Source organism: Phaseolus vulgaris, chromosome 9, assembly GCF_000499845.2.
Source record: "Phaseolus vulgaris cultivar G19833 chromosome 9, P. vulgaris v2.0, whole genome shotgun sequence".
Classification (NCBI taxonomy): Eukaryota; Viridiplantae; Streptophyta; class Magnoliopsida; order Fabales; family Fabaceae; genus Phaseolus; species Phaseolus vulgaris.
In genome coordinates, this window is record NC_023751.2 from 24,681,771 (window position 1) to 24,753,570 (window position 71,800).

The window sequence follows — 71,800 nt, forward strand, 5'->3', positions numbered from 1 at the left end:
TCATCAAGCAAAGATGTCATGGATGTTGAAGCCGAGGAAAGAGAAGAAATAGCCGAACAAAGATTAAGCCTTCGGCTCGGGTATGAATGGGTTAATCCGAAAGTTCGAGAATATTTCTCTCGGTACCGATTTTCCTCAACCCTTCGTAATTTCCTTTCTCAAATTTATGTGTATTCTCCTGATGCCACTGAGGAAATCATTTCCTCAAGCATACTACCCCCAACATATGTACATTATGTTTCATCTTCGCCTAATCGAATCGATGTAATTTCTTCTCTTGGCTTTATCCTTTCATCATCATTCATTCTAGGATCCAAATCCACCATTGCCACAATGTTTCTGGCTTCCATACTTTCGGCCGCCACTTGCGGCTCTTGGACCATCTTCAATCCGGCCGCATAACACTCTTTGGCTGCTTTTTGATCGATATATGGTCGCTATGTCTCCTCGTTCTATTGGAAATTTCATTGCCAAATGTGGTGTTGACACTATAGCTCCCAGCTTATTCAATGAAGATCTTCCTACCAAAGCATTATAAGAAGTACGAGTATCTACCACCAAGTATTTGATTGTAATTGTTTTCGTTGCATTTCCTCTACCAAAGGTTGTCGGCAAATCAATGTATCCTTTGGTGTCAACCTTTTCACCTGAAAACCCAATTATTTGCTCCTTCAAAAGGATCATGTCCTCTTCCTTCAAATGTAACTTTTTGAAATTTTTCCATAATAGAATATCAACTGAGCTCCCTTGATCTACTAGAGTTTTCATTACCGCGTACTCGGCAATTTCAACTATTATCACCATTGGGTCTCGTTGATCAGGATCAATATCTTGGAAGTCTTCATCAGTAAATAACATTGGTGGCAAACTTCTTCTTTTGAAAACATGATTCACGGTTATGGCACTTCTCAAATATTTCTTTCCTATCGTATTATACATTTCCTTTTCCGCAAAGCCTCCAGAGATAGTATTAATGAACCCCTTAACCGGCCTTCCCAAACTGCGTTGTCGGCTCCTTCTCTTTTGAGAATGGAGGTGGCTTCCTCCATCTATTAGATCTCTTTTTTCATCTCTTCCTCCTCTTCTCTCATTTTGGTTGTTTTGTATATCAGTCGCTCTTCCAAATTTTTCTCCTTTTCTCCCTCCATGATCTCTACTCCTGACATATTGCTCTAGACTTTGACTGGCCTTCATTCTTCTGCCTCTAACAAAGCATTTTAATTGCCCTGTCTGGATAACTCTTCAATTCGGTCTTTCAGCGCTATGCATTCTTCAGTGTGATGGCCATGATTTTTATGGTACTGGCAATGTTTGTTATGATCAGCTCGATCTGGGGTTCGTGCTTTCCTTGGTGGCGGTATTACTTCAGTTGCCATCGCCTCTTGAAGTATTCGGGTTCGGGTTGTACTCAATGGTGTGTATTGTTGAAACTTTCGGCCACGAGGTTCCTCTCTGAAACGTCTGCTTTGATATCCTGCCTCTCTTTCATTTATTTTCTTCTCGTTCTTCACGTCCATCCTTGCCTGATTCCTGAAGTCCCTTAACTCCTCCATTTGCATAAACTTTGTTGTACGTTGTCTTAGTTCATCAAGGCTTACTGCCAGTTTTCTGCACAAACTGTCGGCAACGCAGTTATCATATGATGCATAGAGACTTCAGGACTGAGGTTTCTAATACTTAAAGTCATTCTTCCAAAGCGCTCCATAAAAGCTCGCAACGACTCATTTTGTTCTCGTCTTATGTTTACAAGAGCTATCGATGTTAAGTGATGTGGTCTACTTGTAGCAAATTGAGCTCCAAACTTTTCTATCAAAGTGTCAAAACATTCAATAGATAACAATGGTAACCGGGTAAACCAGCTTAAAGCAGCTCCTTTCAAAGTAGTTGGAAACACTCTGCATAGGATGGCGTTGTTCCATGTGTACAGACTTATTTGAGTTGTGTGTATGGCAACATGTTCATCTGGATTTGTACTCCCATCATACTTCTCTATTGTTAGACTTTTCCAATTGTCAGGTAATGGGGTCTTTATTATAGTCTCAGAAAACGGGTGTCTTCTGCCTGACGTTCCCACAACAATACCAGAAATCTTAGGTAACTTCCTTTGTGTGACCCCGAAACTCTCTTCCTTATTCTCTCTTTGATTAACATGTGTTCTCGGCTGAAAAGTTTCAAGGGAAGCATTCGACACAGTTTCTTCATTTAATCTTTGTCTCATTTAAGCATTCTCGGCTCTCAACATACTCAACTCCTCTTCATTACTCTTCTTTAGTGTCTCAAATTCCTCTTGCAATTGTATTAACATGGCCATGGTCATGGCGTTCTGACAATCTTCTTGTTCTCTGGAATGCTCTCCTCTTTCACTCATTTTGTTTCTCGGTCCCACGGTCGGCGCTAAAATGTTCTTACAAGGACCTAGAAACAAACTCTTTCTTTGCCTTCCACCCGTTGACTTCTCGGTTTTACTTCCGGACTCCCTTCTCGACTCAAACTTTCAACTTAGTTGTTCTTGGTTTGTACTTGGTTCATAAATTTTTCTCGTTTCATCGAATTGCTTGATGGACACCTTCCAGTCAAACTTAATTTACTCCATTTGATCTTTCGATTTTTAGTCTCGGCTCCCTCTCACAGATGGGTTTGTGTATCTGAAAGGTGCTCCGATGTCAAAGTTAGATTCAGTTTTACAAGATATTAGAATGAATTCACTCTGCTTACCTCTCAGGACGACCCTCTATTTATACTAATCTTTTATTGGGCCCCAAAGTTATTTGGGCTTTTTCTCTTTATACTCAATATTTACTACACACACCTACATATTTGGGCCCTTTTCATGGGCTTTTGTTTAATAACAAATTCCATTTTATTTTATCTTTTTCTTTTAATTCTCTCAATTTACCTTTTTTGATTCAAATCCACAGCTTAACCTTCCGGTTGAACTTTTTGCCTAATGGACCCTTTCGGCCCAATCAGTACCGTGATTGAAGTTGTGTTAATTTTAAACTTCTTACTAATAAGAGATTTCAAATCATATTTAGGTTTTTGGGAAAAGTCTTTGATATGTGTTTTTGTCAAGTCTTTCACATGTTCCCCTTTATCCAGATAAGGAGGATTTATAGTTTTGGAATGAGCCCCATCATATGGTTTCTCGGTAAAATCTGCTTATAAAAAGTTAGCAAATCATGGAACTGGGGGTGTATTAGCGTCACTTGCATATCTTTGGAAATTAAAGGTTATGTCATCGGCTCAGTTTTATGTGTGGAGGGCTTTTTTTGAATAGGATAGCAACTAAGCAAAACTTGTACAAAAGGCGTGTTATCTTGAGGGATACATTGTGCACCCTATGTGGGAGGGAAAAGGAGTCGACATCACACATTCTAATTTCGTGTAAGGTATCTTTTGCGAATTGGAATATGTGCAATAGGTTGCTTGGGATTAGTTCGGTGTATCACAATGAACTGATTAATCATTTTGAACCATTTTCCTGCATCTGCCTTAATAAAGAAGGTAATAGTTTATGGAAAAGCCTTTTGGTTTCAGTGTTATGGTGTATTTTGGAAACATAGAAATAGGGTCATTTTAAATCAAGCAAAGATAGATGCTAAGAAAATTCTTACCAAGGCACAAATTCAATCATGGGCATGGATGAAACACAAGGTAAGGAAAGCTAAGTAAGTTAAGTTTTCTTTCTCTAATTGGATTTTATCTCCCTTTATTTGTATTAACATGATAACAAAATAACTGTTTTGGTATACAAGCCTCACCTGCAATTTTGTTCGATCATTCACTGTTTGTTTTTTGTGGTTTTGAATTTAATCCATTGTATAGGTTATTATTGTCAATAGTTCTGATTTTGCTTTAATATTATGCGCTGAATTATGCTTTATCTTGTGCTGGTTGAGGTGGTATGGAAGGTCGGCCTAGATTATATTATGTAGATGCTACTGATAGCTGTCGTTTTGCTGTCAAATTAATATGATTCTAGCGTAGACTTGTCTAACACTAGAGAGATGATAGTATAATTGTGGTCAGATGACCCCAAGTCGTCTCCCAACGAATCCAATAGTAAAATCAGTTGATCAGGGTTTAAAATCTATCTACAAGCAATAAAAGTTAGCAATAACAATAAAGATAAAAAGGGGGTTTGAGATAGTTGTGCAGAAAATATAAAAGAGATTGAAATAACAAATAAAAAGTGGTTGATCCCCAAGTTCTTCCACCATTGAATTCTTCACAGGTTCTCTAAAGATTAATCTTTTCTCAATCCTCCAACAGAGCTAAACCAGATTGAACATGCGCCGATCTGATTCAACTGAAACTCACCAGTAAAACATGCGTCTACTGGTTTAATCAATACCCACTTTGTTCCATGCGTATACTCCATGGGAATGCTTACCTCCTCTCTCTTGAATCATGCGCCCAAGAAATTAATTAGAACGATGCGAACTAACTAAGAAACCAAAGCTTAAGACAAGGAAGACTCTCAATCATGCGTTCAAGTACAACCTCTCACAAAAACTAGTTTTCCAGGAGATTAGACAATAAAAACAACTGCTATAGAGACTTAAAAATCGAAACTTTTATAGAACAAAACCTCATAACTCAATGGGAAATTACAAAGGAATCAACCAAAAAGGTTTAGCCTTCCATGCGGAGGCAAAACAAAAGAATTATAAAGAAAAAAAGAAACTAAGAAAACTCTATGAAGCTCTCTCTCTTCTCCTTGATGCTTGTGTCCTTTTATAGGCTTTTCTGCTCCAAGGATCTTGAGAGAATATTGTAGTTTATATTTTGTTAACCGTTTCTAAGTTTCCATCTTTCCAGAATTCTAGTATTTTGCAGAAGATTTGCTTCCAATTCTGTTTCTGAGATATTGTAGATTTTATTTTCTCTTTCTTCTCCTTAGAATTTGTTTTCTGTTTTGGTTCAAGAAGCAACTTGGACTTTTGCATATTTGGCCCATTCACAAAGGTAGATGCTTCCTCCGGATAATTTACTCTAAAAACACAAAATTAACAATAATAATAGTTAAGGCCCAAATAAACCCAATTATAAGAATATTAATTAAAACAGTGGATTTATTTATTATTATAGTCCAATAATCTATGAATAAGGCTAGTGAGTGTGAATACAAATATGCTCATCAGCTACAAAACCATCTGGTCTGTTAAAGATCTACAAGATCATGGCAGCAACTTAACAAACCAAACCTGATATATGTACTACATAATTATGCAGCAATTAAAGCATAACCTTGCAGGGAGTTTTGGAGTTGATGTCACAAGGGTCTACAAGCACCAAGAATCAGACAACCAATAGCAAACTAATCTTGATTTTATGTTATTGTACACTGCATAATTATGCAATTTTGACTATTACAAATTGTTGTACAATTTTGACTATTACAAATTGTTGTATTATAGTATAGGGAGCAATTATATGCTTTGAATGTTTGTAGTTGTTAGCTAGATGAAGAGGCGAAGAGGTTAGAGGCTTTTATATAAGAGTTGGGACACTCTAAAATACCTTGAAATGTTCATTTTAATTTAATTTATTTATTCTTTGTTAAAAAAATTAATTTGCTAATGATTTACTGTCATTATTATTTCTTATCACATATAACTAATCATCAATAAAGAAAACTATATATAACTAATCATCATTTAAAAAAAACTAATCTTCAATATTTTTATGCATGTAAAATTGATACTTACATGAAAAATGAACCTGAGAGAGAAGCTAAAAAGTAATATAATAAATTTAGAAAGTAATTTCCGGAAGTACCCTTTTGAGGTTGAAGGGAAGCAGTGAGCAAAAGGATGAACTTTGAAAGGCTGGAACAAATTTTGGTGAATTGCTTGGAAAGCAAAACTAGAAAGAGAGTGATGGAGCAAAAGGGAGTCCATAAATGATGAGTGTGATGAGTGTTGTACCTCCTCTTGCTGTTTCTTACACAAACACACTTCCTAAATTGAAAACTCAAACTCCAAAGCTTGTATTTGGAGATAGGGTCCTACCTAATCTCCTCTCTTTGGCCCTTGCAGCAGCAACCTTAGCCTCTCCTTTTCCTTCTCATGCAATTCCATCCCTCACTTCTCAATCCCCTCCAATCTCCCTCACCACTCCTTTCTCTCAATCCAAGAACTTGGAGCTTGGACTACAAAATGGGTATGTAATTATTCTTCATGCTCCCCCCTTTTGCCTCAATCTAGAATAACATTCACTACACTACCATTTATTATCACCAATATTCTCTGTCTTGCAGAAAAATTAGACCTTGTCCATCAATCAATCCAGGTTGTATATCAACAAATCCCAAGTCATCATCTTTTTCCTTTCCTTGGCTCATTCCTGCAAATTCATTGGATGATGCTATTCAGGTTTCTAATGCACATTCCTCAGAAGTCTCCTATATTTCCATGAACTTTATTTTTACTGTTTATAACTTTTCTTCCTATGGTTGCTTTCTGTCTAACTTGTTATTATTATTATTCATTAATTTTTCAGAAACTACGTGAAGCAATCCTAAAGACCCAGAAAAATGTGAAGTTCCAGCTTGTGGAAGACACCCCAGATGGTAATACAAACTCAATTCATCCTCTTCTGTTTAGTTTTAGATTAACTTAGAAATAATAGCAAAAGACCAGCATTTTTATCAGACTGTAGAATTGGAATTTGGAGGATTTGATCTTAGGTGTTAGTTTTGATATGATTTGAAGACAATTGATTTAATATCCAATACAATTTAGAAAGCACTTTACAGAAAACTAGTTTAATTGATTATCTTAAGTATTACTAGATTATTTTGTTTTAATCTGTCTATGAAAATACAACCAGAATAATATAATCCATTATACTTTCACTTAGTTGATCTAACAAAAGATACAACCGATTATCTTAAATATTAACTCATTAAAACATCTTGAGTTTGAAGCCAGAGTTATAACTTCACTTTACTAAAATTTATATGCAGGTAAATATCTAGAAGCTGAAGTTGATGGAGGATTTGGAAGAGATGTTCTAGAGTTTCTGGTGAAAGGTGATGTGGTTGCTTACAGATGTGTGGCAATGAAAGTGACTTATGTGTACCCATTCACTACTGCATTCGGAGATTCAAAGGGTCAAGAAGCAAGACTGAAACAAATTAATGACCAGTTGGGATGGTATGCTCCAAGTTTTGATTCCATGGAATAGTTTTCTTTCATGTTTTATTTGCTTTACTTCTTTGATTGGTGTCAAAGAAGAGTGCCTTAATTGTTATGTTTTAATGTTCAACAGTCTCGGACTCACCATAGTAGAATTTTATTTTTATTAATAATTCTATATGTTATTATTTTCTACAATCGTTCTTATTAGATTTTTTTGCTGCATTTAACCTAGCCTAATTGTTTGCATAAGAAAAATTACTTATAAAAGTGTGTTTAGATGATAAATTTTAAGAGAGTAATTATTTTTTTAGAAAATTTGAAATGTATTGTAACAAAATATTTTTGGGTAAGGAAGTCTAACGACCCTTTTAAAAGGGTAATTTATTTTTTAGATAGTTTAAAATATTTTATGATAAAATATGTTGTTTGGATAAAGAATTTTGAAAAAAAAAATAGAATTTTATTAAAGTAACTAAATTATTTAAAATTAAAAAATATCATATTTTATCTAAAGAGTAAGGATTTGAATCTCAAATTCATATTTTGGTATTTTGTAGTTTAGATCGATCTGAACTCGAGTTGATTTGGCTTGACCTGGGTCTGGATAGACTCTGCTCGATGTGATGTGGGATCAAGCTAACTTAGTTTAATATGGTCTTGACCTAATGTCTCGATCCAACATGAACCCAACTCGATTTATCTAAATTTGACCTAATTTGTCTCGATCCCACTTGGGTCCAACCAACTTGAACCTGACTCGACATGGACCGTGAACAAACTTGACCTGACATGGATCTAGTCCAACTCAAATGAACGTGATCTCGTTCTGACTTGTCTTGACTTTGATCAAGGTTGACTCAGCTTAACCTAGACTCCAACCAACTTGGCTTAATTGGGCTTGATTCAACTAGGTCTAATTGACTAGGTTCGACCTTGACCTAAGTCAACTCAGCTTAACTTGGGTCCATGCAGACTCAACTCGATCCAACTTGACCTAGTCTTGATCGAGCTAGGCTCAACTTGATCTTGATTGGATTAGGATCGACCTGGCTTAGCCTAACTCGGCAAAATATGGGTTAGTCCCGACTAGGATGAACATGGACCACCTCGAATCAATTAATGTGGGTTTGTTTCAACATCGACCCAGACTGACTTTGCTCAAACTTCTTGGATCTAATATGCTTAACCTAAGTCTAGGTCGACTTAGTTCAACCTAGACCTATACAACTTGATTCAACCTTAGCCTAAACTAGCTTGACTCAAGCTGAGATCAAACTTTGATCGCAAAATAACATAAACCAAGACTTAATACAAAAGATTATAAATATTGATATTTTTTATTTTTTAATAATTATTTGATATTAAAATAATTTTTTGAATTTGGTGGTAAATGAATCAAGAGTGATGGTGGTTAGAGCCAAAAGTAATAATTGTGCAAAACTCGTTGGAAAACTTCCACTTATAGAGAGAGGTGAAAAACTACAGGTTAAATAATGAGGTGTTTATTTTTAGAATGTAATTTAATTTTTTAAATAAATTAAAATATTTTATGAAAAAGAATGCTTTTTAAATAAATTTTTTTAAAAAATAAAATTTTATAAATTTTAGGAGAAAAATTTAATTATTAAATTCATAGAATTTTAAATTTTATTTATAAAAAAATAAGAATTTGAAATTTTTTATATATGTTTTAAATCCATGGTTTTTTCCTTTTTATTCTCTCTTATATTAGCTTGATTTTAGTCGAAACATTATTGGTTTGGTCAATGTTAAGACATCAACGATTTATTAACATTGTTTTCTCTATAACAAAAGTTTCTTTTAAATAAAAGTCGATTAAGGTTATTTTGTTGTTGTCATAGTGTTATTTCGTAGTTGATATTAGTCAAAAAAATTTAATATTTTTTATTGATGTCAAACACAATTTCTTTGTTAACATTAACAAATATTATTGTCTGTCAGATGGAGTTATTTTCAATTATAGGTTGGGGTTATTTTCCAAACGTTAGGTTTTCTTAATAAATATTAAGTGGACTACTTTTTTAACTAATGCCAACTAGGATTTTTTATTAACAGCAATGATACTATTTTTTTGGTTGATGTAACAAAAAAAATGAGTGAATATTGATATGAATTTTTTGTTGTTGTCATTTTTTTTAGTAAATGTCAGCCAAATGTTTTGGTTAAATTTTAATGATTATTTTTGTTGATGTTAACAATGTTGAAATAATGACTTTTGTATAAAAATATTTTTTTATTGGTGAAAATGAAATACTTTATACAAACAAGAAATATAAAGTTCAATAAATTTGGATGGCTATATTCAAACAAAAACTATTTTTTAAATAATTTAAAAAATAAAAGTTATTCAAATTTCTTAAAAATAATAAAATCTCATTCTAAAAACAAAGTGGGATTATTTTTAAAAAATTGTACAAAATTAAAAACATGGTGCAATAATTTTGCATGCTTTCCTCATGAAGGAAGGCATATAAATTGAAAATAAAAACATAACTTATATAGATATAACTGTAATTTTTTCAGAATATAAATTATAAGTAATATCTTTTGTCAAGATGTAAGATCTTATTGGCTAGAGTCATTTTCTACCTATAACTCTAATATCATGTTAGTTAATAAGTTTAGGCTAGTTAATAAGTTTAGGCGTAATTTCACTAAACCCTAAATCCTAATATCATCTTATAAAATTTCATTCATTTATTTATCTATCTTTAAAAAGGGAGTATGTTTAAAAAACATCTTAGAATGTTTAAGGTTATGCCAAGAAAGTTTCTTTATACCCCCATCTATATCGTCATACACGATGATATGAATGAATGATTTAAAATAAAATACATTTTTTCATAATTGTTATATTAATTTTAAAATCAAAAGAATATATTAATTTCAAGATATTTTTTATGGAAAACTTTTCCACTTAGGATTAACAAGAATATAGACTACCAAACAAGATTAATAGAATAAATTTAATATAACTTACATAGAAGAAAAGACAATTTAATATAATGTTTAACTTACAATAGCATTTTTTTATCAAATAATTTTTTTTTCATAATTGATTATATCATTAATAAATATTTCATATATTGTTAATATTTCACAACTGTAAAGTTAAATAAAAATAATTGTAAAATATCTAACCTTAATAAACGTTTCATAGGATTAACTTTATTAAAAGTTGAGTTACAATTAAATTAGTTTAATTTAGTTTATTTATGTAAGTTATAGATTGTTTCACCAAATTTGACTTGTGAGTTAGTTAATTAAATTTTAAAAATATAAAAATTTAATCAAGTTTTAATTAATAATTTGTTATATTATACACATAATAAATTTATATTTAAATAACTAGTGAATATTAAAGGTTTTAGTTTTTTTTAAGTTATATTTATTATTTTAGTATGAATAACTGTCAATTCACTTGAACTGATAAAAACAGTTAATCTATACCTATATCGATTCTCCTGCTCATTTGGTTTTATTAATTTTATTCTTATAATAATATTTATTTTATTGTTTTATTTTGAATATTTCACTAATTTTATTATTTTTTTAAGTATTTAATAAATAACTAATTATTTTTATAATTAATTAGAAACTATCTTTTTTTTATTTTATCATTTTGTAAAAAAACCAGTTTATTTATTTTATATTTTAATTAACTTCAAATGATCCAAACAAAGCTAACAAATTCATTGCACAACCCAATATCAATGATAAAATAACCAACAAATTCAATAACTTGCTATAAATTTCATTTCTTGGATTTCTAAATAGCAAATATAAATATAAAAAATGAACCAAACAAAGACTAAAAAAAAGGCTTAGAAAAAAGTTTTATGAAAAGAACAATTCGACCACAGTGGGAGTCGAACCCACGACCTTCTGATCCGAAGTCAGACGCGCTAATCCACTGCGCTATGCGGTCTTATGTTTATATTTATCATTTATATTTATAAATTGATACTTTTAATCCGTAAACCCAATAATGTAAAGGTTTTATTATAATTTATTTTAAATTATGAAAATATTAATTTTCTTTTTCTTATATTTTTATTTTAAAATAATTTATGAATAAATTTATCTAAATATTATTTTTTTTTAGGTACAATAAAAAATTATATATATTTTATTTTTATTACAATAAAAAAAACTTTAATTTCTTTAATTTTATTTGAACTTTGTTAGTAGTTAATATAATTAAGCATATGTTTGATTTTTAATAATTGTTAAATTTATTTATTAATATATATATATGACAATTATTAAAGAAATATATTTAATTATATTAATTATTAATAAAATTAAAATGATTAAATCTTTTTATTATATTAAAAATAAAATATATTAATATTTATTTAATGTTTTTTATTAAATAAAATTTGATATTATTTTATATTCAGAAATCACATTTAACCAAAATTTGAAGATAAGAATATTTACATGACAGAATAAAAGGAAACAAGAATTTGATATTTGGTGGTTCAATATTCATTGATTCATACCATTATAAGACGAAGTTCGGAGACCTTCTATATAAAAACATAAAATTTAAATAAATAAAACTACCTAAATAATTCTTATATTAAAATTATATTTAATATAAATGTACAAGTGCTACTTATTTTTTAACTTTTAAAGATGAACTATTTAAGCATTGTAATTTTTAAAAATTACATGTAATAATTAATTATACGAAACTAAAAGTTTAATTATAATTTGTGGCCCTCTATTTTATAAGATCCACAACTTTGGTCCCTAATTTATTTTTCATAATTTTTAATTATTTGTAACTTTTTTTAGTTTTCAGATTACAAAAATATCATCTTAAATTCTACAAGTGCTATCATTTTCACTATAGAAAAAAAAAACATAAGTATCATGCAATTCCAATTTCACTGTGTTATATGTAAAGTAAAACAAGTTACAAGTAATTGAATTGGATATTTGACAAAGTTACAAATATTTAAAAATAAAGAGGTTAAAATTGTGTAAAACAAAATTTAAAGATAAAAATGACTTATTTTTAAAATTTAAAGGACTAAAATTGCGAAAAATAAAATTAAGGACCAAAATAGGAAAATTTATAAAATATAGGAATAAAAATTACAATTAATTTAGAGATAGATAACTTTTAATTAAATAATCAGTTATAGCTTTTTACTGTGATCTATAACACCTAATAGAATCAGAATATATACAAAGCACTTAAAAATATCGTATGAGTTTAAGTCAGTTAGTCTTTTTTATTTGTTGATAAAATATCTAGATTTGTGTGTACCAAAACTTTGTCATATATTTTATGTTATTAGGAGTTCTAACGAGTAAGTTACAGCATACAACATAAGAAAATCCTATTGAATTTATCTTAAGTAATGTTTGCTTATTCATAATTCTTCACAACAACCTTCCTTAATATGTTATAAAAAAACATGATAAGAGAAACGTATTTAAAAGTTTATTTTACCCTTATTTCTTCCGGTTTAAATGGTTACATCAAACAAAAAATTTAAAATTTAACTAAATCACTTGACTAACATATTTTGTGTTTACTTTAACAAGTGATTATATCATAGTTCTAACATCTGACTGTATAAATATTAATCAAATACTTAGATTTAATAGGATTTTGATAAAACATTTCTAATATGTATTCACATAGTAACTTTCCTTCTTAAGTTAGTGAGATGATAATAATATATAATGTAAAAGAGATAAAGAGGAAAGAACACATACATAATAATTTATATTATAGTTTGTTTGTCGCACAAACAACATCTAATTTTTGACCAACAAGTCAATTTTAATTATGTAGGTTATTGTTGCTAAGTACACTTAAGTATTTTTTTGGGCATTTAGTCACTTCTAGCTACTCCTTTGAGTATTCTTGACATAAGTCAATCTCAATGTGAAGTCATGTGTCTAGTTGCACTTGAATCCACTTATCATGTTGTTTTCCACCATTAGAATTAATTACTACTCCGTTCACTAGAATAACTCTATCGTCTGAGGTACTTGTAACAACACCTGGTGTGGTTGATGCTTCAAAGTTCTTTCCTACATTATTTTAATGTTAACATTTTTTTTACGTGCCCACTTTTGCTACAATTTTGAGATGCTTCTTTTTGAAGAATTTGATCTACCATGAGTTTGACTCCACTAGAGTCACATTTTGTTGATCTACCTCCATCACCATTAAAGTCTCTCACTATAAGAAAACCATTAAATAACAACCAAAATTAGTCACTATATTGACTAAATTAGATATCATTTTATAAATACCAATAATTATTTTAGTTTCTAAATTGACATATAATTTAGTCAATACAATGACTATTTTTGGTTACCAAATTAGTTACCAATTTAGTTACCATTATCACCATTATTAGTTACCAATTAGGAAATTATTTTATAATTTTTTATTAATAATAAAAATCACTTTAGATACCAATAATTTTGTAGTCTCTAGAATAGTATCTAATTTAGTCAATATAGTAACTAATTATTTTGATCTCTCAAATTGATTTTTATTTAATGTCTTTTTTTTTTGGTAGTGTATGCTTGCTTTGAACTTTTCACCCTTACCTTGCTTTTTCGCCTAAATTCTTCTTCAAGAATAACTTTGACAACATCCTCAAAGTGTAGGTGCCCATCAATATTGTTATGTGTTATATTGATGATGAGCCGATCATACGAATTAACTAAACTCTAAAGCAGAAGCTCTGCATAAAACCGCATTTATAATTCGTAACTGTAAATTTGCGATAATATTGTCATTAATTTATTTCCACCTTTGATTTATGATGTCCACATGTCTTTCTTCAATTTCTTTTGCACAATTGTCCTTTCTCAAAATTGTCTTCATCTCTAGTTTCCACAATGAGAAATTATTTCCATTGAAACTTTCTACTAGAACAATGACGATAAACCTTGAACCAATACACCAGGTAAGTTTCTAAGAATGAGAAGTGGGTTACTAATGGACACACTTAAATACCAAGTTTTTTCTTGCTACTACTTTGCTAGACATACATTTTCACACTACCACACTTTATTTCCAGCAACTAGAATAATTCTCTTTTTTTTGAGAAAAATACTACCTACAATAAAAAAAAAAAAATACTCATTTTTTTTACAACTCTATTATAAAGACAAGTAGGGAAATATAATCATAAACCACTATTGGGTACTAGAATAACAACACTAGAACTCATAACTAAAGTAAAAAAACAAAACAAACAATAAACAATAATGCAATTTTACTAAAAGAAAATATTACAATACCAAATAAGACTCTCTATATTGAAAATAGAAAATACTACTACAAAAGAGAATCTTAAAGAAAAAACTAATTTCCCTTTTAATTTTTTCTCAATTACTTAAATAATAAAATAGTAGAAAAGAGAACGAGGAGATTTTAGTTTGTTATACTACAAATATACCGTACGTGCTCGTTTTATAACAGGAAAACTAAATATATTAGTGTTGATACATACTAAAACTTGTCACGTTTTCAATAAATATGTTAGATTTAACATTATAAAGAAATTCCTTTAATTTACCTTGAGTGATGTTTGCTTGTTTATAATTCTTCAGTGTTTATCATGCATATTGAGCATTTATTGTGAATTTAATTGTCATACAATCTAGGAAGAATATTTTAAATTTTTATAAATAAAAATTAACATTATTTTTGTTAGGATTCTGATATATCAATACCTTCCAATTATAAAAGAAGATCCTATAGCATTTAAGTTGAATTAACAAATTTCTCAAAAAATCTAATCATATATAAAAGTTACTTTTTAAGACATGTACATATATATAATTATATTTGTGTTGAAAAGGATTAATGATAAACTATAACATGCATGTTATCTGTATTTGTAAACTAATAAATACTTTCAAAAGTGGAAAATAGAAAAAATAAATTTAGTTTATCAATAAATTAAAATTAACTGATACATAATTATTTTCTTAGAAAATTCTATAATTGATCTAAAACGTAAATTTCATTTATTTCTTATTGTTTTTTTTTCTTGTTTAAATACGTTTACGGAGAAACTCATTTAAACTAACTCAAATACATTTTAGAATAAAGATAGAAAAATAATTATATTAATTAATAACGTGAAGATTATTATTTTTTAAACATACAATGTCAGTTAGATTATACTAAAATGGGTTACTGTTAGAAAAATACAATTCTGTCTCAATTTATGTGTAGTCAAACATTATATTGATAAATAATATTTATTTATATTAAATAATCTCTTCTATCCTGAAGAATGTTTGTTCAATGACTAATCAATTTGTGCATTTGATAAATGGGGGGCACATTTGTAGTATATTTGTACAATGTCTCATATAACTGAAGAAAAAAAAAAGGAAAATAAAATATAAGGCTAATCAAATTAATAACATTACTTTTTATATCTTTAAAAATAAAAATATTTTCAATTGAAGTTACTCTTTATAATAAGTTCAATTATACAACAATTACTTCAAGAATTAGTTAGTTGAAAAAACTTCATTTCACAACACAAATTTATCTCATCCTGCACACATGGTAATGTAATGTTTCAATTAATATTGATTTAAAATATGTAAAGAAAGTTAATAAAAATGTAAGGCTTATTTGATGGAGGGAATGCATTTATAATATTTGCATAATAATGGCTAAAAAAGGAAAATAAAATATAAGGATAATTATGAATTGTATTACTTTTTATTGACGAAGATAAAATATCTTTGATTGAAGCCACCATATATAAGAAAATCAATCATACAAAATCATCACTTTACTAGTTAATTCATTGAAACCTTTCACAAAACAACACAACTTTTCACAAACACAAAACATGGTAATGTAATGTGATAAAGGATTTTTAAATTTTAATGTTCATTTTAAATATGGAAACGAATTAATAAAAATATATCCATATGATACATTTGAAAGAGGATATGCATTTATAATATTTGTATACTGTTGCTGCTGAAGAAAAGGGAAAATAAAATATAAGGGAGATATAATTAATAGCCTTAATTTTTTTTTCTTTTAAAAATGTCTTTAATTGAAGTTACCATATATAAGAAATACAATCATACAATAATTATTTTACTCGTTCAGATTTTTTTAGAACACAACCTTACACAATACAAGCAGAAAAACATGTTAAGATAATGTTTTTTTAACTATGTAGTTAGTACAATAGAATTTATCGATTTTGTGGATAGATTAATATTTTTGGCGGAGTTTCTCATTCTAATTATTTTTTTACTCATAAAATTAAAATTGAGACATATTTAAAAGAATTGAGTGGAATAATATTACATCAACAAGGGTAATGTTAACTATGCATTTAATGTTAACTATGCATTTAGTATGATGATTACATGCAGAAATCAAAGACTGTATATAATGTTTTCTAGTAGCATGTGAAATCCGAATTTTGTTGTATTCTAATATTTCTAATAATTTTACATAGTTTTAAGAGGGAAGGTAAAGTAAAGAAAATTTTAAATATATATTTTTTTAACTTTTATTGAGTTATCTTTAAAAAATAAAACTGTGATGAAATTCTAAAATAAATAATATTTCAAAGATATAATTGATTCTTTCAAAGATATAATTGATTCTATGTTATCTCGTGTAAATAAAAAATTTATTCCTTTAATCCTCTATACTTTCTGATAAGTTTACTAGTAGTTGTACATTTACTAAGAATCAAAGTTAATGATACTTTAAATCATCTTATCTTATGCTGACGAAAACTGAAAAATATTTATAGTGGGTGAAAATATAAATGTGAAGATTTAAAAAATGATATAGAAAAATTTGATTTATGTAGTTTCTGTAAAATAATTTTAAGATGCATTATTAGATTTTTTTTTTATTCTTATGATCCAAGTCTTAAATTTTTATGTGATATATCTTTCAATAGAAAAAAAGTTATATTACATGAGTTTTAAAGTTATTAAAATAGATTTGAATTGAAAATCATTTATGGGAAACGCCTAATAACAATCATATTAATATATTATCTTAATCAAAAGCCAGGTAAGATTTTTATGAATCTGATGGATTTTTGTAGGCTATTTATTTATTTATTATTTCATCATTGTGGTTATTTATCAGGTCAAAACAAAACAAAAATGCCTTATTTAAAAAATTTCAGAGGTGAAGAATGAGAAACACAGTATAAAAACATCTCACCATGAAGGCCTAACATGCACCGCACAGAGTAAGCTTTGAAACTCTGATCGGAGCCCAAATTCGCTCAACTCTCGAGCCACCGTTTTCCAAATCATTCACAAAACATAAAGAGCTTTCTCTACTCAATTTCCCGCTACGCTTCGCTCGTGTGCCTCCAGGTTTGGCCTTTACCTGATTCTCATTTTGCATTCTCTTTTTCTGAATCAATGTAGTTTTGAATTCTGTGATTGCGTTTTGCTTTTCGGTTTCTTGATATCTGTAGTGTTACTAGTAGATTCCATTGGGGTAACAATATTCAAGGGATTTTCTGTTTCTTAGACGGTGTTTGTTTATTTGATTTTTTTTTTTTTTTTGTAAACGTAACGGAACCTCCAATGTGGCTGTCACAGCCACAACGGTGCGACATTGCAACCTATTGCCGTGGACAATTCTGAAACCTTGAATTTTATGTGATTAGAAGTATTCGAAATTTTGAACTTTTTTTTTCTGTTCTTGATCGTTCCTTCGTTGCGGGTTTTGTTTGTTCATTTAAAGGGCTGCAGGAGTGCTTCGCCCTTTTTTGGTGAGAGCCTTAGGGTTTGTTTGATTATTTTTTTTCCAATAAGTTTTTTAGTTTTCAAAATTCAATTGCACAAGGTTGCTCAGACGGATTGTCAAGGGTGGTGCAAGGCACAAAGTAGCGTGCCGAATTGAATGAAAGGTTGCAAAAGATGAAAATTGAAAATGAAGATGGGAAACCATTTGCTCTTTTGTTTCAATTTTTTGTTTCCTAAAAAGACTTTCTCTGGAAATAATTTTCAAAACTAGATAGATTTTACATGAGAAATTGGTATTAAGTAGTATGGAATTGTTTAGTTTTGAAAAACAAAAGGTGGAAAGGAATCGGATAAACCCTTAGATTTTGAATTTAGTTTTTAATCTCCTTTGTTGTTAATTGTGGATGGTTGTTAAATTAAAGCTGGTCACTTGAAGAAATGCATGAGCGAGAATTTACTTGTAAGAGATTTAAAGAAGCATGCTTGGTTTTGTTACCCTGATAATGAAAGAACTTATTGAAAGTAGAAACTGTGTTTTGGCATTTAAGCATTTTTATTGCATCATGATCCTTTCTTTTGCAATTTCATTCTCCACGATCAGCAAGGGTTTGGTTGTTCCCTGGATTGTGGTTGGGGAAGGTTGCAAGCGACTGAGGATGTGGAATTGTGATGGAAATCTAATATCATGATATTGTTAAGCTTAATTTGAAAATTCAGTACTCAAATATTGAATTTGTAGTTACCTAATTGTTTAGAAAAGAATGTTGGAAGTCAATGTTGAGAAATAAACATTCGGCAAAATTCCATTATTCATTAGGCCTGATTGGTTTGTTTTTTCTTTCCTTTGTTGCTAATGTAGTTGTATCATTTTTTAATGTTTATAGGGTTTATTTGGGGCTTCTGTAATTGAAGGAAACATCTTTATTGTGCATGTGGAGTTGTCAGATTCTGGGTCTAAATATTTATTGTTGGGCACTGTCCTCCCTCCTTGTTGGTATCACTATGATATATACTTCTAATTAAGGAAATAAAGAAGAGTAATTAGTGGCCATTTGCAGAAACGCACTGGCTAGCATGGACTGTAAAAAGGATGGTGCCTTAAGGGCAAAAGAACTTGCAGAGAAGATGCTTTTACAGAAGGACTTTGGTGGGGCAAGAATGCTCGCAATGAAGGCTCTAGATTTATATCCCAATCTTGATGGCCTTCCTCGATTTCTGGCAACTATTGAGGTGTATATCTCAGCCGATAAAAAAGTTAATGGAGAAGTTGATTGGTATAGGATCCTTGGTGTGCAACCCTTGGCTGATGAAGAAACAATTCGAAGACGATATAGGAAACTGGCTCTTACTCTGCATCCTGATAAAAATAAATCCGTTGGTGCAGATGGGGCGTTTAACCTTATCTCACAGGCTTGGAGTTTATTATCTGATAAAGCCAAGAGAGTCACATATGACCAAAAGTACAACTTATGGCGTACATATCTTGGAAATCCTGGTGGGAAACCATCTGTGGCAGCTACTCAGAATGGTTTATATAGTAATTTATTCACTCCTGTGTTGTTGAAACCCACATTTTGGACCATTTGCAATTTCTGTAAGACAAAGTTTGAGTACCATAAAATTTATATTAATTCCGACCTGGTCTGTACATGCTGTCATAAGCCATTTGTGGCTTCTGAGACTTCAACTCCACCTGGATACAGAAGTGGTTCATCCACTTCAAGAATTTCTCAGATGAAGCAACATAACTTCAACTCAAGCAGAATGGAAAGAAGTAATGGAAATCATGTTCCCGGAAGGACAACAATGTCTTCTGTCAATTCAGCACATGGATCAGGTCCTTTCTCTATGCCTAGTGGCATTTCCCACATACCAACATCAGCTTCTAGTGCTGCAGAAGCTCTTGGTTCTTTTAGGATGTCTTACGAAGCCTTGAAGAGAAGGTATGAAGATTCAGCTGTGTCGAGGGAGGATGCTCATTTTGGGAAAATTCATTCTGCAGAGAAAACAGGTTCAGTTTTTCAGTCCTCTTGTATTGGATCATATTCTATTATGAAAGGTGACAAGCCAAGGAAGAGAAGGTCCACTGATGAACATAAAGTAGGTAGCGATAGAAGAGATATGGAAAGCAAAACAGTATCTCAAAATGAGGGAACAAACTTGGCTAATGAATTTGGGTCAGGAAGGGTAAATGCTGCCGGAAATTACAAACGCAATGGTGTTAGGGACGGATCACAGCTTCAAATGAAGCAGTTATTGGTGGAAAAGGCTCGGAAGGAGATTCTTAAAAAGCTTGATGAATGGAAAGCTTCCTCTGCATCAAAGAGTCTAGACAAGTCAAAGAATACTGACACAGAAATCAGTGAGAAGGGGAAAAGTTGGGAAACTAATGGTTTAAAACCTGGTGCACAAGAATTTGTTGCTTCTAAGGCTGCAGGCAAGAAGTGTTTTTCTGTTCATCCAGATCCTGAGCTGCCTGGTTCTCTCTCTATGAATGTTCCAGACCCAGATTTCCATGATTTTGATGGAGACCGTATTGAAAATGCTTTTGGTGAGAACCAGGTGTGGGCTGCATATGACAACGATGATGGCATGCCCCGCTTCTATTGTTTAATCCATGATGTAATCTCGAAGAATCCTTTCAATATGAGGATAAGCTGGTTGAATACCAAAAGCAATGACGAATTGGCCCCAATAAAGTGGATCAGTTCTGGCTTTCTAAAGACCAGTGGAGATTTCAGAATAGGAAAGCGTGTGTCCTATAGCACTCTTAACTCCTTCTCGCACAGGGTGAAGTGGACAAAAGGTTCGAGAGGGGTTGTCAATATATATCCGAAGAAAGGTGATGTATGGGCATTGTATCGGAACTGGTCCCTTGACTGGAATGAATTCACCGAAGATGAAATCATACAGAAATATGACATGGTGGAGGTGCTTGAAGACTACAGTGAAGAGCAAGGAGTGAATGTTGCCCCACTTGTCAAGCTTGCAGGTTTCAAGACGGTATTTCGCCAGAATGTTGATCCAACAAAAATCAGGAATATTTCAAAGGCGCAGATGTTTCGTTTCTCATATCAGGTACCTTCATACATGCTTACTGGTGAAGAGGGTCCCAATGCTCCTAAAGGTTGCTTGGAGCTTGATCCTGCTGCTACGCCGATGGAGCTTCTTCAGGTGTTAGCTGAAGATCTGGAGCAAGAAATAACAATGACAACTGAAAAATCTGTGGAAGATGAATTGAAACACAAAGAGAATTTGACGGAGGAGGGCATGCTTAAGGGGTGCCAGACAACTAAGGAAGAAGGTTCTGATGCAGGATTGGGAGAGAAGAGAAGCAAGCCGGAGATTTTGTTTGTATATAAGCGGAGACGTCTGGGGGAAAAGAGAGCTGTGAAGTGTTAATTAAAGTATTGTTAATGACTGGAAGAGATTCTGTGTTCCATTTAGCCAGAGATAGCAAATTTAATTAGTCAGCAAAACTATAGCTTACAGTCACCAACTCAACATACATTAGAACAGTTTTTTGTTGTTTTTGCTGTATATTGGCGGGGCTACAGTTTTGCATTTATTAGTATTGCCATTGCCCTCAGGACTTATTTCAGTTGTATCTATGAAACTCTATGAAATGCCAATTACGGTTCTTATTAGTTTCTGCAACTCAATAATTTTCAGCATCGTTTTTAGTTCTTTCGACTGGGGACATGCATTCTTTTTTCTTACACCTCACGGATCAAAAGCATCATAGCTTACAAGTTCCTCACAAATTTGATTGCAATACTAGTAATATTCAGTTTTCTTTTTTATAAAATACTTCGTGATATTATAATGAGTAGAGGTTATTTGTTCTATAATTATGTGGTTAAATTGTTGTTGTGGATCCACTATTATCGTTCTATACTTGTAACTTTGTCACATTTTTAAATGAGTTTCCACAGTAGAAAAAGTTATTACTTTCTTCTAGATTCTTATTAACTATGGTTATTATTTTTGTCAAATTGAAGATGCTATTTTAAGTATATAGGATATGTGATTACAATTATGTTGTATATCAAATAGTTTGGTGCACATTTAATTTTTAAATACGGCACTCTATATAGGTTAATGGAGTTTAGATGGTAATGTGATTAAGATGGAAGAGTTTGTTTAATTTTCTTTTGAAAGTATAAAAATGAAATCACAATTTTAAACTATAAAAATCTAGTCCCAAAATGAATAAATTCTAAAAAATTTAATAATTTGTTTTAATGTTATTGTATAGCACAAAGACAATTCACATTATCATCGTCTAAATCAATTAACATAATATACAAATGTAGAAACTAAGAATGAGAACATAAAACATGAGAGAATAGAATACGAAAAATCACATACAAACAATTTATGTATTTTGATTATAACCAGTTTACGTCCATGATAGAGTTCATTATGATAATCTTTGAGATTTACAACTATAAGTTTCTCTCTAAATTCCTACACTGAACTCTCAACTCTTTACATTGATCAATAACGGTCAAGTTCAAATTCTTAAGTACAAAACAAAAAACAATGATCTTACAAATTTTCACCAAAGACGTTTCTCATACAAACAAAACACGTGTATAATGGTTCAATTTCAAAATAACATGAGGCGCCAACAGTTACAGGGAAATTGAACATAAGGCCTAGACGATCCAAAATAGCAGTTCTTCAACCAACACTAATACACATCAGATGATGATACCATGTGACGACGATCTTGAACCACTACACACTCTAGCACTTCTAGACGGTCTAGGAAAACTTGAGCTTAGATTTTATCTGAACCAATCTTCACAAATCTTCACCTTGGTTCAGTACAAATCTCTTGAGTGATAAAACATTCATAATTTATCTAAGCCCATTACATACTTAATCACCCATCAACTGGATTAAATTCAAACAATGAAAGAACTTGTTGTCAAGCAATACCTTCGTGATCATATCAGACAAATTGTAATCTGTCGAGACCTTACCTTCACAAATCCTCGAGCTATCTTTTCTCTCATGAAGTGCAACTTCACATCAATGTGCTTCGTTCTATAATGAAAAACTTGGTTCTTTGACAATTGTATTGCAATACTATTATCACATTGAATAATTACCACTTGGTCTTGCACCTTCAACTCTTTGACTGGACCCTTAAGTCACAAGACTTCTATTTATTGCTTCTGTCATGACAATATACTCTGCTTTAGTGGTTGACAAAACCACTACCTTCTAGAGACTGATATTCCAATTGATGGCAGTACCATAAGCATTAATAACATATTATGTTAGATATTTTCTTGTGTCCATACACCCAAATGTGAGTCAACATACACTTCTATGGAACATCTTCGACTAATCATCTAGCTCCACCATAAACAAAGTCTCTTCCAAGTGACCCCTTCAAGTATCGAAGGATTCACTTAAGAGCTTGCCAATATGCTCTTTCAAGGTTAGACATAAACCTGCTAACAACACTCACAACATAAGTTATGTTAGGGCGCTTGTAGACCATTGCATAAATTAGTGAACCAACCAAATTTACATATGGAATACCATCCATAATATAACGTTGTTCCTCCACTGTTTTAGGTGACAGTTCATATCTAATCTCTAGTCGATGTGGGATCTCCAACACACCCCCCTCACGCCGAGACTGCCAACTCGTGCGTGAGACTATATATTATGGGTGGTCCGATAGCGGCCCGATAGCGGGTGGCATGATAGGCCCAACAAATACTCGCTAGGATAGGCTCGAAATGACTCTGATACCATGTTACAAAGTGGACTTTAAGCCTAACTCAACCCCATAAAACCGGCTCACAGGGTTGAGGTTTGCACCCACTTATATATAATGAAAGACTCTAATCTCTAGTCGATGTGAGATCTCCAACAATCCATTTATTTAAATTTAGTTTTTAATTTAATTCATATTTTATAATTTTTTTCAAACCAAATTTCTATTTTGTTTACAAATTTTAAAAATTAAAAAATCTAAATTTCCAATCTAAATTCAAGAACACCCTCAACACTAGCTCTTGCACTCATACTTCCTGGACCCTCAACAGTGTACTGAAGAAGTTCACTTGCGCTCACACTTCTTGGACATGATGCGCTTCAACAGTTTTTTTAAGTAGAGAATAAAAGAGATACATGAAATAAAAATATTAAATTTTTATTTTTCATTGAAGAGAGAAAATGGAAAATATTCATTTTAAAATTATGAAGAATAAAATTTTCCTACCGAATTGGCATCTAATAAATGAAAATTGATTCCTTTTATACAATTTATTTTTAGTATTTTAAAAATTAAATGATTTTTTAAAAAAAATAGAAAATGAGAGAATTTTTTATCTTAACAAAATAGTGGAGTAATTTTCTTTTAAGCATATTTTTTTATCAAAATTAAGATGTGCGTAATAAGATTTAAAAAAAAATTAAACATATTAAAATTATTTAATTTATATTTATCTGAATAGATATAAAAAAAAGAGTGAAATAAGGATAAAAAAATTATCCTAAAATCAAACTTACTTATTTAAATATATATAAGTAAATAATAAATGCATAAAATAAAATATTAAAATTAATTAGGACTGGCAATGCGGGGTGGGGCAAGCCATGCGGGTCGGTTCGCGGCCCGCTACCAAAAAGTACGTAGCGGACTCACTAATCTAGCCCGCTAACTCGCTTTGGCCCGTCCCGCATAACCTGCAATCCACGCAGGCCAAGGGCCAACAGCGGGGCGGGGCAGATTGGCCCGCGTAAATAAAAAAATAGTTATTTAATTTTTTTCTAAAAAAAATCATACTCCATTCATCTATTATTGCAGTGTGACATTTGTGACATTTATTTTATTTTATTTAAAAAAAATAAATTTAATATACTAAAAAATGAATGTTTTATTTTAATCATATAAAAGAGTTAGTATTAAGAGTGACATTGGATTTAGTTTTAAGTAAAGTCTTATATTTAAAATTTGTTAATAAAAAATAATATAAAGAAGAGATTTTAATAGGATAGTTAAAAAATTAGTCTTCTTCATTAAAATATTTTGTAGCAAAATTTTGATAAGATACTCTTATACATTTACATACATACATAGGAAAAAATGGATGCAAAACAAAACTTTAATTATTTTTAATCAAGCCTTTTAACAACCGTCATACTTGAATTTATATTTTTATCTTAATTAAATAAATTGAAAAACGGATAAAATTTTAATTTTTCAGTAGTAGAAATAAGTTTTTTTATAATTAATGAAATTTTAATTTTTGAAAAAAAAAATCTTATGTGAGCTGGCCCGCAAGCCCGCGAGTTACATCTTATGCGGGACGGCTAGTGAAATGAGCCCGCACTCCTAGCGTGGGGTGGGTCAACCCAACCTGCATTTTACGGGCGAAACACGGGGTAGGCCAGCTTGCATTACCACCCCTAAAATTAATGAAGAATTAAAAACATAAGCCTAACATTAAAAAAGTTAATAATAATCTTTTATCACACAAAAATAATAAAAAGATAAATTTTAAATTACATTATACTAATATTTTTTTAATATTATGCGTCTTTGGAAAAGCACACAGTAACAATAATGCTTGATCTTCATCATCAATTTGAACATCAATGTTCTCAAGATCAAGTATCAATTTATTAAATTTATCTAGTTGCTCACTAACAACCTTATCACTACACATCTAAAATGAATATAGCGTCTACTTTAGGTATAAACGGTTAATCAGAGACTTGGTCATATACAAGCTTTCAAGCTTGTCCATAACGCCGTTGTAGTCTTCTCCAAAACTTGCAGTAAGAACTATTTCTAAAGATACAATCCTGTCCTTTTCAGTCATGGATTTGTCAGACTTGAAATCTCCTTCCAAAACCTCAAGAAGGCCCTATTGAACCAGAAGAGCACGCATCTTCAACCGCCATACCCCGAAATCATTTAAGCTAGTGAATTTCTTAACCTCATACTTTGCATAAGTAATTTTGATTGAGTTTCTTTGTTCCATGTTCACCGCGTAGGGCACAAACACAATTTACTGGATCGTTTAATTAATTAACGTAATAGGAAAATGCATAAACTAAGAATGAGGATAAAATAGAGTACAAAAAACCACACACAAACAATTCACGTGGTTCAACTATAACTTGTCTATGTCCATAATAAAGTTTACTATGACAATTTATTAGATTTACAACTCGAAGTTTCTCTCTAAATCCTCCCACTAAAACTGTCAAGTTTAAGTTCGTAAATAGAAGACAAAAATGATTTATCTTACGGTTTCTCATACAAATTTGATTTCAAGACACTTTCTCATACAAATCAAATACATGTACATTAGTTCAATTTCAAAATAACACGAGACATCAACAATTAAAGGAAATTAAATAGAAGGGTTAGACAATCCAAAATAATAATTCTTCAATAGACACTGATACCCTTGAATCGATATATCATCAGACAATTTTGAATCACGTAGGAAAATTTGAACTTAAATTTTATCTAAACCAATTATATAAATTTGATATTTACTTTTGTCTTTATATATAAATAATCTTTCAATCAGTCAACTCTCTTTGAAGAAAAAAAGCTAATTTAGTTTGAGTAAGGTGTTGTTGATGATGCTACTATTCTTTAGATATATAAGTTTTCAACGTTACTTCATTTAGAAGTCTTATTCACAAAGTTCTCTTTAACAAGCATTGTCATATCTTTTACATGAACATGGACAGATACTATTTTTAATATCGAAAAAATATAAAGTTATTTTTATCATTTTTGGAATTTATTATTCAGTATTAAAATTATTGTGGTGTAAAAGTAAAAGTCATATATTTGTTAAAATTGTATTGGCTCTTTGAGGTACGTGTTTGACGGAGTTGAAAAGTGTAGGAAATGGAAGAAAAGATAATGATATTATTAATAAATAATTTGAAATAAAAAAAGAAAAAAAGGGTGAATAGAGAATGAAATGAGAAAAGGGAAAAGGGAAAAGGCATTTACAATTACAACATAACGCAGTTACGGTTGTTGTTGTTCCGTTGAATTGTTGAAGGCCTTGGTTGGCCTAGGGTAGGTCTGGTCCTTTCTTTGTTTACCTTATCCCACCACACCACATCACGCACTCTTCTATTTTATTTCCCATTTTCTGAATCACTCACACACCACACTCAACACAAAACTCAGAAGCACCGCAATTATCAGAATTGGGGGAATGGAGAACACCCAGCAAGGAGGCCAAGGCCAATCGGGACCCTACGCCGGTGCGGCCGCCGGAAGTGCAGGTGCAGCTGCAGGAGCGCCCCCCTTCCAGCACCTCCTCCACCAGCAGCAGCAGCAGCTTCAGATGTTCTGGTCCTACCAACGCCAAGAGATCGAGCACGTCAACGACTTCAAGAACCACCAGCTACCCCTCGCTCGCATCAAGAAGATCATGAAGGCCGACGAGGACGTCCGCATGATCTCCGCTGAGGCCCCAATCCTCTTCGCCAAGGCCTGCGAGCTCTTCATCCTTGAGCTCACCATCCGCTCCTGGCTCCACGCCGAGGAGAACAAGCGCCGCACCCTCCAGAAGAACGACATCGCCGCCGCCATCACCCGCACCGACATTTTCGACTTCCTTGTTGACATCGTCCCTCGCGACGAGATCAAGGACGATGCTGCGCTCGTCGGGGCCACTGCTAGTGGTGTGCCCTACTACTACCCTCCCATTGGCCAGCCTGCCGGCATGATGATTGGCCGTCCCGCTGTTGATCCCGCCACTGGAGTCTACGTCCAGCCCCCGTCCCAGGCCTGGCAGTCAGTCTGGCAGTCCGCTGCCGACGACGCCTCCTACGGTGGCGCTGGCGGAGCCGGTGCCCAGGGGAGCATTGATGGCCAGAGGTACATAACTCACTTCTCACTTATGTCCTGTTTGATCTTGAAGAAACAATGAGAGATGAAATGCAGACAGAGAATAAATAAGTTGAGGAATGAATAATATATACAACTAAACCTAAATCTTTAGATGTTCAATAGAACAAAAGTAGGTAGGATAAAATTCTTCTTCCTCTCTTTAATCAAACTAGGTAAAGTGTTGTATTAGATAAAATTTAATACTTCAACAGTGGAACACAGATTATATTTTTTTCATCTTATGGAAGTACGGGTTGAAGAGTGTAAAGCACTACATTGGTAAATCTGTACATGCATGATGAGTTCCTCTTCCAAAATACTTGTGAATCAATCTTGTGCTAATTAAGATCTCCGAACCAATCAACTCTGTTCCGGAGTAGTTATGTATAAAGTATCAGAATTCATAGCAGAATTCAGAATTTTTTAGAAAGAGACGATTTTTATTAAGATAGACGAACTAATTCAGAATTTTTTAGAAAGAGTTGATTTTTTTTAAGATAGCCGAACTAATTCAGAATCTTTTAGAAAGAGTTGATTTTTTTTAAGATAGCCGAACTAATTCAGAATCTTTTAGAAAGAGTTGATTTTTTTTTTTCAGATAGCCGAACTAATTCAGAATTTTTTAGAAAGAGTTGATTTTTTTTAAGATAGCCGAACTAATTCAGAATTTTTTAGAAAGAATTGATTTTTTTTTTCAGATAGCCGAACTAATTCAGAATTTTTTAGAAAGAGAGTTGATCTTTTTTTCAAGATAGCCGAACTAATTCAGAATTTTTTAGAAAGAGAGTTGATTTTTTTCAAGATAGCCGAACTATTTACATTTATTTTATAATACTCTAACCTGCATCAGTCTCAAGATCTTAGGCATAATTTGTAGTGATGTAGCTCCGTACCTCCGAGGTATAGGAAAAGATACCAACATAATTTGTAGTGATGTAAATAATAGATACCTCCGAGGTATAGGAAGAGATACCAACATAATCTGTGGTGATGTAAATAATAAATACCTCCGAGGTATAGGAAGAGATACCAACATAATCTGTGGTGATGTAAATAATAAATACCTCCGACGCGACGGAAGAGATACCAACAGGAAACTTAAAACTAATCTAGTCAAATAAAATCCCAAAATATAAGGAACTAAAGATATAAACAAATAGTTGGTCAATTATATTCTTGAAAAAAAGCTAATTAATAGAGAGATTTAAAAAAAATTAAATTAAATTACAAATAGAAAAATATTTAGAAACAGTGTCCCTCTAATTTAAAATTTAATTGAAACAATGTAATAACTGTTAGAAAAAAGCTAAAGAATAACTTTTATTGGAACATAAGATATTATATGTTTCCGAGCATAAGATATTATATGTTTCGAAGCCTTATATATAATATAGGTGTTCATTTGAGTTCTAATAAGTGGTCGTGTGTCACTTCAATGTTGGACATTACCATGTTTTATGAGTGTCACACAAAAGACTTCTCCATGTCTCACCGTGACAATCCCACAATCACACTCATTGGGTAAAAATTCAAAGCTGTGATCTGTGCCTATCACCAAAAACATATATCTTCAAACTTGTTATTGTCATATTTTAATATTACATTTCGCCATAGGAATAAGAATCTGAAGAAATCCATAAGACTTGTAATTATGGTGTATTTAGTGAACAATCCATGTTGTTGTTACCGGTTGAACTCCATTATGGAACAACCATTAACTATGAGACAGGTGTCCCTTATTATTACTAGCTAATGGGCTGTCTTTCTAGGGAGCAAAAAGTATGATTAAATTAACTTTAGAGATTCTTGACAGGGTTAAACAAGCTTTAGATTCTTGACAGGGTTAAACACGGCTAAGGTTCTTTTTATTTCCTCATACTTTTAGACTTTTGAAATATTTGCAACTTGGTATTTGGAATATGCAAAGCCAGTGTTTTTCTGATCTCGGAACAGTTAAATGCAACTTTGTTTTTGTCGGTCATATTTGGTAGTTGAGAGCTGAGATGCCACCAAACCCTTTTTTTAGTGCCAAAGTAAGTATGGATAATGTCAGGTTATTGACGTGTTTGAGTGTTTTAACACTTGCTAAGACCATAATATTTGAGGTAGCTGGTGGAGGTCACCTATATTTTAAGTGGGTTCAAACTAGTTCATTTTCATAGCGGGCGGGCAATGTTGTGCATAACCTCCATATGATTATCAATTTAAGATATTTTCTGAATTCATTGACTATTTAATCAGCATGAGATTTGCTCACAGTTTATTAGAGAACAATCTTCATATTTTTCAGTCATGTATTCTTTAATATGTATAATTTAAATATACACTTGATTACTAACTTTTCAGAATAGTGTTCTGTTGGCCTAATGCCTTAATCAAGTTGATACTTGGTCCAAGCTTGATAACTATTTTTTACTAATAAAGATAGTTATTGCATATTTTTCACCCCCACTGTCCCATCTGAGGGGACAATGAAATAATGTGTCTCTTGGCCTTTAAATATAGATAATATAAATATTATTTGCTATAACAGGTATTCTGTAATATAATATGAGAAAAATTGATATGTTAAATACATGCACTTTGTTCTATTGTCATATTTTATGGTAATGGTGTTACTTTATTGAAGCTGATTTTAGTAGCATAATCTATCTTTCCATTTGATATGCTTTACTTTGGAATTTTTTTCTAGTTTATTTACAGTTTGTTAGGATGTTATTTTTGTTGCATCTTGGTATGGGTGGATTATATAGTGGTACATATTGCCTCAACAGTTAGTTGAAAGTTATCAAATCCCTAGAGAATGACCTGAAGGTTTCCTATGATCAGTCCATTCAAAAGTGTGTTCTGTCCGGGTTTTTTCCAATCAGAGGGTTTTTAAATTTGAGTTGGTTCACAATTATTTGAATTCTGGGCACCCTCTTGTTATTGTCAATCTTATATTATTGACTATCAAATGTTTTAGATAATGACTAACATACTCTCTCTTGGACCCAATAAGTATTTCAGAACAGGTCCGACATATGGTGATAAGCCAGTTTAGGATCTTGTATCAAAGATGTGTGTCTACATTTGGGAGGGTACACAACCCTCATATCTTGAGCCAAACGAATGAACAAAGCTTAAAAGATCAAATATGAATAACATAACTAACATATGGCTCAGCCTAAAACCGATAGGGTACACTTACCAGAAAATTGTTATTTGTTCTCTGCAATTTTAATGTTACGGTTTCTGTTTTTTTATTTATCTTCCTTTTGGGGGAGGAATAGGAGGAGAAGGAAGTTTTCAGACTTTATGAACAGAAGTCAGAAAGGATGTAGCACATTGATAACTTGATAACTCTTTTAGAGGTTGATTGATTGATTGATTTGTTTTTGAGCTATATATCAATCATATCTATTAGCATATCTACTTGCACAAATTTGTAAATATGGCTTCAACTTAAATCAAGTTGCATTGTTAATGTGTCTTTATTCATCTGATCTAACACCAAGTTATGCCTTTTGTGAGATTGCAGTAAAATGTTAGCTCATCTTCTATGATGGTTTTTAGATGTGTTTTTGAGTGAGATACCAAGTGGAAAACTTGTTATTCTACAAGAACCCATAAAAACTGATTCTTAATCACATTAAGGACAAAAGTGGAACCCACATCGTGGATTAAGAATCCAAGTTAGGTTCTTATACTGGAGTGAAAAATAGATGAAGTTCTTAAATCTTATATGGCATTGAGGGATCATAAAAAGTGTTTTAAGAAGCCAAAATGAGTTTTACTATTGGAGATCCTCTTAGGATTCAATTGCAAGGAATGAGGATTTGAGTCCAATGTTTGGGGATTCAATTGCAAGATATGGGGATTTGAGTCTCATGTTAGAAATACAAGATTTAAGTGTGGGATTTGTAAGACCTTGAACTCTCAAACTACAATCACTAGTTTTTGGAGTACTTTCAAGATTCTTATCAAATACTATGAGAATTTTTACTTGCTGGTTTTGTCTAATATTAGTCTGTTGTAGTGCACAGCCATCCTAGGAGGTAGTAGGGATGCAGAACATGGAGGAATGTTATGATCTAATTGCAAAGTGATGACACTATGAAATCTAGCTTTTGTGGTATGGTACTCCAAGGTTCTTATCATTTTATGGCAACGGTTATGTTTTTTCTCATTAGGCAAGTGTGTTGCTCCGTGAACCAGGCAATGTCATAATTTCTGTTATGTATTAAGTACGAAATAGATAATTCACCTCTAAATCGCCAAATTTCTGTCATTGGCATATAATGTGTAAATTTGAATGCAATTTTCCTAAACTATGACCCTTTGGCATGAGACTGAGAATTGGAAACAAAAGTTGTACACCTCTACTACGCTATAGAGTTAATTGCCAATATAAATGTTAATTTATAATTATAATAAGTGGAAGTATATAATTATTTGATTTACCTTGGAAGTATGTTTTATTTGCATATGTAGTTTTTTGTTTGTTTGTTTATAGTGTATACTAATCCATGGAAAATGAAAATGGTTCTGATGGGTGTGTTTTGTTCTCCGCAGCTGAGTCACTAGCAACAATGCCTACGGAGTATCAGGAGTTATGAAGACGCAGAACTTGCTTGGAATTTTGATTGTTTGAAATTTAGAGCGGTTTTGTTAACTAAATTTTTATGGGATGACATTATGGACCTGTTAACTCGATGAACAACAGCATGATTTAACGACTTATGTACAAAAAAAATTAAAACTAAAAATTGATCCTTCTGTGGGAAACATGCTTGATCATGCTAATACTTTTTATTTCCTCAAAAGTATCCCGTGAAACCAATGTGCTTCTGATCATATTATTTGATATCTGTAGCGTTATCTTTTCTATCTATATGATTAGGTAAATATTTTTTGTTTTTGTTTTCATCTTTAGACAGAATTTCTGTCCCATTACACTAATTAATCCCATATGATTTTTTTTTATAAAGAAACAAATGAACAACACTGATTATTTATTGAAACATTTTCAAATTTTATAATGTTTAGATTGATTTCCAATGTTGAATAAAAATATTGGTGTTTATTATTATTATTATTAAAATTTTAAGGGTAACTTGTATGAATCATTTGGGGAGGAGGGGAGAAAAAGTGAGGTAAACAATAAACAAATTTTATATTGACATTTAAACCATTGTATTTTCAATAAAATTTTAAAGTGAGACAAAAAAATGTAAGACTCTATTTCTTGATACTATAAGTCCAAACATTAATATAATATAATTTGGATAGTGTTGCACATTATTGTAAAAAGACCAAAAAAAGGAATTGATTTTCACACTATTCTGTTCCCTTCAGCACATACCCCATTGTTTTAATCTTTTCTATTATTAGACTCATTTTCCACCACCTAGATTTTCCACCACCTAGACCTGCTTCTTTCCAATTTAAAAAATTATAAATAAAATTAATTAAAGCAGCATATAAACTCGTATAAATATATTTTTTATTTAACCTGTTTATACTATATTTGTATACTTGCAAATTTATCTTCCAGTTATTAAAATATTAACTACAAAAAGTCAGACACAAAATGCTTTTAAAAAGATTAAAAACAAGTTATTTATTTAAACAATGACATTTTTTTCTTTTCATATGTTCTAGACGCACTTGTGTCAAATCTAAACAATAAGTTTATTTTGAGATTCTGTATTTTTTTTTTATAAAAAAAATAGATTCAATGTATTGTGATGCATTATCATTCTTTCCATCTACAATGATAAATGGTCTATAAATATATTACCTGAACTATTCTGAACTAGACTAACTTGTAAAAATAGTTAATAAAATTTCATAATTGATTAGGAAAATCAAACTCTCAAGTGCAAGGAACTAGATTGAATGATTTCAAATTATTTAAACTATCTATATTATTTAAATTATTGTAGATACATATCTTATTATTATTTTTTTAATTTCACATGTTACAAATTTGTTTTAATTTCATATCCCGTGGCATGTCTTCAAGATCATGAGGTGGTCTCATCTTCTTTGCACCAAAATGCATGGAGTCAAGAAAAAAAGACTTTTGTGCAAGTCTTGAATAACACAAGCAACATTCATTTATCCCAATTACCAGTGCCTTGCATAAAGGGGATATGTCCTTTGTTCAGATTCTTGAGGAAATGTATTTTGCTGGATAAGAACTACAAAAACCACCTTCATGTCAGGTTATCTTGAGTAAAGGTGATAAGCCTCAATATATTTTGAGCTTTGCAAGAAAGGAGTTCTTTAGCAGATTGGAAAGTTATTCCTATGAGGAAACGCTTCTATGAGTTCGTATTTTCATCTTTGAAGAATATTCAACGGAAACCGGGGAACATGAAATCTTCAACCTGGAATTCTCCTTTGTGTGGTCTAAGGATTTTGTCCCCACTACTATGAAGCTAATCAAGGTCTAGTGTGGGTTGGGATTGAAGGGTTACCTTTAGAGTATTGGCAGCCTCGGACTATTTTCTGTGTTACTTGTGACATCGTGATTTCTTTGTCTCTTATCACTGCACCATGAAGAAATCAAGAGGATTCTCTTATAAGAATCTTGGTTGACTTAATTGCTTGTGGAAAGACCTTGACTCACTTTTGTTGCAGAAGTGGAATATATGCCTTCTGTACTTTTTGCAAAATTATTGAACATAATCTTCCAATTGCAGGAAATGCAATTATGCATTAGGAGCTGTTCAGGGTAATCAGCAACAGCAACAGATTAAACAACATTATGTGGTCAAAAGGGATTCTGCTAGATCCAATGACGGAAAAGACTTACAAGAACAGCCTACAGATAGGAGATCTGATACCCTATAGGCAACTAAAGATACTGATAGCTTGGAAGGGATTTGAATAATTAAGAGGATGCCAATTCCTCTGAACACTCCTCTATTGGAACTAGGTTACCCTCTCCAGTTTTACCTCTTGATAATAGCTTGCTCTTTATAATGATATTGTTAATGACAATGAAAATAGAATATGAGCAACCTGATTTAGCATATTTTGAATAGGGATAGTTCACATAATGTAGATGTTGTGCAGGACCCTTTGTAGGTTTCTCTAGGTCCTGCGGCTAACCTGGATGATTCTCCTGTTGAGAAAGAATCTCAAAGCAGATTTGATACTAAACAAGGTTTGGTCTCAAAGTTTGGTCTCAAAGAACTGGGCTGATATGGTGCAAGAGGATGAAGAAACTCCTTTGGAAGCTAAGAAATGTGAAGAGGAATCGGTTCAGACCTCTAGAGAGCTTGGTAGCCCTCTTAAGAACCCTTCTATGACTGCCAAAAAATCCTCTAGAGCAGGTCCATCAAGGAGTATATGATGTAGATAAGGTTTTCTTTTGGAATATATGTGGTATTGCTAATGATAGGTAGCTTAACATGTTTAGTAATCTTTTGAATTAAAATAAATTTCATATTGTTTTCCTGGATTATGACTTCTTTTACTATTTTTCAAGAACTTTTTTTTGTGCTAAAATCAATTTTAAACTCGTTTAGGTCTCATCTCATTCTTCTTCTGGTATACCTATGCTTTGATGTTTGGTAGGTTGGATTTAAATATCAGTACTCTCACTAGTTGTATACAACACGTACTCTCACTAGTTGTATACAACACATTCCCGTTTCTTTGGATTTGTATGGAAATTTCTTAATTTAGTCAGTGTAAACTTATCAACACTTTAGATGTTCCTTTTTTACCAGGTCCAATGGCAAGTTTGAAAATCAGAGAGTGGATAGAAGATTGGACAGAGCTATATGTAATCTGGATTATTTGGATACTTGGAAGAATTGTAGATACATTAGAGGTTTTACTCCATCAGTTTTTTCAAGATGTGGCTACCACATCCTAAGCTTCAAAGTTTGGTGAAAATTTTTGGTCTGAATAGTTATGGCTTGCCCATGTTCATCCTTCACAAAAAAAAATTGCAAAGGATGAAAAATCACCTGAAGACTTGGAATATGAATGTGTTTGAAAACATTCATTATGATCTAAAATCATCCAGCCAGAACATCCATAGAATAAAGAGGTCGAAGATCCAAAACCTTGAAGAGGAGCTGACAAATAGTTGGGTCTATCTAGGTCTTATTGGGTATTTAGTGGGTCCAAGAAGATATTTGAAGAGGTTTAGGGTTTAGATGATAGAAAACCACTAGTCGTGAGAGCAACTACTAGAGTCATGGCAAGGAGAACATAAGAAGCAACTACTAGAGTCATGGCAAGGAGAACATAAGAAGCATGTGACTCATTTGACTTCAGCAGACCCAAGTTGTTATTATCAAGCGTCAGACTTTAGTTTGTACTTTTGCATAGAGAAGAATATGATTTTGTTAGCCATGTATTGGGCCAAATAGTATAGAATAATTGAGTGTCAGTTTAAAGTCTTAGTATGTTTATGGTTTCAATGATCTTTAATTAATTTACCAGATGAAGTGGAACTTGGCAAGAAGCATATGCATTTGTGATTTGATATGATACAGTTGTTTCATGTCTTTCAAGCTCTCAACTTATTGTGTTTAAATAAATAATTAAAACATTCATGGTCTTTAATATATATATATATATATATATATATATATATATTATTAAGAAGTGAGTTTAAGCCAAATTCATTTTCACAAAATTGGTTTGTAAGGTGAGTTCTATCCGATGTTTGATCTCCACATGTAATATTTAATTTTTGATTATAGTATTATTTTTTATTTATTATGCTTAGTTAAATATATAAAAGTTAAAAAAAATATTACTTGTTATTTTGAAAATAATTTTAAAAAAATTATATAAATTGACTTATTTAACCCATTAAAATTTAAAATGTGAATAATACTTTTTATAACTTAAATTTTCATTATTTAATATATTACTAAAATTTATTTTAATAACTTAAATATGAATTAATTAAAAGTCCAACCAACTTTGTACATTCATGCATCTCTGTAATAATTGCGAAAACCTTTTTAAAAAGTTTTAAATAATTTTAAATAAAACATAACTTCATTTCTTTATTAGCTTTAGCTTTAGTTAATCGCAAACCTCATATCTCATTTCAGTTTCAACAATTTCATTTTTTTTCACTCAAGTGTTTGAGATATTAATTTCATTATTTGAGATTATTAATTTCATAGTTAACCAGAAGATTCATTATATTCACATTTTTCGGTGTGAAGATAATTTATTTTTAATTTTATACTCTATTTTTATTGTAACTTGTTTTTTTTTTAATTTTATGGTTTCCAAAAAATTTAAAAAAAAAATAAACAACACTACAAAATTTATCTTAAACATCAATATTTACCACTACAAATAACCATCACCAATTAAAATTAAAAAAAAAATACATTATCCACCATACCACCATCCATTATGATCCTTGGAGCACACGTAATGTTTGGCGTTGCTTTCATGAATTTGGATTTCGTTGAGGAATTGAGCAAACGCAAATTGAATTAGAACGTGAATTTTTTCTCCAATGGCTAGAAGTGCTGAATCAGTATTTTTCATTGGCTTTAGTCAGTGGGTATTATTTGTCAAATAGTTATGGCTTATTGGTGAGTCCTTATGGTCTACGTCTTATTTATTTATGATATAAATAGACTAATGTTCACTTTTCGTAATTAATTTTAAACACATTTTAAATGAAACTTGAGTTTTGTGATAAGAATTTCCATTAGGTTTTAAGTAGAACTTTTAACTTTTTTTTATGTAACATTTAGTTGTGTTAGGCTCTCAAAATAAAATTAAGTTTATCTTAATGTGGTATAGGATCAACTTCGATTAATATGAGGAGTAATCGTGTTATGTGAAAAAAAATTGTATGTTATTATTTCTTTCACAAATTAATAGGGAGATATTGGAATTGTAATCAAAATTTAAAACACAACAAAGGTAAGAAAGAGTGAAGACTCTATAGACGATCCTCTAACAGATCGTCTAGCAACACTTAAGAATGTAGAAAACTTAAATGTTGATAGAAGATTAAAAATATCAAAGTAAATTGCAATGTAAACTAAAAGAAACAAAAAGAGATTGGAAAAAAGTAGAACTCATTACAACTATTAGATTCTTCAATTCACAATCGCTTCTAAATTGTCTAAAAACTCTACCAAGATAAAAAAAATAAAAAATAAAAATGAAAGTGTCTAAGAGTAAATTGCATAAGTGTTAAGTGCGAGAAAAATAAATTGTAAAAATGTAAAATGTTCTCTTTTGGAACAAAATGTATACTAAAATATAAAATATATTTAAAAAATATGTTAGAAATAATTTCATATTCCTTATCATCAACCTTGTAAACTACATAAAGATAAAGGGCAGAAAATTAAAGTGCAAAAAATGTAAAATAAAACATAATTAAATTTAAACAAAGACTTTTAATTCATTGTTACCCAATTCTAGAATTAAATTCACTTCAAAAGATAAAGTGTAGAATATAAAGAGTAGAGAGAAGAAGAATCTCAAGATAATTGAGAACTTCTATAGAACTAAAAACGACAAAACTATTAAGAAAAAACTAAACTAAATTACAACTACTGTCGCGCTTAAGTGTTTCTAATATACTCATTATGTATTTTTCTTCAACTAATATCTATTTATATAATTTCAAAGCTTTATAAATGGGTGGCTTTGAATTGGACCCACAAAATTTATCTACAACTAATTAAAGTAACTACATTGACTATCTTTAGCTTCTTTTCTTTGATTTTTGTTGAGCATCTAATGTTACTTTGATCATTGACCTTTGACCGTCTAGTACATATTTTAAATATTTTCACTCTTTCAACTCGGCCTTTTCCATTCTTTGTAGTATAAGTATCTTTAATAAAACTCTTTATGTCAAATACCAGTTTGAAAATGTTCCTTCAAAAGATCATAAACAACTCTTAAATGATTCAAGCAAAAAACAAGTTGAAAAATGCAATATTTATTATGTTTTTGTAAAAATTATAATTTTATATAGAAAATACAAATATAAACTAAGAACAGAAAATAAGAACCAAAGAAACCTCAAGGAAATGCAATTAGCCTAGAAAAATATGTGAAAATTGAGAGTTTTCACTCTTATCTTTATATTTCTTATTATAGGTGTAGAATCTTCCTTGACTTATCAACCATTTGTGGTTGTTGCATCTTTTGATCTTTTCTACATTTTTTTAATTGTTCGATGGAAATTGTCATGAACAAGCAATTCTCCTTTATCCTCGATTATACATTCATCAATGTGTGTGCACAAGCAATGCCATTGATCTAACGTTGTAGTGCATTTATTATATTTTGTTTTTCAAATGAATAAGTTAATGCACTATGTTTGCTAACTATGTTAGGAATGTCTCCGAAGAAGATCTATAAAAAATTTCACAACAAGTTTCCATGTTTAAAATCTCCTAAAGTCAAAGCATATCAAAAGGCATGTCGTGAAGAAAAGGACCAATGTTGCACTTTCCTCCCTATTGCATCTATTATCTTTTGTATGAAGATGTGACAACATCTAAAAAAAGGCATAAAATGCACTAATATAGGGAGATAAGCACCATTAGTTGTCAAAGAAAGAGTCCTGAAATTATCAACACTAAATGTTTGGTATAAAGCATTTAATGTACCTCATTATTCATCGAGACATACTAAGGAAAAAGAAAAAAAAAGAAGAAATGTCTAGAAATGTTGAGACAATGACTAGTTTTTATGTCCATAGTATAAAGAAGAAAAATAAGAAGAAATGAATGAGATAAATGAGCCAAAAAAGAAAAAAAAATTGTTTACACATCTTAGAGTCTACTCCAACTTTCTTTCTTTTATAAAACACTTTCTAAACAATGTATACATACATCACTACAAGAAATCTTAGATTTACATACTGATTATTACATACGAATTTGTATTCGTATATAAATTAAACGTTACATACGAATTCAATTCAATATGTAAATACACATTACATACGAATTTTTCTGTATGTAAACCAAAACTGATTACATACGGACATAACCCGTATGTAATTTTGGCGCCATAAAACGGGAAAAATTACATACGGATTTTATCCATATATAATGTATTACATATTTAATTAAAAAAATAGTTACATACGGATTTTATCTGTATATAAGGTTTTACATATTTAATTACAAATATTGAAATATTTACATAAAGATTATATCCATATATAATATGTTACATACGGATTCTATAAAGCAAAAAAATTACATACGAATTTTATCCGTATGTAACGAATTATATATTTAATTAAAAAAATATAGTTACATATGGATTTTTCCGTAAGTAAGTTATTATATATTTAATTAAAAAAATAGAAATTGAGAAAAAAAAAGCATTAAAATCACATGTTAATAATATCAAAAACTTCATCGGAAATACTTCATCTCTCACCGGTGCCCCAAATTCATCGTGCTCTCTGAACCCTAAACTCTCTCTCTCTCCCCCCTAATCGTGGCCCCAAATTTCTGACGTCGTTGGTGGAGCTTGGAAGACGTTGTTGGTCAAGCTTGGAAGTCGTCGGTGGTGGAGCTTGGAAGACGTCGCTGGTGGAGCTTGGAAGACCTACTGGTAAGTAAATTCCCAAAAGCTCCATCTTTTAAGAGTGAAATTTTGACAAACCCTAATTTACGAAGGGGGCGAGTTCGAATCCAAAATCTTAAAGGTGGAGGCATACGAAGGTTGTTTTCGTGAGGAGGTAGAGCCTTCAGGAGTAGAACTGAAACCTTAAAGGTGAGTTTCGTCAATCTGGGCATGGAAAATGTAGAGTACAATGGCCATTTTTTTTTCTTTTGATATTTATTTTTTATCTAGGTCAGATAGTGTGGTGTTTGGAGAAACGCTTGCAGTGTGAATCTAATAGTTGCGTTTAGGTTAGTTTTTTGTTGATTGTGTCTATGATTGTTAATGTTCCTGTCTTTAAGATATATTGGAAAAGGTTTTTTATTTGGTTTTCGATTAGGTTTTATTTATTGAAATGAGAAATATATGTTTGGATTAAAGTTTAAATAAGTATATTTTGTGATAGCTAAACCCAATAAGGTCCAAAATAATTTTATGTACACGTGCTTATAGATATATATATAGGGAGGTGAATATAATATTTGTTATTATTGTGTATATTTGTTATTATTACCTGTCAATATTTGTTTTGTTGCATGTTTGTTGCACATGGATAATTGTTATTAATCCTAAGAAGATAGGAAGGTGCATTGGTAACAGAAAGTGGGCCTGCAATTAGCACTTGAAGATCATTGGTGCCCGGGACAGATAGTTTTCTGTTAGAGATAAAAGTTTAATGTGATTATTTTCAGTTGAGATTTGCTTATCTCCAGTGAGAGTTGTTGCATGTGCGGTGATAAAAGGAGATTGAGTCTCCAGGTAAAGGTACGATGTTTATTGCACGCGTTTCTAAACTGTTAGTTTTGGTGAGCCCTAGCTGACTTGATCATCAGAGTGTAAACAATAGGTAGGGTGTGTCTGATTCCAAAAGAGGTAGATCCAGGAGGAGACGTTCAACCTAGTCAACCAGCGGGAGAGTCAACCGGCAAGAACAAAAATAATAATTAAAATATTTTATCCATGAAAAAAAAAATTAAATTACCTCATAAAAACATTTCAAAAATAAAAGAATTTGAATTAAAAGCAATTTAAATTCTTGAAAATTTTTGAAGTTACATAGAGGTGATATGTGTATTTTTTTTCTTAATTTTATTAATTAAAAATAAATCTTATAGATTGGTAGGATCACATAGAAACGAAATAAATGCTCTTTATATCCTTTTAAAAGTCGAGGTTTTCTTTTATAAAATAATAATCCTTTCAAACGTTTATTTTATGAGATTCCTTTGCATTCCAGAATGATTTGGGGTTAGCACGTGAAAAAAATGTCTATGTGAAAATTCGAATTTAATAGGAAAAAAAAACGAATCTTCATTTTTTTTAATAAAGATTTTGTCTTGACTTTAAACATTATTAGAGGACAGAACCTAACTTGCGTACCTTAAAAAAACAGGGAGGGCCCACATATTGCACCCAAAAAGTATTAAATTTAAATAATTTTTAATAAAATCAAAGGCCTCATGTTAAAATCTTGATACAAAACACGTTAAAATAGAAAAACAAATATATTATTATCATACCAAGGTACAACTCAATTGAATCCCTGTTTTTTTAAGAAGTATAACTCAATTAATTGAATAAAGAATATAAGATATTATAAACTTTAACTTTTGTAGATGAAAAATATGTAAAAATTTTAACGTATCCTTTCTTCTTTATCCTTTGAACTACAAATTAATTTTAATTTTTTTTATGTAGAATCCGCAAATACTTTTGTACATATTATTATTTTCTAAAAGTTAAATATTTAAAGTAATTACAAAATAAACAAAAAGATTCAGTTCCCTTTGCAAGTTTCTAGATCGACTATGCTGGTATCTATTATGAAAGTGTTTAAATTAATTAATAGTAAGAGTTGTAAGTATATAATGAAATCAAGTGATAATAAAATATTATTTTATTTTTATGTAATAAATTCAACAGAAAAGATATAAATTCCATTATAATTGAATAGGGTTTAATCCTTAAAGCAATATGTTGCCCGACACGACGACTCATTTTGAATGGATAAATTTTTTATGGACTCAACTATATATTTAATCAGTGATTATTATTCTTAATTTAAAAAGAAATAAAAAATAATAATTTTAAATTCTAAATGATTAAATAAGTATTTTAAAAAAGAAATTAAGTCACACATGGTGAAATTGATTTTAATGTTTAGATATAGTGGTTTGATATACAAATTTAAAACATGTTTTGAAATATCACTTATTTTGTAGGGTTTACGGATCTCCAAGGAACATCTTCGAGTTTCTCGAGCCCAAATAATGATTTCTAGAGGATCATGTCAGATGTAAAATGTTCTCAGAGTCTTTTTTTGAAACTTTGTTATAATGGTTTACCAGTATTCCAAAGAGAACCATTACTTCTTCCTTCCTAAGTTTTTCCCAAATAGTCATTGACCAATTTTTGTCAAATTATGTGAAACTCCTAGAGACCACATATCTCTTTGATATCCACAATAGGGAAAATGAACCCCCTCAAAGTGAATCCACCCACCTAACGGAGAAATGTTCATATTTCAGTGAATCCTTAATTTGCAACTAGGCCGAAAACATGACGAAAGTTTGATGAACATAATTTTACTCACTCTTAAAGTCTTTAATCATAGTTGTCTTGGATTGTAATCATCTATAAATCCACTATTTTAAATATAATTAATTTAAATGAGTTTATTTGGGTCTTGACTGTTATTTAAGATAATCGTATATTATAATCGCAGTAGACTGCCTAATCTTTCTTAGAGTAGACAATTTGCCTAGACGGTTTGATAGAAACATATAACTAAACAGTTTAAATGAAGCGTCTACCACTACCAATAGATTAAATCACATAAAAATTTAAATTATTTTTCTAAATTTAAACAGTAAACAAAATCTAAGATAAAGTATTAGAAATAAAATCTACAATAGAACTGTAAATAAAATATTTTTTTTATTAATTTCTATCATTATTAACTTTATGATTATTTTTCAATTGTGATATCATAAAAATAGTTCATAAAAACATTAGAAAAGATATAAATTTCATTATAGTTGTAAAATGGATAGTTCAATAGGTTCTAATCCTTGTTACCCGACCCGACTTATTTTGAATGGATAAATTTTTTTATGGAGTCAACTATATATTTAATAAATGGTTATTATTCTTAATTTAAAAAGAAAGAATAAATAATAAATTTATATTTAAATGATTAACTAATTTTTTTAAAAAATTTAAGTCACACATGTGAAATTAATTTTAATTTTTAGGATAGTGGTTTGATATACAAATTTTAATAACATTGACATAAAATCTATACATTTAAAACTGACTTGATCACTTGAAAACCGATTAACAAGAATTTTGAATTATTATTTTTATATTAAACCTTTCAATTTTATCTTTCATTTTTGAATTTACGCTAAATCATATTTTAGTATTATGATTTTTTTTAAACCTATCAAAATAGACTCACTAATCAATCACAATTTTTCTAAAAAATTAGATCATAAGTTGAAAAGGACATGTTACGGCAAGCTCAAATACACTGATAAAGTAAACACTCGGAAATAAAGACTTTTATCTTTAAACGTTCTTAACTAAAACAATTATTTAAATTTTAAATAATTAAATACAATACTTAGTTTTAAAAATTTAAGTGACACTTATGAAATTAATTTTAATATTTAGATATAGTTATTTGATATATAAATTTTAATAAGAAAATATTTTTTTTAAGTTATAATTGTTATTTTCATATTCAGTCGACTCATAAGCTTGTTTAATAGCTTAAATAGGATTAATAAAAATTGGCCTACTTCAATTTAATTCACTGTTTTTTTCTTTACTTTGCCTTACGGACTTCTGAACTGGTCTAACTATTTCCCTAAGTTACTTTACGGTTTACTTGATGCCACATCGAATAACTATTTTTGTCAGTTTTAAGTTTTATTATTTAATTTTAATTTTATTCTGTTTTAAATCCTTAAAAATATGACTTTAGGAAAATATTACTATTTTTAATGTTCTTATTATTATTAACTAATATTTTACGTTAAATATAAAATATTAGTTAGGATAGTTAAAGTAATTAAGTTATTTTAGGTGTAACTCGATTAAGTAATTTATTTTTTATTTTATTAAATAAGCCATATATATATATATATATACTTTACTTTTATAGCCTTTTTAAGTTTAATCAAGTTTTAAGTTCTTTATGAATTTTAATATTTTTAATTAAATTTTTATTAAAAAAATTGTTCTATTAAGCATACTTAAAAAATTTATACTATATTTTTAGTTGAGTATGTAATCCTCACATACCTCATTCCTTTCCCTATCTCTCTAGTCACATTTCTTTCTTTCTCCTCATTCATTCATTTTTCTTTTCTTTCTCTCAAACTTCATTATAACTTTTTGCCTATTATCTTATTTCTTTCAAAATTTGACCGCAGTTTGCAATAGTTGAGGAGTTAAAGATTATTTCTACTTGATCAGATACTCAAATAAAGTAAGTTTGTATTTACTTTAAAGATTTTGTGTTCTCCTCTTTTCTTATTATTTTGTCATCAATTTTGGTAATGATAGTTGAGAAAAGTGATAATCTCAACTTAATTAACCCCATGCTAAAATTTTGTGATGTTTAGATACCTTGTTCCATGTCTCTAAATTTTAAGGGGTTATCTTGCTTAAATTTTAAGGGGTTATCTTGCTTGAACTGGAACTTTCCTATAAATAAACTATAGGTAAGATAATCTATTTATATCTTGATAAAACTTTAGAATAGATTGTCTATATGCAGGGTTGTGTGTTGTTGAACATGTTTTTAATATTTGAGTTTGAGATGAAATATGTATAATTTGGATGAGTAGAATTTGTTGTGTGTTATCACATTTTTTTTATATTAATGCATTTGAGACTTGTATTTGTTAAATTGGTTTTGTGCAAAACTTTAAAAATATGTTTGTTCTCCTACATAGCTTGATTTTTTAATATTTTTTGCATAGGATGATTTTTTTTATATTTTCGGAGAGTCAATTCTTACTCAAGAAAAAAATTGTCATACAACTCAATCTTGCTTTTAGTCCTTTTTTCGTTTAAGCAAGATAATTTTTGCTCAAACGAAGACAACACTGAAAATCAACCCTCTTTGCCAATTTTTCCTTCAAGCTTAAATATTTTTGCACAAATGAGTTCATTATCGCTCAAGCAAAAAAGTTAAATTTTCTTTCTTTTCTTTCCTTCTGGTCTATTCAACGCATAAGATTGTATACAAATGTTTATTTTAAATGTGAAATGAGTATTAAGTTGTAAATTTAACAGGTTTTGTGTTTTTTATTTAAATGATGTACGTTATATGAAAATCGTTGTTGTGACTAAATAGAAATTTTGTGGTAAAAATTCTAGGACGATATGTGAACTATTGTTTGATGTGTGTATTAAGGATTAGTATCTATGTTTGCTTCACTGATGATTTTAGACACACAAACTAAGATATCAAGTGGTGAGAAGTTGATGAGGGAGTTCTTACACACAATAACCATATGTAATGACTTGAGTTGTGATGAACTTACCCAAATCAATTCTCTTAGTTTTGCTTGTAAATCTATGTCTTGTGTATTTGATCAAATGTTAGTCTCTACTAAGACATACTTAATAAGAATCTTCTAGAAGATATCAATTGATATTCTGTTTGTTGAATATCTCTGATGTATAGATGCATATGTGGTCTATATTGTTATTGTACATTGATAATGGAAGGAGATTGAATGTTTGTGTTATGTTGATTAAAATGTCTTCTTTTGTTGAAAAATTATTTCAATAACTTACCCTTTATTGTATTCTGAATTATGATGATTGTAATATATACCTGAATAAATATAATTACATATGCATGCACAACATTTGGAAAATAATAGGTTTTATTTTTTACCTACATTATATATATATATATATATATATATATATATATTTTTTTGTGTATACGGGTATTGAATTTTTGGAGTGTTAAAGAGGCTTTATAATTTGATTTTATCATTAACTAGGATGATATGGCTACTACTTTGCATCATTATTGTTTTTGTGTTTCTAAAAAAAAATAATAGAAAAATTAATTAAATTTTATGTCCTTTATAAATTTAAGTATTTTAAATTAAGTTCATATTTAAAAAAAAAATTGTTTCATTGAATATTTAAAATCTTTATATTTTTCAAATTTTTTTATCAATTAAATTATGTGATCATTTCATTTTGAAGAATACTAACTTAAAAAAAATAAATTAGAAATCTAATTATTTAAGAAAAAAATATCTTAAATTTGATTTTTTTTTAATATTTAATTTACAAAATAAAACTATGTTGTATTTTATAAAGATAATTAAGATTATGAAACTTCAATTTTTTTATTATCTAAGTTGTGCTATTTTATTTTAAATTTAAAAGAATCAAACGTTTTTATTGAAATTTTCCAATTATATAATCATTTAGACCTTTACACATTATCTATAATAATTTTAATAAATATATTTTACTTAAAAAAAATCTAAAATACGTATAAATAAAATATAAATTAATATAATAAATTTCTTTTATAATTCAATATTTCAAATTGATACCTTATATTATTAATTACTCACCCCTTTAATTTTAAATTTATAATAATAATTAACAATACAAAATAATATTAATCATTTTAAGTCCCAATATTTTAAATTTATTATTTTAATATTAATTTGTTTATTTCTGTATATTCATATAATATTTTTTTGTTTAACTTATTAAAAATAAATAAATATAATCAAATTTTACTAAATAATTTTAAAAATTCTTTTACATAGTAAAAAAATCTTAAAAATTGTATTAATCGAGTAAACATATATAATAATAATTTTAAGTTAAAATTTTATAATTATTAACAAAAATATTGAAATAAAATCATTTAATATTAATTCTCATTAAAATTATTTTTATCAACTACAAATATGATATTCATTATTTGTATTCAATATATTATTAATTATATAATAATTATTTTTAATAAAATACAATGAAAATAATTTAAACATTTTTAATATTAATAAAAGTAAAAAAAATCTTCACAGTATGTGAATTCGAGAGACAGGAATATAACAGTAAATATAATTTGTTCATTTTGATTCCATGAACAACAAAAGAAGAGACATATAGAATATTTTTCACCTTTTTTCTTCTTCTTCACGCTCTTCCTATTCTAAACCCACCACTGGAACATTAATAAAATCAACTATATATATATATATATATATATATATATATATATATATATATATTACTACATTAAGGATTTTAGTCACTATTATATTATTTTTGGTGTTAAACTTTAAAATCTTTTAAATATTATAACAATTAAGATAGCATGAGCTTTTACCTATTCAAATTTTTTATTTTAAATTTAAATGAAAATATTATACGATTAATAGAAAATATACGATATGAAAAAGTATAACAATGGAAAGTAGAATAAATGTAATGAAAGTAATTTATCTAAAAATAAAATGGCAGGGCTTGAAAATGTAAAATACTTTATAAATATGTTTATACCAATAAAATAAATAAAAATATTATAGAAGCATGTACTTCCTCCATTTCTATCAGTAAGCCTCTTTCAACTAGTTTATACAAAAACAATAAATTTATCAATAATTTGTATTATTGTTTAAAAAATGATCACTATTATATTTAAAGTGAAAATAGTTTATTGAAATTTTGATATCGTGAATATTATATTTAAACTTTAAAATCTTTTAATTATTATGTTATTCATTTGAAATATTTATTAATACTTTTTTTGAAGAAAACATATAAATTAATTAATGATATTATAGTTAAAAATATTTAACGGCATTTAATTAACTACAAAGAGATCTTATATAAAGAAAATCAGATTTTCCAAAAAGATGTTATAAATAAATATTGGGAGTTTAATTTTATTGCTCTATATCATTTAATAAGTTAAACCTTAGCTGTGGAGGTTTGAGCACTAAAATAATAATAATAATTGATAGATGAATTTCAAATATTGAAAGTTATTATAAATTTGATACATAGGATTCATAAATATAGTTAGAATGATTTAAATTAATTTGAGTGGCATAGTGGGTGAAATAAAGAAGGAGGTAAAGGGTGTTTAGTTGTTTCTCAAGTGATTTATGTTGATTGAAGGTTTGAATGGTGGGCCCTACCAAGCACAACAATAATAAAATGTCTGCTTCTTTGATTTGCAGCCTCTGTGTGGCTATCAGGCTCTCACATCACACTCCCACTCTATAATCACCACTCACTCACTGACACTCACTATGCCAAATTGCCCATTTTACCCACGGGGAAGCACGGGAGTTATCAGAAAAAGGAAGGGTAGAAAGGTAAAAACAAAAGCTTCTTTTTCCTCTAAATAAAATCATTTACCATGCACACTTAGTGTTCACAGTACCCTCAGTTCACAATGGCGGCCACCGCTTCTTCAAGAACCCCATTTTCTGCTTGTTCTTGCTACTCCGCCTTTCCCAAACGCATTGTCAGATCCACCGTCCCTCTCTCTCACCCAACCCTCACTAAGCCCTCTCACGCTCACCCTCTCGCAATCTCATGTTCCCACCCCAAGCCTCCGGCAGCCACACCACCCGCCTTGGTCCTGTCTTCTCCGGCCGCCGAGCCTTTCCTCTCGCGGTTCGCTCCAGACGAGCCGCGTAAGGGTGCGGACATCCTCGTCGAGGCGCTGGAGCGGCAGGGCGTCTCCACCGTCTTCGCGTACCCCGGCGGCGCGTCGATGGAGATCCACCAGGCGCTCACGCGCACTGCGGCCATTCGAAACGTGCTCCCGCGTCACGAGCAGGGCGGCGTCTTCGCGGCTGAGGGCTACGCGCGGTCGACGGGGCTTCCCGGCGTGTGCATCGCCACATCCGGCCCCGGTGCCACCAACCTCGTGAGCGGCCTAGCGGACGCGATGATGGACAGCGTGCCGGTGGTGGCCATCACCGGGCAGGTACCGCGGCGGATGATCGGCACCGACGCCTTCCAGGAAACCCCCATCGTGGAAGTTTCCAGATCCATCACCAAACACAACTACCTCATCCTCGACGTCGACGACATTCCTCAGGTCGTCAGTGAGGCCTTCTTCATCGCTACTTCGGGCCGGCCCGGCCCAGTCCTGATCGACGTCCCCAAAGACGTTCAGCAGCAACTGGCGGTTCCTAATTGGGACATTCCGGTTAAGCTCCCCGGGTACACCGCCAGGCTGCCCAAGCTCTCCAGTGAGGCCGAACTGGAGCAGATTGTCAGACTCATATTGGAGGCCCAGAAGCCCGTTTTGTATGTGGGAGGTGGCTCTTTGAACTCCAGCGCAGAGTTAAAGCGGTTTGTGGAACTCACTGGGATTCCTGTTGCCAGCACATTAATGGGCCTTGGAACTTTTCCTATTGGCCACGAGCATTCCCTTCAAATGTTGGGCATGCATGGTACTGTTTATGCCAACTACGCCGTTGATAAGAGTGATTTGTTGCTTGCCTTTGGGGTGAGGTTTGACGACCGTGTCACCGGGAAGCTCGAGGCTTTTGCTAGTAGGGCTAAGATTGTTCACATTGATATTGATTCCGCTGAGATTGGGAAGAATAAGCAGCCACACGTATCGGTTTGTGGGGATTTGAAGTTGGCATTGCAGGGGATTAACAGGATTTTGGAGAATATGGGGGTGAAGGGGAAGGTTGATTTTGGAGCTTGGAGAGAAGAGATTAATGTGCAGAAAGGAAAGTTTCCTTTGAGTTATAAGACGTTTGATGATGGGATTTCTCCTCAGTACGCCATTGAGGTTCTCGATGAGTTGACAAATGGGGATGCTATAATTAGCACTGGGGTAGGGCAGCATCAAATGTGGGCTGCGCAATTCTACAAGTACAAGAGGCCTAGACAGTGGTTGACGTCAGGGGGTCTTGGAGCTATGGGTTTTGGATTGCCTGCGGCTATGGGTGCTGCTGTTGGGAACCCTGGTGCTGTGGTGGTTGACATTGATGGGGATGGGAGTTTCATAATGAATGTTCAAGAGTTGGCCACTATAAGAGTGGAGAATATCCCTGTGAAGATATTGTTGTTGAATAATCAGCACTTGGGTATGGTGGTTCAGTGGGAGGATCGGTTCTACAAGGCCAACAGAGCTCACACCTATCTGGGAGATCCCTCGAGGGAGAATGAGATATTCCCCAACATGCTAAAGTTTGCAGATGCTTGTGGGATACCCGCAGTGCGTGTGACTAAGAAGGAAGAGCTTAGAGGAGAAATTCAGAAAATGTTGGACACCCCTGGCCCCTATCTTCTTGAGGTCATAGTCCCTCATCAGGAACACGTGTTGCCGATGATTCCCAGTAATGGATCCTTTGAGGATGTGATTACTGAGGGGGATGGTAGAACAAGGTACTGAGTGCCAACACCAAATGTACCCTCATGCTTGTTGTTTTGTATAATATACATATAGTGCTTTCCTAGTTGCATGGATGGGCATAATAGTTGGTACTAGTGTTTTGTAGCAAGTCTATGTTTTTCCCCTTTTCTTTAACTTGCCATATGCAGTGGTGTGGTGTCTATCCCCTCTTCTATCTCTACTCTACCTGTACTCCTGGGTTTTGCTGTAGTATGTAGTAATGAGACTGCACATGATATGTTCTGTCACAAATATAACTAGAATCTATTAAATCAAGAGTCGAAGTAACTCCTCTGTTACCGTTGCTCCATCTACCTGGTCCACCAAACTCTATAAATGGCAAAGTTATTGGATTGTAGAAAAATTACAAGAAAGTCATGAACTAAATAGTACAAAACAATATGTTAGGACTTATCTTCAATGACCTCACTTAAGACAACTAAATGTCAATTGCTAATGGCAAAGTGGAATTACAATTTTAGGAATAATAGGTGTTAAATAGTTTAATGCATTTATTTGTCAGTAAACTACCAAAAATGATTTGTCATTAAATTGGGGTTTCTATTTAAGTCTTTAGTTATTCTTGAAGCCCATATACTTTATTTTCTTCGGAAAGAGCAATGGCCAAGTAACCTTTAAAGGGAGATGATTGTGAGGGTTCTGAAGAAGTCCCATGGTTGAAGTGGGGGCATAATTACAACTAGTGAAGTAATAAGATTTTCCATTCAAGAAAACTAGAAGAGAGGATATGGAGATGAAGAAGGAATGAGATGACTCAATCTTCAAAGTAGTAAAAGGTATTAATTAACAATTTTTTAACAAAAGATAATAGCTGCAATAAATTAATCAGATAAATTATTTTTCTCTTATTAAGAGTGAACAAGATGGGGGCAGTCACAAATCATATAATCCACACTATTTTTTCCAATATTAAACAAATAAGAAACAGTTAAATAGAAAGATAGAAATGATTATTTATAAAGAGAGTAGTGTAGATAATTTTGAAAGAACAATATAAATTATTATTTGTTTAGTTTCAACTAAGTAAGTACTGAAAAGTTTACAAGACTTTTTCAACTAATTCATATTGAAGTTATTTATTGACATTAAATTTGTCAAACGAATTATAATGTTTTTCAAATAAGTTTTTTTTAAATTAACCATATTGTTTCACATACAATCAATTAATGTTTAAAAGAGAATAATGGTTATAAAATTTATGGTTATCCATCTTCTCCAATCCTAATAAGAAAAATAAAAGCTTTATATCATTAATTTTCAATATTTATTATCTTTTATTAAAAAAAATTAATTACTTAAATTCATGAATAGAGTAATTTCTAGGAATCTTCCTGTAAACAGATATAGTCTCTGCACACAAGGCATGCGCCGTAATTTTTTTGGCATGAAGTCAATTATTGTTTTCTTGCCAATTTCGCCTTCCACGATAGTCTTAACTCCCATAATTATGACTAAACATTATGCCATCTTACAACATCATTCATAAATGTATAATGATGCATTACACAGCAATAGACACATTCATTTAATAACTCAATAAAATAATATATATTTTTTAATTTAAATATTATTATATTATTATAAGAAGTTGTTAAGCATGTGTTTTCTACTATTTTGAAATGTAAAACAAACTTTATTCTTCATTTTAACACATAATATTGCCAATCAAAATATGAACCATTTTCACTTTAATCCATCAAATGGTATGTTTTTATCAAATTTTTAGTAAATATTTTAATAGTAAATAAATTAAATTAACTTTTTTTATAAACTAAAATTAATTTTATATATAAATTTCTTTTTTAAATTCTCATAATAATTTATTTAATGTTTTATTTTTAATTTGTCTTTAAGTTAATTCTAATTTATGAAAAAGTAATTTTACTTTTCACTTTTAGAAGTAGCCTACCATTTTTAAGAAAAAACTTATCCAAACAAACTCTAAAGTAACCTACTACCACTTGGGGAAAGAATCACTATTCTTCCATATTTATATCATCTACTATGAACTGCATTATTTGTGCACCATAATTCAATCTTGACAAGACAAAAAGATGCTTATCTTTATTCATTAGTGGCCTCTTTTCCGCTAGAGTATTTGAAAGACAACATGCTATAGGTGCTGAGAAAAGTTCACCATCAACCATTTTCTAGTCTATGATGCTATAGTCTATGTTCATTCACCTACAAGATCCTCAAAAACCAAATTGCATGTAGTGGCAAATATAACTTTGTCAGCAGATGAAACTAACAGTGTATAATTGTTTCTAAGATTAAAGAAAGTCAGAAATAAAGATGCACTTTGAGCATGAAATGAAGATAGCAAATTAGATATTGAATCCATTGCATTTCTTTTAGGACATTTTCTTGAACTCATTCAGACAATCGTGATAAGCACGGATTCTGAATTTCTGTCCATGGTTTTGTACTCTAAACATAGAATAAAGCAAATTTTGCAGTATGGACAGGGACAAAACGAACCTTTTGAATTTTGACTTTTGCACTGCAGACAACTTGCTAACTTGACCGGACATGCTTCACTCAAACAACTTAATTCATAAGATGTCTTGGTCTACACGTCCCTAAGCATCGATGTTACCAAATGCCAACGCAGAATTTCGTGACACCACTCAGCTAACTAAAATTGTACGCGTATGTATTTGTATTTTTGTGTCTTGCAAGATAAAATATAAATGACAGGGTTTGCAAGCTTCCAGGTTTTGGAACCAAAAGATTTGAAAACTAAACATATCAAAACTTGATAAGAGAGTTTTAAGAACCAGTACATGCATTTGTAATAGTTATACATGGTCAGAAGTTAAAGTAGAATAAAGTTCTTCAAAACTAATAATATTGAAAAAATGGGTTTGGCTGGGATAACTTACCAAATTAAGATAATTACTTATATTGCTTATAAATTACAAACAAACCAGATGATTAGGAAGGCTTAATTCGTTCCTACCAGTGATAATTGGTCTTATATATGCATGTTTTCATTTATTCAATATACAAAAAGTACTCCAGGAAAAGTCATGACTTCTGAGAATCAATGATACCAAATTTTGCTGTGACAAAACTTAATTGCAGTTTATTAAGTGGTTCTTCCATCAGAATTGGAAGTTCACCTTAGTAGTTTGCATTAAAGATTGATATAAGTTAATTAAGGTGAAGTTCCAATTCTGACAAGAGAAAAAACACCTAAGAATCTGCATGGAAATTTTGTCCATCTTCTAGTTGCTCTAAAATCTTGAGAAAGTACTCCTTATCACTCAATCAACTACCTGAGATGAGGCAGCTGAGTTCTCAAAGGATTTCTTTCTGACTAAGAGACAAGTGATTCTTGAAGGGTTGGAATGAATGTTGTCAAGACTACAGATGACAAAGTCCGGCCGGTGAAGTGCAAGAAGATGTAGCCTATCCTTTCCCACCACCAGGGCAGATGCATCAAGTAGAACATGCCAGTTGTTCCTATGAGCCTCAGAAATCCAATGCATTGTTCCATTTGCATCAACTGGGTAAGAGAACAAGCCTTTTGAGCTGATCTTACACCTCCTCCTAAAGTTTTGACTCAGCTGAGATCCGCTGATCCTCAAATCCAGCCAAGTCTTGGGTGCTGAGATCACCTTGGACTCCTTAAAAGAAGCAAATTCCCTGATGTAGTCTTCTTCCTGGTCAAGAATGGTCATGTAGTAGTTTCCCTTAACAAAAGGGTAACTTTCTCCCACCAGCATCATAGCATCCTTGTAGCTCGGAGTGAAGAGAACAAGGTACTCTTCATCAGGCAACCCATAATGCTTCAAAATCTTATTACGAGCTTGGATTTCTGGGATAGAGATGAAACTTCCAGTAAATGAGGATTTCTTGTTGAGAATGTCCAGTAATCTTGATGGCTCCAACTGGATCTTGGCCCTATCCATTTCAGGGAGATTACTGCCAAACAAATATGTAGAAGACTCTCTTGGTGACTTGCCCCTATCATCCATCACGGGTTCTGAAGGCTCCTCATAGATGATAAAGCTACACAAGTCTATACCATTTCCATCTCCTTCCATCACGCCTGAATATTCTGGATATTTTGCTAGGACATATTGTTCAACATATTCCATTTCTTTTGGTGTGATTGGACCTGACCATCTAATGTCAAGATCAGGGATAGTTGATATGGCTTCAGCTATGATGTGAGCAGGAATCAACGTTTGCCGTTTCTGCATTTCAGACCATTTTTCAGCTTCAATTCAACATGCAACATCCCAAAAAGATAGAAGAAAAAGTGGGAATATGATAATCACCTTTACAACCATGCTGTTTGATTTGCAGCTCTCAGTTATTATTTTTTGTGTTGGACCTTTCTGAGCCTCCTTCACTTCATTTTCTACCATCTCTTGATATTGAACCTGATTTAGGAATTGGAATTCAGAGTTGTTACATCTACCTTAAAATATACAAACATAGAGCTGACTATATATATAGCTTTGAATTGTGACCACTTTACCTCAGATCCTCCTTCTGAAATTTCATGCTCCTGCCGGTTAGTTCCCATATTAATTGTCTTCACTTACAGAAACATAAGATAATTCTGTTTAGTGTACAGTACCTGAGAAAATCTTAGGTAGATGGTGAACAACAACAACAAGAAAGAAAAGAACAGAAGACAATATGTGTAGAAGTCCTTTTAAAAGATCCTCTAACAAATGTTTTCTAAGAGATTAAGGCTAGAGAGAAATCAATCCAATGAAGTAGGATGATTAAGATGGGGTATTAATATTATCAATGACTAAAAAGAAGAATGAAAGGAAAAGAGGAAGAAGGGGGCATGTTTGAAAACAAACTTTGGCCCAGCCAAACTCACAAAGATGACACTTCTTGTTGAAGCTGTGAATTTTCTTATGTGCCAAAGAAATTAAGAAAACAAATAAAGTCAGATGATTACACCGAGAAAGACAATAGCAAGGCTTTAAAATAGAAGGTGATGATGAAACGGGTGACATGTCCCTCTTGCCTTAACCATGGTTTGTTTGTGCAATATTCTCCAGAATTATTCCCTGGTACCTAAAATTATTGGTTTCAAAATTCAAAACTCAACCTTAATTAAAGTCTGAACCTAGGGTTTGATTGTTAAACTCTATTAATTGAGACGTTAGGAGAAGATTTTTGAGGTGTTGCTTTCCATTGGCAACAACATCACCATATTTGTTAATTGTTAAATAAACGTCACTCTTCAGTTTTATATTCTTAATGGAAAATGATCATTGGAGAACCTTGATGAAATGTCAACAGAGCCATGGCATCTTTTTTTAAAAAAATATCTCAGCATACTTTACCGATAGAATACTTCAAATTTTCAAATCACTGGGTAATTAAGTTTTATTACCTTCTTGAAAAGGCTTTCTAATCGTTTTAACAGCTGCATTTAAAGACATTACTTAAACCTGAACAAAATTGACTGTCACTGAATTTTGCTCAGGTAAAACCTAGGTTCATTATGAATTCGCTTCAACTGAGAACTGATTCATATTTAAGAGATAAAATTCAGCAATAAAATCACCATTGGAACAGCGGTTGCATGCTTGATGTAAGAAACCCTAAACCCTAAATTTTATAATATATAAGTGATGGAAATCAATTTTATAAGGTTTACTCCATCCTTAATACTTTCAGGAAGAAAAGCTTTTCAACTTATATGAAATGGAAAAAGTTTATAATAGAAAAATGAAATTGTGGGTTTGTAAGTAGTAGGTGAAATTCTAGAACGTGATTTAATGTGAAATAAGAAAGAGAAATAAAACTAATTTTTGGCAATAATAAGCACCATGATATGATATAGTCATTGCAACAAACAGTGTTTAATATTAATAAATGGTAATGGAAAATAGAAGTGAATTTGTTAATTGAATTTCCCATATGTCACGCCACAACTTGCATACTATTGATAAGGACGAAAATATTAAGTTAATGTTAGGATCATATGGGGATTTGACCTTTATTATTTGTTTCCCTACTGTAGAACAACCAATGAGTCTTTGAAAAACAATTAAAAAAGACATGTACCAATATAATTATACAAAATAAATCAATCTTTATTTACAGGGAGGAAGAGGGCATTATGCCCTTTAGAGATTCCTTCAAAAGAATATTAGATATGGACAAAGGACAAGGGGGTCACAATAAAGTGTTTAATATAATAATTTAATAACTAAACCAAGATTAATAAATAATTAAACTAACGAGGATAATAAATAATGGAATGCCGTAGGGCATGGTTGAATTTGCATACATGACTTGAATGCTTCAATGGCCAACTATCCAATATATGTGGAAATTGGGAAGGTTGAGTTTATAAAACTCTAATACTATATTTTTGAAATATAAGATTGATTTTTGTATATTTATTTCATATGTTTTTTCATAAGTTTTGGAATGATATTTTTTATCAGATTTCAAAGTAGACTCAAAGGATTTTTTTTATTCTAATATTTGTTTTTTTGGAAAATTGAGCAACTTTGAAACAAGTTCTTAATTAAATTCTTAATAAAGTGAAATTTATTATCTCCTGCTATATGAGCTGACTTATGGGTAATAATAAGGAATAAATACAGTAATTACTTGTATATAGGTGAAAAAAATATACATGAAAAAGTAAATATGAGTATAAACTATGTTGGTGTTAATTATTATAAAAACTTTTTTTACAATGATATAGTTACATTGAGTCTTATAATGTTATTGCAATCAAATAGTATATTAAAGATTTGTTAGTTCACTTGTTAGATTTTATCTCTTAATTAATTAATAATAATTTATATATAAAATATCTTAGTTATTTTTCAATATTTTTTGGATACCAATGCGTACAAAATTACAGTGATGTTGGTTAGTAAATTATGTAGTAATGATTTTATGTGTTATCATTTATATACGAGTAACATAATATTTAATGTTTTTAATGACGAATTATTATTCATCTCAAAATAACAAGATAGTTGTGTTGTTAATTTTTCACTTCTCAAAGATTGTTTAAAAACTTCAAATCACTTGGTAAGTAGGTGAAAAGGAAGAATTTTCAAAAGTTTGAGTATATTACTTGTTTTGAAACACTTTCTCATATTTGTAGTGATTTTTGTAATTTACGTTTTTCACTTTTTATACCTTTCAACCTTTTGGTCATCTCAACTTTCTTTAAGCGATCATCTCTTTAGGTATGCCATTTGTTATTTGCTTAACATTTTTTTAATAAGTGAAAAAAATAAACATGAAAAAGTAAATGAGTATAATACTATGTTGGTGTTATTATAAAAACCTATTTTATAACATTTTTAATTAGATGATATAGTTACATTGAGTCTTATGATGTTATTGCAATCCAATAGTATATTAAAGATATGTTAGTTGACTTGTTAGATTTTATCTCTTAATTAATTCAGAATAATTGATGGAGTCCACGTTCTCAAGCATAATAGTCCTTTATGAGGATTACAATATTTGTCTCACTTTGAGGGTAACATTTAATCTCACCCAACAAAGATTAAATACAATGTCTCTTTAGTCTCTTACTAGGATTTTTAATCTCACACTATGGTAGATATCAATTCTCTCATTTACTCTCTATGTTGCTCTTCTCACTTGTTTGTTCTTGCTTGCATTTCTCTCCCTCACAAGTTCTCTTTATATAGAGAATAAGAGAAAGATTTCTTCAGAAAGAGATAATTAATATTTGTCACATTTTTAAGATACCTTGAAAAGACAATCTTCAACTTTTTAGGTTGAACTTCATAGTTTTCAAGAGAGATATAATTTCAAGACATTGGAATGTTCAATATTAAATATATTTAATGGATTAATTACAAATATTCATTTTTCATGGTCTCCAATTAATTATTGAAGGATTTAAAAAAATCAAAGATAATTTGTTTTTTTTAAATGTTTGTGTTATTCTCAATTATCATTTGTCGTATTTAACATTTCGGGCTTAACGAGGATTATACTTCATTCCTTATTTATTTTTATGTTTTATGGCATAAAAAAAATTCACATTTGATGCTTATAACATCATTAGGTAAAAATATATTTAATATAACCATGTTTATCAGTGAAATAGTTATATCTGCGAACATATATGAATCCAAGTTTCTATAAGTTATTACAACATTAAAATGATTTAATTAGCCAAAATATATCTGCGAACATATATGAATCCATAGTTATTAGCTTTTGGAATAATCATTAAGAAAAAAAATTATTGATGCATTGTATCATGATTATTAATATGCATGAGAAAAGTATGTCAAATTAGTGATTTTAACTTGTTAATCATTCTACTTAATTTCGCTGACCTATCAAATCGATTAGTCAGAAATAAAATAAGATAAACTGACTCACATAATTTTTGTATTATATTATTTGAAGAATTTAAATACATACAAGATTATTCTATTTAAATCATTAATATTACAAATTAAATTTCAACAATCAATTAGATGGAATAAAAAACTTAAATATTTAAGTGATTAACAATGTTTTTCATATATATATATATATATATATATATATATATAAATAACTGAGTTGTTTTCTAATAGAACAAACCAAAATTTTCAGTCATTTAATCATAACCAGAGTTAGCTCACCTCAATCATGTTTGGCAAGTCAATGACAAGTGAGGTGAAAATAGGTGATGTTATTCGTTTTGTCATCGTAATCATTAAAGACTTTTAATCATTATAAAAGCTTTTAATTATTAAAGACTTTCAGTATTGAAATATATTTATATATATAACGCCTAATATATATATGAATCTCAATATGTTGACACGCTTTGTAAACTAATGCACAGTTGACAAACTGCAACGTGGCGTGATTTAACAAACATAGATTGATGTGACATGACATGACAAAAAAAATCGAAATTTGAGGAGAAATTTCTCATTCTTGCTCATTTGCATTTTCTGTCTTCCACTGATGTTTTGTTCCTCTTCTCTTGTTGTGTTGTTTCTCTTCTCTTGTTGTTGTTTGTCGTCGTTATGTATGGTGTGAGGATCGTGTGATGTGTAGTCGTTCATTCGGTCGCTTTGGTTTTGATGGGTGTTTTCCCATGCACTAGGTTGTGTGTTTTGGATTTATTATTGCAAGGGTTCTTTGATGAGATGTTGGGTGAGAAATTTCTGGAAGTTTGATTTTTTTTTTTGTAGAGTTAGGGTTTTGGTGGCCTGTGTTTGAGTTTTATGAATGATACGTATCTCTCTTGTATTTAGGGTGTGAGACTTGTACGATTCTGGGTCTGCAATTGGAGAAACTTTCCTATTCTCATATAAAACATGCTAGATATAAGATACAATTACATTGAAGATGAGTGGTCAAGTTGAATTATAAGATGGTCTTTATTGTATACCATAATCATAGGTTACCCTTTCGTCATAGTATCACTTCATCTTAAAATGGTTAAAAGTTTGATTATGAAGACTTTTACAATAAACTTGGTATAATGCATCACACAACATGTATAGAAATTTCACAACAATACTCTATAGTGGAAAGGAAAAATTAACACATATTGAATGTTACTTCTAACATTGCAGTATTTCCATTTTCATTAGTATTAGAGATGGATTTGTCCTTGCTCCTTCCATAAGTTCTTCGATTGAAGATGGTTTGAATGATTGGAGAAGGCATGACAACATAAAAATTGAATAGAAATGGATCAAGAATGAATGAGTTTTGGAGTGTTGCTGGAGAAAGGTGCTAGGAAGGAGGTTAGACCAACCTTCTAGCTTTTTCTAAGGCTTCTACACTAAGAGAGTGAGAGCAAAAGAAAAGTGAGACTTGAGAGAAATTATGAAAACAAAAAATTCAAGTCTTATGTTTACAATAGAAGAACCCTCTATCTATAGAGCCAAAAGTGACTAATGGAACTCAAAAACTCTCCATTCATGGAGTGACATGTGACACCTAAAAACTCTCCAGTCATGGTGATGTGATTCCAATAACATGATATGGATATAGAATGAATGGGTAACTCTAAAACAGCAAGTAAACCCCAAGAACTACTCAAGAACAGTTCAGGAATCACAAGAACAGTGCCAAGAACAACAAGTTAACGCAGCATACAAGGATCTACCGAATGAAATGAGCAAAAGAACAAAACCCATGTAGAAGAACTTGAAAACAACAAGATTTCGCATGTAAAATGATACCAAAACGAAAACGAACCAAGAACAACAAGAGTACAACAGATCTGCACTGATTATAAGGGGAATAACGTGTAGAAAAAGATAGAAACACACCAAGGACAAATTGCAGCGAACAAGGAATAGGGAAACCAACAAAGAACACAAACCGGAAGAAAAAGGAGATGGAAAGAAAGACTTATGTGGTTGTTGATCAAGGGATGATCTTCACGCCACTTGGAGGGTGGTTGCTTCCAAGATGAGTGGTGGTGCCGCCACTTGAGAGTCCCAAGAGCTCACAAGATGAGACTAAAGAGAGAAGAAGAGTCAACACTCACAACTTTCTCTAAACTTCACTAGAGTTTCATTACTTCCAATTTTCAAATCTGTTTTACAAAGAGGCAAAGTTCTCCTTTTATAGAATGGGAGATGACCGACCCTCTACGTAAGGAAGGAAGGAAAGGCTCCTTCAAGTTCCTTTTGTGAGCAAAAGGTACCTAACTAGGCCAAAAGGTGACCTTCCTAGCCATTTCTAAGTAACTAGTGACTAAAAGTGCCTTTACATGCATAGTTTCTTTTGTTTTCCTTTTTAGGCACTTCCCTAAGGCTATCCTATCTTATTTACAATTTAATACAAAATATATTACAAAGAGAGATTTCATTTGGCAATCTCTTCCCAATGATCTAGCCATGCTCCTAGTGATTCTTTGATTGGAGTGGGCTTTCTTGGGCTTGGCCTTCTTGGGTTTGGGCTTTGGGCTTGGGCCTCATCTTTTGCAAAGACTAATAAGAAGAACTTTAAATGCTTCGGCCCTTGTCCATTTCTTCTATTGATGACATCTATTTGATTTGCATCACATGGGTTGCCATGTGGCAATCAATGTATTCCAAAACTATCCATTCAAGATGTGACAAGTGGCTTAAGGAGGAGAGGAAGGAAAGCATGAGGCACATAAGTCATCATGAAGGAGAAGGAATAGTCATTTTGGAAAAAGGAAGGGAATGGTTCCATGTAGGTGTCCAAATGGTGCCTATGTGGATGCCATGTGTGCTCCCTTCAAGCTTCTTGCTCCTAAGCTAAAATTTGGTCCAAATACAAGGCCCAAAATCATGTACAAAAATTTAAAAAGTAAAAGTAAACTACATTATACAGTTTTACAAGGCTTCAGAAGGAGAACCTTTTAGGAAAGAGTCTTCTTATCAACATTTCTTCTTTTCTGAGCCTGATTGTATGTGTGTGTATTTTAAAAACACAATAAGCCTAAAAAAAATTAATCTTGAAAACAAATGTAGAAAATTAAATTAGATATTATCAAATATAAACATAATCTAAAAATATGTTCTTTATTTAAATTCAAACATGTCCAAAACAAAATTGCTATAAGTTGATCCATACTCTAAAATTTAACACAATACTTTATGATATACAAAATTTCACTCATAAAAAATATCTTCTTCAAATTGTAAACTTTATTCATCTCCATCTACAAGGTCACTTGGTCCCAATTTATAAATAAATCACAATTCACATATAGTTTCTAATTTGCATAGTTATTTACTAAAATAATTAATTTAACAATTTCTTGAAAACCAAATGTTTTAGTAAAATTTATATTGAAGTTTATTCATTTTGCTTCTTTTATGAATAAAGAACACACAGGTCCCTTAGTTTGAGAGATCTTTTACCTAATACTACTCAAATCAAAGTCATACAATTCTTCTCGCAAAGAATTATAAACTCTCTTTTAATAATAAAATTACCATACTTAAAAATTTCCTACTCACATAAATGATGATATATATTAATGTTCTTAATGAAGATGAATTGAAGTCTTCTGAGGTGGATGTCCAAGTTTTATGAGATTCTTCTGTGAAGGATTACCGAACTTTACAGTTGAAAACTGAATGGTGGTCCTCCTACTTACTCTTTGATGTTAAGAGTTATAAGATAATATGTAAACAAGCAATTAAACAATGGTTTGCTAAACTTGGAACTTCCTTACAAGCATTAACTTCATTCAATCTAACTCTTATCAATATTTGTTCACCAAGATAATTGCATCCTCTTTCATTTCTTTGCTTGTATGCATAGATGGATGCAGTTAAGATGTTTTTAAATAATACCTTTAAAATTAAGAACCTTAGACAACTCAAATTCTTCATGGGTTTAAAGTTAGCACAATCCTACGAAGGTATACACCTGTACTAAAGAAAATATTCTCTAAATAATCTTGCCGACATTAAAATGTTTGTTGCAAAACCTTACTTTTCTCTGATGGTGAAAGACACAAAATACATGTTCAAACAAGAAACATACATCCACGACATTGAATCATATAAATGTTTTGTTGTACAGTTCTAAGCTAGTTTATACAATCACGATCCATACATCAAGAAACACATAGTGTCCTAACGTATATATATAAAAGAATCACCATCAGAAGTTATTTTCTTTCCTTCTGATTTTATCATGCAACTTAAAGGTTTTAGCAATTCCAATTTAATATCTTATCTAATCACATGTGACTTACGTATTAGATATTGTGTTTTTCTTGGATCATCATTAATATCAAGGAAATTAAAGCCATATAAAATGGTTCATAGTCTACTCAAACATGCAACTCAGAACCATGTTTGTGCGCCAAACCCTACACTACTGCAGAAATCGAAATGTAAGCTTGCATTCAGAAAATTTAGCTTCAAAAGTGGGATGTGATTGTTGTAATAAAGTATTCATAAATCTAAAACATTGTTCAAGAGATATAAATTCATTTCCACTTCAAACAATAACTTTTGAGTTCCCACAAAAATGCTGCTAATTCTGCATTAACTAAAAGAATGTTGAGAGTGGGATTTGAACCCACGCCCTTTCGGACCAGAACCTTAATCTGGCGCCTTAGACCAACTCGGCCATCTCAACTTATATTAAACATATTTTGTAGTGCATATATAATACAAATTACTTTTCATGTAATTTATAATTAATTAGATTAAAATTAATAAAACCCTTTAAAGTACAAATTATATTAGAAACAAAATTATATACTTTTCTAAAATATTTCTGGTAGAAAATAATAAACCCTTAATATAATTTATTTTATATGTAAAATGTAAAATACTCATTAATTTTATAAGTTATTAATATTTTTGTAAAATTTAGATAGTTGTGTAATGAATTCTGAATCATAGGTACTACTTGTTTAATAAGTCTCTCTTAGTTTTATGATTTTCAATAAAATTGAACCATTAATTAAATGTGTATTAAAAATAACTATATATGTCGTTAATACTCATCGCTTGTATACAATTATTTTGCATTTACCATTTCTTAATCCATCTTAGAATTCATATTACCAGTTAGCTTACACGATAAAGTTTCTTTTTTTTTAACTCGGAAAATACTTTATAGGCACAAGTAGCTCTAAAAGCTTTTCTTTTCTATTATAACCACCCAATTTGTAAGTAAGTGACAACGTAATAAACTTTTTATTATTTTTTAATATCAATTACTCCCCGTATTTAAACTTAGAAAGGTATAGTATCATATTTTTCTCTTTTTTATCTTCAAGTAATTTTCCTCTTTTTATTTTTCGCTGGAAAAAAAAAGGACATAAGCAAATTTTGGGATAAAAATTGACACAAGGAATGTGGAGTGATTGTGCATCCTATCTTAGTTGTACAAAGACTGAAAAATAAAAGACAAATAGGAAGAATATTGAATGTGCATGATGAAAACTTGGGGACAAACCAAAATGCAGGAAAAGAGAAAACCAAGAAGAAAAAGTACTCAATATTATTCATGGAGAGAATATTATAAGCTTACCTAAAGAAGAGACCAATGTATATAGGAGGACAAAAAGTTTTAATATGTTATCATATAAATCAAAATACTTCCACTTTACAACTTATTCTAGCAATATAATAATATATATTAATAATATATGTTAAATATTTAAAATAATTAAAATAATAATATATTAAATTATGAAGTGAAAGTAACTTTTTGAACACTTTTTAAATACAAAAAATTATTACTTCAACTTAAGGAGACATGGACAAGGAATAAGTGCTAATAATTCAACCAAAAAAATTTGTTGACGTATACTTAAAGATAATCCTACTTTTGTTTACATATACTTAAAGATAATCCTACTGATATTGGATGAGAAAATCCTAAGAAAGTGAGAAATAGTTTTAGCACACATTAATAGACAAATAATTTCAACTAGAAAATAATTTATATCAACATCAATGTAAAAACTTTAACTTATATTTAACTAAAAAATAGTTTCATTGGAGTCGATTAAGCATTTTAGTTCTCATGGGCTGAAAAATAACCCTATCAGTGTTATTAAGAAAGTGCTAACATATAAACGTTATCAACTAAAAATAATATATGATGTTAGCAAAAAGAATGTGTTTGGCAAATTAAAAAATAATATAAATGATTACACAAAAATCTCAACGAGACCTTAATGAACTTTAGCTAAAAAATAACACTAGTCTATATTGATAAAAGAAACATTTTTTTGTGATAATAACTAAAAAATCATCATCATCAATTTAACTACATCACTTGAATAAATGATGTTAAGCCAATGACTTATGAGCATAGGGCGTCCAACTAAAACCCAAGCCAACAATATCCCAATTGAAGTTGGATAGAAAAGGAATATAAAGAAAAGAAACATGAATTTGAGAGATAAAAGAATATTAAATTTTTTAATTTTTACTTTTTTTAAATGAAATTCAAAATTATATAATTTTTAATTAATCAAAATATTCTTATATTTTTAAATTTTTCATTTTTTTAATTCTTATTCCAATCATTATATTTTGTTATAAAAATTGTAATTTCTTTATAAAGAAGAATTGTATTCTAAAAACATATCTTGACAAGTTGACAATAATTTTGCAGGAATCAAATTAATATACTCTTATATAACTATAACAATAACAATAAAAAAAACTCACAACATATTTAAAGGACTTTTAGTGTTCTTTAAAATTCTTAAACTTATCAATAATTGGATCATAACTAAAATGTTTAGTTATTTCTTTTTCAATTTAAGTAACCATATCATCTTCCATAAACCTTAAACTTAAGTGAGTTAGAATGTAAACATATAATATATAACTATTTAAATTCTTATATTTTAAACATTGCAAAAACAAAAAAACTTTTTGCATGAGAAATAATAAAATATAAACTGTTTGCCAGAACCAAGGGGTTCCTGTAGAAACCTTCGCGAACAATCGTCGTTTTTTTTTTGTCAAAAATACTATACTATGAAATTAATATTTCAGTGTCTAAGTGTTCAAAAGAAAGGACGGTGAGAATAGAAATAATGAGTTTGTATTTTCCTTTTTTTTCCTTAATAAATGGAATAAAAACAATAAGTTTGTGTTTTACTATTTAAGAGAAAACCAACTGAATAGGTGATGGAAAAGAATATTAAAAAATATTAACTTTTTTTCTCTTATACATTTCACAATTTCTTTATTGTTTATTATATTTAATTTTATTTTTTAATATTTATTAAAATTAAATAGTCAGTTATAAAACAAAAATTGAAAAATCTCCTAATTTAAAAAATTTCGGAAGGCTACACCACCCCCCTGTAATCCTTTATGGTAGTTCAGTGCCAAAATTGAATAGGTGCTAACAAACTAAATCGTATGATTTTGCTGTGAACTACAAGGAATATTAGTGATGCACCAGTAAAATGTTGTATGTGGAAAGGGGTATGAACCTTAGCAAACTTTTTTGTGAATCTTAATATATATGATGTATAATTATTTAGTTGTTTTCAATTTACTAATAACTAAGCTAAAGTCTTGATAAGAATACAGTCTAAAAAATATATAGTATCATCTTGATAAGAACATCATAAGGACCACGCGGCTTAAAATTATAAGATAATCATCAAATGTTATTACACTGTTCAGCCATGAAAGTTGTAACTGCAAGCTTCAATTTTTTTCATGCTCAAATATTTTAGAAACTCATCTCCCAAATTACTAGGTTTATATACTACTGATCTTGTAATAGTAACATACAATCTGAGCAAACAAATAAGTATAGGTTTTAGTTTCGATTCTACTATTTTTATCATACTTCGTCTTGGTGTAAATATTGGACAGAAGTTAGTAGCAAAAAATAATTGAAATGTAAGATTAAATTTAGGAGTTGAGATGAAGGACATTACAGTGGTATTCTTTGTATAGCTGGCCAGAATACTTTCAGTACTCAGTATATGCTATGGATAAGTTTGTTCCATTGCATGTAAAAGAGCAACATGCTGAAAGGCAGCCGATCTGATATTAATATTCAAGTTACCATTCCCTACATTGAAAAAGCAAACTGGTAGGCGATAATAAGCACCCAATAACTGCACAAAAATGAGCAGACCAACCATACCAAGAATTGTTATCACATGGCATATGAAATCGAAATGTCGTAAAATGGGTTTCCCTATGATCACAATCATTCATGCAGATTAACAGCCCTAGTTTCTAGCTTAATGCATGTACATATTTACTAATCTATTGTTGTGCTTCAATACTGCACATTGACTGAGGTACTTTTTTCCAGGATTGACATAAACGTGACATTTCGTTATGTGAACTTTTTCCAGTCTTCTCCCCTCCAATGCAATAGATGTTAGTATGCATATTTATTATATTGATTACACTCCCCAAAAACATCACTGCGACAAGAAATTTCATCCGCTTGCATTATCACCTACACTATCCATCCGCTGCAAAGAACAAACAAGAGGAGCAGATCTAAGTATTTACATATGATGATTGAAATGTCAATATTATAATAACTTTATAGTACAGTGCAGAAGGGAAATCCAAAATTAACAACTCAGTGCTATAAATTCACACATCCATTTGCCAGTTTGTTCCTAACTTCACCCAAGGCAGGGCGACCACATTATGCAGTGTTGTCATGAACCTACCCAAGCGATGAGCAATAATGATTTCTGTGGACTATTTTTTTTATTTCAGCGTTAAAATGTGTAAATATCCTGGATTTACAACTGTTTCAATCAAAATCTCATCCACTTGCCAGTTTGCTTTGCATTTCATCCATGGCAGGAGGGCTAGGATACCATGTACTATTTGCAATGAAGCCAACTTAGATGGGCAATAATAAACTAGGAAAGTGATTAACTCCTAAACATTTAAAATTTTAAAAATCAATTGAAATCATTTATTACCCAGACAAACACAAACTAATTCAAGTTAAAAATGCATAGGGAACAATATTTATTTGGAGTTAAAACAAGCTGTAGGCCAAGCCAGCCTAACTGTTACCTATCTTAACCACCAACTTTTATTGGTTGTTTCTCAAAGACTTATGATATTATATTTTGTTTCTGGTGACTCAGTAGGCTGGTGAAGGCATTTTACAGAGAAAAATCATTTATAATAACTGTGCTATCTATTCATCAGCCCATCCAAAGAAAACTGTGCTAACAATTTCCAAGTCCAAAAAATTAAGATGCACCATCCATTAATGGGTACATCCCACCATTTTAGGCAATCTGGGATAGATTGGTATAATGAGCTTAGCTTCAGCCCTTTTTGCATCCCATTTATCTTCCAGTTGGATTTGGGCAATTTAAGTCAGCCCAAATCAAGCTGGTTTTGGCTGGCAGTTGCAAAAGAAACTAAACCAGTGATCTTTAGAAAATAGAATTGACACCATAGAATAAAACTCACCATTCTTTTGCTTACATAAGGCTGAATTTTGATTGCCATCTCAGACTCTGTTTCAACATTTAACTTCTGCAACTGTTTCTCCCTCTCAAATTCTTTTCTGGATTCTCTTCTGCTACCAGATTGCCAGACTCTACCAAAATTAGGAAGCCAGCTGGCATCACGACCATTCCTTATCGTCTCTCCCCTTTTCTCCTTCTCCATTTCAATCTTTCTCTTTTCAACCCAAGCTGCTCCCACCCGATTTGGATTCAACATTTTGGACTTCCCTAACTTGTTTGAACTAGAATGCATCTGAACTGCCTCAGTTGTGTCAATCCATGGTGGAGGTGCTTCAGAATAAACTTTTTTCTCAGCACTTTCAATAGGCATAGAAGAAATCTGAGTGATCAATTGTACACCTGAAAACGTAAAAGAATCATAGTAGAAAACACATCATCATTCTAGTTTACCACCTCTATCCATGGTAGTAGAATAGAGATACAAGTAATGTATCGGAGAGCTGATATTATGAATCATAAATCGTATAGTGAATCATAAGATTCATAAACATTAAAAAATTTAATATATACTTAAATATATAAGATATGTATCCATGCAAGATACAATAAATTATATATATATATACCACACAATTTCACCAAAACAACCTCTAAAAAAATAATGTGGTGCATACATGTTATTAAACAAATTCTGTCTATCTTTTTTAATTTACTCATTTTTTAAAATCCACACTGATTCACACAATACGGAATCGTTTCGTTTCGCGATTCAGCGATTCTTCGTGCGAATCGCATGATACAGATTCAGGGACGAAAAAGATTCTTCAAACGATTCGTATCATGGGAGGGTGAAACCGTATCGTTCCGTACTATACGTATCGTGAATCGTAAGATACTAACTACTATGCCTCTATCAACCTCTCCATGAGAATAGTAAAATTTTAAAACTCTTTCTCCGCATTCATATTAGTCTTAAATATTTTGTACATATACAAATTCCCAGTGCAACTAAGTGTACATATTCAATAGGCACATGCTTTTCATCTTTACAGTACTTCAATGATGGAAGCAAAACAATATATTCATAATTACAAATAGATACCCTGATGAATGCTTTCACCGCTAACCATTCTACCATTGTCACGCCCCTGGCACATTGACACAAAATGCAATATTTTCTATCAATACCGAATTACAAGTAAGGTTAGACAACTACAACACTGGAGAAGGGTATGAAAGTGTTAAAAGATAAATTAGAAATTATAAGAAATACAAATACGCAGTGTGCTAAGCCAACCATAATCTTGATCATGGTAGACTTAAAAGTAGGCAAAAATCCAAACAATTTCATCTTGCTTGCTTACCAATGAAGTTACCACCGAATGATTTTTGATAGTCTGAAACTCAAGTAGTTAGATTCTAATGACTTATTTGAAACAACTAAAGCCTAAAGACCAAACAAACCTGTTTATCACAGGAGTAACCATTACTTGATGATTGTCTACCATCATGAGGGAAAGAATGGCTTCTCCTTTCAACTGAGGCACAATATAAGCACACCGAAAATATCAAATTAGAACCCAAAAGTATCGAATCTCACCATAGATGATAGTTGTAAAGAGTAAAAAAAAAATACGTTTTAAGTAGACAGGGTAACCATACCCAAAAAATCTTGAAAAACAATAGGTTTTGCATCAGGGCGCGCTTCCGACGAGGTAGCAACATTGGCGATTCCAGAGAGTCCTGAACTAGATATCTGATACTCATTTGTATAGTTTGGTAAAGGTAAAACAGGATTTGAAGGATACGACTTCACAGAATGGGAATAAACATTTGTTTCAAAACTATTACTATTTCCACTGGTGAGTTGATTATGGATATGATCATCACTTGAAGGACCAACCACCGTTCTGCGACTTCCCTCATTCGCTTCATCCTTTCGCGCCACGCACTTCTTCTCCCACTGAACTCGCAAAAGCGAAACAACAACAATTATTTCTCAATTTCCCAAACGTGCAAGGAAACACACAATAAAATCGATACAAATCGTAAATTACCTTGGTCACATCATCATCGGAAAACATAAACGCGTCCAATTGATCCGCCGCAGCACCGTATTTCCAGAAGAAGTGCTTCAAATTCTTCAGGTGTAGGGCACTGGCGAGGTGGCGAATCGCATTGGCGCTGTCACGAGAACCGAAGGCATCCATGAAAATAGTTAGAGCTTGGTAATAGTGATTTAATTTGAATAAAAAAGGTGGATAGTGTACCAGGCAAAGGAACTGGAGTGTTCGTGGATGTCTTGGTCGCAGAAGACACACCAGAAGCGATTGCGAGAAGCCAGTTGGGGATTGAGAGGGATAGGGGCGTTGAGGAAAAAGCGAACATCGGAGAGTTTTTTACGGAAGCGAGATAGGAAGGTGGAGAGGGATTTCTTGTGGTTAGGGAAGTACTTGTGGCGGAGACCTTGGTCGTGGTTTATGCCGCACGCTTTGCAGAACTCGAACTCGCTTTTCTGCGTCTGCTGCTTCTTCATCTTCTTCTCTCCCTCTTCGTTCCACAAACAAAATGTTTTTTTCCTATTCTCATCATCCAAACAGTGCTTTTCAGTTTCGGTATCTATTCACTTTTACCTCTAAATATTATAATTTAAAAATAATAATAATAATAATAATTTATAAAAATAAAAATTAAGGAATTGTATAACTATTTTATTAGTTACAAGATTAACTAGTTAGTTATGAGGCTTGAAACTCTTAAATCATGAGTTTGGACACATGTATCGGACACCGACACTCGAAAGATATTTATAGGACAGGTTGTCAAAAAATATTTGTTGGATTTCTAACCATTCTAACACAATTTTGAAAAGGAAAAATACATTAATTTTATAAAAACTTAAATTTATTGTATGAATTTTTAGCATGATTATAAAAATAAGTAACAATCCTTTTAAACTAATCATGAAAATTATTTTTTTTTAAAAAAAACTAAAACATATTTCT

At 30.9% G+C, this 71,800-nt stretch overlaps 7 protein-coding genes, 1 long non-coding RNA gene and 2 other non-coding genes across 13 annotated transcripts; 5 read left to right on the plus strand and 5 right to left on the minus strand.

Moving 5' to 3' along the window:
- Positions 1–306: 306 nt before the first annotated feature.
- LOC137822324 (uncharacterized) lies at positions 307–1,194 on the minus strand. Its single transcript, XM_068627209.1, has one exon. It carries the CDS (start codon positions 1,192–1,194, stop codon positions 307–309), a length of 888 nt encoding a protein of 295 aa, XP_068483310.1.
- A 4,590-nt stretch (positions 1,195–5,784) lies between these two features.
- Positions 5,785–7,340, plus strand: LOC137822578 (thylakoid lumenal 17.9 kDa protein, chloroplastic). Its single transcript, XM_068627489.1, has 4 exons — positions 5,785–6,165; positions 6,263–6,377; positions 6,505–6,574; positions 6,971–7,340. Exons 1-4 carry the CDS (start codon positions 5,906–5,908, stop codon positions 7,189–7,191), a joined length of 666 nt encoding a protein of 221 aa, XP_068483590.1. The 5' UTR covers positions 5,785–5,905; the 3' UTR covers positions 7,192–7,340.
- Positions 7,341–11,020: 3,680 nt separating this feature from the next.
- On the minus strand, positions 11,021–11,094 carry TRNAR-UCG (transfer RNA arginine (anticodon UCG)). Its single transcript has one exon. It is a non-coding gene; the product is annotated as a tRNA-Arg (tRNA).
- A 6,270-nt stretch (positions 11,095–17,364) lies between these two features.
- On the plus strand, positions 17,365–21,575 carry LOC137822616 (uncharacterized). Of its 2 annotated transcripts, none has more exons than XM_068627529.1 (2): positions 17,365–17,540; positions 18,977–21,575. In XM_068627529.1, exon 2 carries the CDS (start codon positions 18,993–18,995, stop codon positions 21,318–21,320), a length of 2,328 nt encoding a protein of 775 aa, XP_068483630.1. In that variant the 5' UTR covers positions 17,365–17,540; positions 18,977–18,992; the 3' UTR covers positions 21,321–21,575. The 2 variants fall into 2 exon arrangements, with proteins under 2 accessions (XP_068483630.1, XP_068483629.1); XM_068627528.1 differs by having other exon boundaries at positions 17,397–17,540; positions 18,803–21,575.
- Positions 21,576–26,912: 5,337 nt separating this feature from the next.
- On the plus strand, positions 26,913–32,624 carry LOC137820508 (nuclear transcription factor Y subunit C-1-like). 2 transcript variants are annotated; one of them, XR_011082643.1, is made up of 3 exons: positions 26,975–27,807; positions 31,845–31,933; positions 32,374–32,624. XR_011082643.1 is itself a non-coding variant. In XM_068624632.1 (2 exons), the coding sequence occupies exons 1-2, from the start codon at positions 27,140–27,142 to the stop codon at positions 32,375–32,377; spliced, it is 672 nt and encodes a 223-aa protein (XP_068480733.1). In that variant the 5' UTR covers positions 26,913–27,139; the 3' UTR covers positions 32,378–32,624. The 2 variants fall into 2 exon arrangements, 1 of the variants encoding a protein (XP_068480733.1); XM_068624632.1 differs by lacking the exon at positions 31,845–31,933 and having other exon boundaries at positions 26,913–27,807.
- Positions 32,625–40,158: 7,534 nt separating this feature from the next.
- Positions 40,159–40,945, plus strand: LOC137823025 (uncharacterized). The gene is made up of 2 exons (XR_011083047.1): positions 40,159–40,398; positions 40,464–40,945. It is a non-coding gene; the product is annotated as an uncharacterized lncRNA (long non-coding RNA).
- Positions 40,946–48,705: 7,760 nt separating this feature from the next.
- On the plus strand, positions 48,706–51,157 carry LOC137820408 (acetolactate synthase 3, chloroplastic-like). The gene has a single exon (XM_068624490.1). It carries the CDS (start codon positions 48,914–48,916, stop codon positions 50,879–50,881), a length of 1,968 nt encoding a protein of 655 aa, XP_068480591.1. The 5' UTR covers positions 48,706–48,913; the 3' UTR covers positions 50,882–51,157.
- A 2,611-nt stretch (positions 51,158–53,768) lies between these two features.
- Positions 53,769–56,079, minus strand: LOC137821415 (uncharacterized). The gene is made up of 3 exons (XM_068626001.1): positions 55,395–56,079; positions 55,192–55,296; positions 53,769–55,107 (listed from the first exon to the last, which is right to left on the minus strand). Exons 1-3 carry the CDS (start codon positions 55,440–55,442, stop codon positions 54,172–54,174), a joined length of 1,089 nt encoding a protein of 362 aa, XP_068482102.1. The 5' UTR covers positions 55,443–56,079; the 3' UTR covers positions 53,769–54,171.
- A 7,822-nt stretch (positions 56,080–63,901) lies between these two features.
- TRNAL-AAG (transfer RNA leucine (anticodon AAG)) lies at positions 63,902–63,982 on the minus strand. Its single transcript has one exon. It is a non-coding gene; the product is annotated as a tRNA-Leu (tRNA).
- Positions 63,983–67,362: 3,380 nt separating this feature from the next.
- LOC137821115 (TITAN-like protein) lies at positions 67,363–71,403 on the minus strand. Of its 2 annotated transcripts, XM_068625550.1 has the most exons (8): positions 71,066–71,403; positions 70,853–70,979; positions 70,458–70,758; positions 70,260–70,333; positions 70,160–70,192; positions 69,898–69,943; positions 68,797–69,194; positions 67,363–67,823 (listed from the first exon to the last, which is right to left on the minus strand). In XM_068625550.1, exons 1-8 carry the CDS (start codon positions 71,329–71,331, stop codon positions 67,788–67,790), a joined length of 1,281 nt encoding a protein of 426 aa, XP_068481651.1. In that variant the 5' UTR covers positions 71,332–71,403; the 3' UTR covers positions 67,363–67,787. The 2 variants fall into 2 exon arrangements, with proteins under 2 accessions (XP_068481651.1, XP_068481652.1); XM_068625551.1 differs by lacking the exon at positions 70,160–70,192.
- Positions 71,404–71,800: the final 397 nt, after the last annotated feature.

What these genes read in the sequence shown, in the direction of transcription:
- LOC137820408 (XM_068624490.1), top strand. Translation starts at nt 48,914, where the DNA reads ATGGCGGCCACCGCTTCTTCAAGAACCCCATTTTCTGCTTGTTCTTGC.
- LOC137821115 (XM_068625550.1), bottom strand. Translation starts at nt 71,331, where the DNA reads ATGAAGAAGCAGCAGACGCAGAAAAGCGAGTTCGAGTTCTGCAAAGCG. An exon ending in CACTCCAGTTCCTTTGCCTG is followed by an intron (nt 70,980 to 71,065) that starts GTACACTATCCA and finishes TTCTCGTGACAG; the next exon opens with CGCCAATGCGATTCGCCACC. An exon ending in CGGTGAAAGCATTCATCAGG is followed by an intron (nt 69,195 to 69,897) that starts GTATCTATTTGT and finishes TTACGTTTTCAG; the next exon opens with GTGTACAATTGATCACTCAG.
- LOC137822324 (XM_068627209.1), bottom strand. Translation starts at nt 1,194, where the DNA reads ATGAAGGCCAGTCAAAGTCTAGAGCAATATGTCAGGAGTAGAGATCAT.
- LOC137821415 (XM_068626001.1), bottom strand. Translation starts at nt 55,442, where the DNA reads ATGGGAACTAACCGGCAGGAGCATGAAATTTCAGAAGGAGGATCTGAG. An exon ending in TTTCAGAAGGAGGATCTGAG is followed by an intron (nt 55,297 to 55,394) that starts GTAAAGTGGTCA and finishes TTCCTAAATCAG; the next exon opens with GTTCAATATCAAGAGATGGT. An exon ending in CAAACAGCATGGTTGTAAAG is followed by an intron (nt 55,108 to 55,191) that starts GTGATTATCATA and finishes TCTGAAATGCAG; the next exon opens with AAACGGCAAACGTTGATTCC.
- LOC137822616 (XM_068627529.1), top strand. Translation starts at nt 18,993, where the DNA reads ATGGACTGTAAAAAGGATGGTGCCTTAAGGGCAAAAGAACTTGCAGAG.
- LOC137822578 (XM_068627489.1), top strand. Translation starts at nt 5,906, where the DNA reads ATGATGAGTGTGATGAGTGTTGTACCTCCTCTTGCTGTTTCTTACACA. An exon ending in GAGCTTGGACTACAAAATGG is followed by an intron (nt 6,166 to 6,262) that starts GTATGTAATTAT and finishes TCTGTCTTGCAG; the next exon opens with AAAAATTAGACCTTGTCCAT. An exon ending in TGTGGAAGACACCCCAGATG is followed by an intron (nt 6,575 to 6,970) that starts GTAATACAAACT and finishes ATTTATATGCAG; the next exon opens with GTAAATATCTAGAAGCTGAA.
- LOC137820508 (XM_068624632.1), top strand. Translation starts at nt 27,140, where the DNA reads ATGGAGAACACCCAGCAAGGAGGCCAAGGCCAATCGGGACCCTACGCC.